At 37.9% G+C, this 72,089-nt stretch overlaps 1 protein-coding gene and 1 pseudogene across 3 annotated transcripts; both read left to right on the plus strand.

Moving 5' to 3' along the window:
• The first annotated feature begins 25,172 nt into the window (after positions 1-25,172).
• On the plus strand, positions 25,173-43,383 carry LOC149185537 (ruBisCO large subunit-binding protein subunit beta, chloroplastic-like; annotated as a pseudogene). Its single transcript, XR_016255561.1, has 13 exons — positions 25,173-25,359; positions 38,774-39,048; positions 39,233-39,358; positions 39,643-39,780; positions 40,028-40,123; positions 40,334-40,576; positions 41,005-41,239; positions 41,511-41,680; positions 42,083-42,160; positions 42,367-42,456; positions 42,746-42,850; positions 43,036-43,128; positions 43,279-43,383. The product of XR_016255561.1 is annotated as a ruBisCO large subunit-binding protein subunit beta, chloroplastic-like (transcript).
• On the plus strand, positions 42,098-44,544 carry LOC149185538 (ruBisCO large subunit-binding protein subunit beta, chloroplastic-like). 2 transcript variants are annotated; one of them, XM_089410717.1, is made up of 7 exons: positions 42,098-42,160; positions 42,367-42,438; positions 42,746-42,850; positions 43,036-43,128; positions 43,320-43,412; positions 43,880-44,003; positions 44,126-44,544. In XM_089410717.1, exons 5-7 carry the CDS (start codon positions 43,383-43,385, stop codon positions 44,137-44,139), a joined length of 168 nt encoding a protein of 55 aa, XP_089266843.1. In that variant the 5' UTR covers positions 42,098-42,160; positions 42,367-42,438; positions 42,746-42,850; positions 43,036-43,128; positions 43,320-43,382; the 3' UTR covers positions 44,140-44,544. The 2 variants fall into 2 exon arrangements, with proteins under 2 accessions (XP_089266843.1, XP_089266844.1); XM_089410718.1 differs by lacking the exon at positions 44,126-44,544 and having other exon boundaries at positions 43,880-44,014.
• The last annotated feature ends 27,545 nt before the right edge of the window (positions 44,545-72,089 follow it).

Genomic DNA, 72,089 nt, shown 5'->3' on the forward strand with positions numbered 1-72,089 from the left:
GGTTCAGAGCCTAGCCCTGAAAAAAGTGGCTTAAATATCGCAGTATCTGGCACAGAACTAGCTGATAGAGACTGCAATCTCTCCCTTGTAGGCACTGTGGGAGCAACTATAGGTTTATAGTCACATGCATGGCTTGTCATGGGAGTGAATCTGAGTTTAATTCATGTAAATTCTAGGTTAACTCAGGGGTTGGGCACCTAGAGTGGTGGATTAGCTCCTGGGAGTCCTGAATCACCTGAGGGAGGTGTGCATGTTGTGTTTCCGTCAATTGCATTTCCTTAAGGTTACCTAGGAGGTTGAATCATATCATAGTAACCCCTCGTCACATGTTTACCCCAGCTGGTCGGTTGCTTGGGTAGATGTGGGAGGAGGGTGTTACAATACTTGTACAGAAGAAGGATGGGACTTGGAGGCTCTGCATTGATTATCGGGCACTAACCAAAATCACTGTCAGGAACAGGTATCCAATCCCATGGATTGATGACCTTCTAGACCAAATCAAGGGGGTTAAGTATTTCAACAAGATCGATATGAATTATGGCTATCACTAGGTTCCAATAGAGCCCACAGATGTATGGAAGACTACCTTCAAATCCAAGGAAGGTCTTTTGAATGGTTGGTTATGCCCTTCAGGTTGACAAATGCCCCTGCTACTCTAATGGGGCTAATGGATGAAATCTTGTGGCCCTTCACCAACTCATTTGTGGTTGTTTATATGGACGACATCCTCATCTTTAGCAATTGTTGGGAATAACACTTGCAACACATTCGACAGGTCCTTCATACCCTTCGGCAACACAAATTGTGCGCCAACTTGGAGAAATGCACCTTTGGCATGAGCCAGGTCCAATATTTGGGTTACATCATAGATGAACATGGCATGCATGTGGATCCGACTAAGATCCAATTCATGAAGTATTGTTCAGCCATGACCACTCTAACGAAGCTTCGCAACTTTTGGGGCCTTGCAATTTTTTATCAGAGGTTCATGTTGGGATTCTCCCATATCACATGGCCTTTAAGTTAGATTACTAAGGGTGGGGCGAAAGCAAATTTTTCCTTGTCTGAGTCCCAACAGAAGGCGTTCCTTGAGTTGAAGCACCGACTCTGCTCTCCACCAGTACTCACACTGCCAAACCTACAACAACCATTTGAAATTGAGACAGACGCCTCAGATTAAGGTGGCTAAATAAGGACATGTTCTCTCTCATCTAGTGGGGACATGGCTCTCCCTCATCTGTTGGAAACTTGGAATGGGATGGTATCCCTCACCTCACTGTAGCATCTCATTGTTCGTAGCACCTCTTCGTTCGTATCTCCTTTGTGTAGCACTTATTCTGTAGCATCTTTGCACCTCTGTGTAGCACCTAATTGTTAACTGCACATGGCCCCTCCCTCTCCCTGTATCTAGTGCCTCCAAGCATAATGTATCTATCTAGCCCCTCGCTGAATGGATCAACCTCCCTGGCCTGAATGGTCCTCTATCTACCTCCTCTCCTTGAATGTATCTATCCCCTTCCTATTGTAGTTCAGGTCTAGTTCCGTATAGTTGTTGGTGGACTTGTCAGACTTTTGGACTGGGCAGACTTCTTATCTCTCATCTATAGTGGTAAGGCCTTCTCTGCGGTAATTCATTCTCTCATCGTCGTCTGGTGCCATCCGGGCTAAATCGATATCACATCACATATGACAACAACTTGACTATCTCTCTTTTGGTGTGGAACTTGAAATGTGTGGATTAGTTAGGGTAATGGGTGCACCTCACACTATTACTAAATCACCCACCTCCCTACTGGATCTACCCCCTCCCCTCTTATAAGACTAAATAAAGCCCTCGCAGAAGACTGGCTCTGGGATGTGGACTCATTCGTCCAGCTCCTAAAACTCTTCGTAAAGGGGTAAAGTCTTTTCCTGACTAGGTTTTCCAAGGCAAGTGTAATGACGAGTGAACTGTCTCACAAAGGGGTAATGGGAAAGCAAGCAAACAGTGGAAAGTTATTCATCTCCGAGGAGAGTAGGAATATTGAGAAAGCAAGAGACCTTCGGCAAGTAGCAAGTTCTAGATCAGCAGATAGGTTCACCGTGGAAGGTGTTTTCACTGTTTAAGGTGTCCTATCACATATGATGGGGTCCTTCTCTCACGTCTGGTGCTGGCTAAATCCTCTCATCAGGGAGGTTGAGCCATTCAGGAAGATGGGCTAATTGGATGGTGAAATTAGAGGAGTATTATTTGGAAATAAAGCCCTTCCCACATGTTCCAAAATATCATTTGCAAATGGTGTAGCGAAGGGGTCATGTACATACACATGCTTAATTCAATCCCTCCCTTATGAAATCCACGCAGATCTAGATCTCACCTGTATTGTTAATGATCGATTATCCACAAAGATTCCTCGATAGGGAAGACGAGTCCTACCTTCAACATCTTATAAAGCTCTAGTTCAACCTTCTCTTTGATTCTTGGATTTCATCTGTATGACCTCTTTTGATAGGATTTGCATCAGGTTTCAAATGATTTTCATCTCACCTACTAGTGAGCTTGCTATGCCTTGCCCGATGCGGACAAGCGGGTCAACCCCCTTAGGAGAAGTCTTTAGGAATAGTCTCCATATTATCTAAGTAATTCTACCATAACTGGTATTTATCCAATCACACTCGGATCTTATTCATAGCAAATAGCCATGAAGCTAACTACCCAGATTTCCCATAAAGACGTTTACACCTGGACTAGCCATATCCACATTTTCACATCTGATATCGCCATATCTACGTCCTTGCTAAGAATCAATCTAGACTTCCCTTTGCCCCATAGGTAGAACCTTCGCCAGTCATATCTACGTGGCTATATATGATGTCACATAGCTAAGGGGACCACTTGGATTTGCCATCTTGATATCGCCATATCTACTACTACTAAGCCAGCAGGTTGCTAATGCCAGTGTTGGGCCTCACTCAGAGACTACTTCACTTGGACTACTTGCTCGACTGGGATACTTGAGATAAACTATGTAGCATGGATAAGTTTTCACCTCTGATATTTGCCTATCTATGTCTGCTAGTGGATCCTCGGTTGCTGGATCCATGGCTACTTAGCTTGGATCTAGTCTACCAACTTGAATTCGCATATCATTTCACATTTTTGCCATAGTCAAAACCTCTTTTTTATGAGTCTGATGAACCTAGAGCCATCAGAGATCTAAACTAGAGATTCTATGGAATAAACCGTACCCTTTCATCTCGTTTATTATCTCTGCTACTACCAAATTGCGATGCTGTCGATCCTAAGCCCATAGAGGGAGAGAATAAATTAGCTTTATTACTTTATCTTATCTTACCGAGATGACCTCATTGCAACCAATATATACTTGTCACTATACAATGTTGGCATAGATACGTTTCCACTTGGACCTTCATATCCATAATATGCACATAGAGAAGTTTGACTTGGACTTGCATATATTCTACCTGTTATGGGGCCTATTTATTGGGGGCTTAGGCTCCTACTAGGCCTAGAGTTGATGCCATATGGGGTATATACACGATGTAGCCTAGAGACATCTGCACTTGGATTGGCATAACCTGAGTTGAACCATGGTACCAAGGCCTCCCTCCCCAAAGTTCGATCCTGAAAGCCTTGTGAAAGCCGCAGAGAAACAAGTTGAAATCACAGCTAGCCAGGAAACCTAATTTGGTGTAGACCTAATTGCAGCTGAACACCTACCTAATTGGCATATCTAAGTTTTCAACATGCTCTACTAGCTTTAACAGACGATGTCGCCATCTCTACCTGGCTCTACTGTAACTGGGTCTCCACAACTCTCCATGTGGAATCGGGTCTTATGATGATGGTGCCATGGCTCCAGTCCTAACATCAATACACTAGACCTAGCCGGGATAACTCAAATATTGGACTCACATACATATAGAATTTTTACCATACGATGTTTCCATCTATACGTCTGCACCTAACTACCTATATTTCGCATAGATTGTTGGCTCTACGGCTCTCTACCTTGGCTCTATTATACCTTGTCATAGCAGCCAGACCCTTGAGATTGGAAAGGCTTGCTTGGATTGGATGAGCACTATCTTCTCTTTTCAAGGACCACAAGACTTAATCCTCAGATACTATTGATGCATTTAGACATCCCCATGCTAGGAAGATTCTTACTTGCATTTATGTCAATGTCACCTATTGATATCGACTACCTTGAATGTTTCCCTTTCTAGAAGGGTTCACAAACTTCAACTTTGATATTGGAGGAGCTTGCTTGGGCATTTAGAACATTGCTATTAACTTTAGCTCACTGGAAAGAAGACTCTCTGTTCTAGGGTTTTTCTTCCTCTCACTAGGGGGCATGGAGAGAACATGTTTAATTCAAGGCATATGGTAAGCACTTGTTTGTCTCTCAAAGGTCTCTCTCAAGGGGTAACTAAACAATGGTTGGTAAGGTCTTGTAGGTTGTACCCGATAACAAGTAACATGAGAAAGGTAGATACATCCCTAATGTGGGCAACTCCATAACATCATCCCAACACGCATAGGTTCTAGGATTCCAGGCATAAAGAAAGAGAAGGGTAAGACTCCTCCCATCAACCCGGGGTAAGGTAACCATTTGTTTGTGACTATGTGGATTAGGGGGTCTGCATATCTCTCTGTCTAGCAGGTGAAAGAGTAGCTTTTATGAACATATCTGAGGCTACTTGTTTGTGTGTTCCTGGCTTCTAGTATATCCCAATGCATCCCCTAATTTGTCTGCTTTTTCAGTCTTTGTAGGAGTGGCTCTAAAAGGTAACAGGTAACTTAAAGACCTCATGTTCTAGGACACCAACATAGATTGTATTTCTGTAAGGTGAAAGACTAAACAAAGGTAGTAGTTAATAGAGGCCATACCTTCCATCAACTATCATATTCCTAGCTTCCAGAGACTCCATCCCCTAATCTAGTGTTGCTTCTAGAGAGTGGTACCTCTAACTTCAAACAAGTAACTTGTAAGACCTAATGTTCTAGGGCTGGTAAATAGAAAGTCTTTCTAGCAGGTAGTATGAAAAAGGTATTCAGATACTCTCTCCTACTGCAATTGATTGTCCTGGTCTAATATATGGGTGGGTAAGGTAAACATAATCCTACCACTCACCTTTTTGAGAGTTCTGGGCAGTAGAAACCAAAGGGTAAGGCTGAAGCTATCAATGCCATTCATTCCTCCTCTCCATCCATGCCATCAAGTCGGGGCTAGTAAGGTGACCATTCATTCCTCACTACGTGTATTATTGGGTTTCCAGGTCTATGTCTAGCAGAAAGGGTATTTAATAAAGCAATACCTTCCAGCGACTCTCGTGCTCCTGGCTTATATAGAGTCCACCATCCATCCCAATCAATCCATCCATCCATCCCCCAACCTAATCTAGTGTTGCTTCTAAGGTTTTATAGGAGTGTGCTTCTAACTGGAAACTGGTAACTTGTAAGACTTCATGATACTGAAACCTAGAAGGTATTTCGTGATAAATCGAGAGAAGGTAAGTTCTTCTAGCAGTCCCTTCAAATGGTATAGAGCAAGTAAATCAATATTTTCTTTTCAGGTAGGTGGCCTCAAGTAGTGGGATCTATTGACATCCATGAAAAAGGTTTCTCAAGCCGGATATGAAAAACATATAAATATAAGAGGCGGTATGGAGAAATCACATCATATATAAAGGTCTGATCCGATCTAAACTGGTTAGGCTTTGTGATAAGATCCCAATCTAAATAGGGACCAGGTTGATCTGGTCAATCCAAAGAAACCTCACTCTCAACTAATAATGAGGGCTACGCTCCTTTCCTTATCAGATGCAGTGTTTCCTATATATATTGAACCCATGTTTGTTGGGGATTTGAGAATAATCCACGGGATATAAACTTTGTGTTTTATTTAGCGAAAATGCTGATAGAATGCAGGTGAGGTGATTCCTTTTAATAAGGTACATAGTAAGAGGCAGGCATCCCTGGTCAGATTGGTCCGTGAATGAATTCCAAAAAGATCTTTTCATCAATATGTTCTGTTATAAAGCGAACCTCATTTCTCTGGGTTTGGGTATGGTCCACCGGGTATTATAACTATAATTTTTCGGTAGGGCTATTAAGCTTATTTTTCATGTATTTCGCTTCATTTCTCCAATCCATCCAAGATCAAGATAAGGGTTCTGGCTTCCTTTGTGAGAATATAAAAAAGAAGTTTCTTCTCTACAGCCCATCCGAAATTACACGCACACACACATATATATAAGGGTGTTTATGGATAAATAAAACATATAAAGGCCCCAGCAGATCTAAACCGATTTCATGAAAATAAAAGATCTAAAAGCCATGCATGTTGGTGGTTCCGATCGATCCTCAAAAACTCATCTGAGGTACGAGGATGAGGGCTTCGCTCCTTAGCCAGACGCGCATCCTAATAAGGTTATTGGCCGGTAAGATGGATTGATTATTCCAGGTGTCTTATATAATCAAAATAGAAAAAGTTGATTAACAAAAACTTAGTTGTGTTTTGTTAAACGTGAAAAAATGATATATGGTTCGCCTGGGTTGATCAATTTCATTTTTTAGTAGGGCTTTAGCTTATTTCCAACATTTAAGGGGCCGCAAGCCTTCATACAAGATCAAGGTTCTGTTCTGGATAAAAAGAGTCACAATGCTACCTCCTCCACCACCAAGCATTCCTGGCTTCAGCAATAGGCTATAAGTGAGTTGGGATAGTAAGTCTGGTTGTTAATTGGTCTGTGTCTGTGAATTTGAAAAACGTTAAGAGATGCTTGTTTTTCTATATGGAACTTGTCGTTGGCATGGGTTTGAGTACAGTCTCCAATCGGGTCTCGAATTCACATTTTGCCTTGGAGAACTTGATGATTTACAACGCCCTCCTTCAAGCCAGATCTCAAAGCCATTGCTGATTGGTCTAGGTCAATTCGAAAGCCTTATTCAACTACATATTTTATAAAGAGAAGATTGAGTTTAACAGGGGTCGGAGGCATAATTCCCCATCTAGGTTTGAAAACTATAGGTAACTCGATGATTCATCCATAATGGTCTCGTTGTTATGCGCCTGGGGCCTTCATCCTAAAGTAAAGGGTTAACAGAGGAGTGGTTTCCTCTCGAAGGGTTCGTTCATGCTATAATCCAAGTAGCATTTGCATGTACACATCCACCTACATCAATAAATATGGGTAAGGTCCCCACTTGCACCCAAATGGCTAATTCGAAATGCTGCTTCACATGTCGTCAAATTGGCTTGCCCCTGGTCCCCCGATCTATATTGACCTCGTCCAATCAAGCAAGAAGTGCATATCCTCCAGTTTCAAGGCACAGGAATAGCTTAACCACTTCATCCCTCGAGTAATCAATAATGGAGAGCTCAGGGCTATGGTATGTCAAAACCTATTCTAAGACCATTTTAGCGCGTTGTAGACACACTTTAAACCTGTATTAGAGATTAAGCTAGTTGTTTGGGCATTAGCTTCCTATAGGTCCCTAGGTGGCAATTGATGTTCCATCCATGCAGGTTCGAGAGAAAGGTATGCTAGCAATAGCTAAGGCGAAGGAACATTTTGTACTTGACCTAGTAGACCGAGCAACAATTGGAGTACTATGGAAAGTAAACCAAATAGCCAGGATACGCTATGCTACATATGTTGGCACCAAGTTGGGAAGGAAGGGTGGGGGATAAAGAATATGAATAATAAGTTTCAGTGGTGCTTGGGGGTTCCAATAGGTATGATCCAATCTGGGGTTCCCAAACTCACATTTGTCTCTAGGCAGATGGATTCATTTCCACATTCCCTTTGCCTTTGGCCTGGGCGCCATAATCCAGTACTAGTGTAAATAAATAAAATCATATATGATTTATATATAACTATTTGTCCCAAGGTTCGGTTCAAAACTTCATGACATTTGTAATAATTCCTAAAGAATATAAAAAAGGTCTCTAAAGCCTGCCCGATATGCCTGCGGTATCTAAATATGAAAGGTGGTATCGAGAACTAACATTATATATGAAGGCCCAAGATCAACAGAGTTGAAGCCCGTTTTGTTCCGGTCAATCCTAAAATCGCTCTCAGATGCAGTTTTATTATATTGAACCCCTCTCCCACCATTGAGAGCCTACTTGCGCATCCTCTCCCTCTCCCTTGTGGTTGAGCGTGCTTACGCATCCTTATGGTCGATCAAATCAAGTTCCTCTCCCTCTCCCTTATGGTCGAGCGGCCTAACAACACCTTATGGTCGAGCGATTTCATTCCTAAGGCAATGATTCCTCAAAGGATCCCACCACAACCAACTGAGTTGTACAACAACTTCCATTAATTTGGACTCTTCTTTCTCATCTTTTTATGGATGGCTATTATCGAGCAACCGAACCTTCTGTTGAATATGCAAAGGGTAGAGTATGAAGAACACTTCTTATGGATATTATCCTGACCCTAGACCTTTAGTTTCATATTTGAACGACACTAGTCTTCATAACAATTATTATGGATATGATTCATTCAATGCCTCCCCTTTTTCATTTGATTCTTTATCCCCCACCCTTTCACTAAACCTTTCACCGAACCTTTAGCCTTTAGTCAAAAGTCTGTAACCAAGGGACTTAGCCCCTTTCACTTTTCACCTTTAGCCTCACCAGAAGCCTTCATCACCAGACTCACCAAGTTCAACATAAGGAAAGGAAGGAATCAACCATCAACCCCTTTAGCCTCGAACCTTTTGCCTTATGCCAGAAGCCAAGTCCACCTACTCCTTCAACATCCACCCCCCTACAACATATAATACATATCGATATACAAACAACATCTTGTTACTTACCTTGATATACAATTTGAAGAGCATAGTCCAATTGATGTTTAGGAGTTTGAGGAGATGATGATGAGAAGAGGATTACCCCAAAACACTGGATTGAGTTTAGTTTATTGATTTAGAACTGACTGGACGGAGGGCACAACCAGATGGATTAGGAGTCTTCCCCTAAGAGGAAACCTATCAAACCACCGAACGAGCCCGCCCATTGCCCCCAGAGGAAAGTAGTCTTTTATTACAAGCCCCAGGGATCCCAACCCCAGGAAAGAAGGGGTGGACAGATTAATTGATTGAGTAGTAGAAGTCGAAAAGGAGAAGTATGACACCAACAAAAGCAGGAGGAACAATAGAGTTAGTAGGACCAGGAGGAACAATAGAATGACCTGTAGGACAACCTCTAGAGAAAGTTGTACGACCACTAGTAGGACAATCGGTGGGACGATGACCTGTAGGACCTGTTAAGTCAGTTGGACGACCTATTGAGTCACGATGGCAATATAGGACCTATATAGGAAGTTGGACCAGTTGGAGGACTTGTTTGACTAGGGACAGTAGGATAATTAGAGGGATGACTTCTTTGACCAGGGACAGTAGGATAATCAAAGGGATGACTTGTATAGGAAGTAGAATAGTTGGACGACCCGTAGCTAAACTAGCACAAGCCATCACACCAAGAACGATATACAACATTGTGTTACTTATGTTGATGTTAAAGCATACCCCCCACCTTACTTTTCATTTTTTATTGGATAAGAGGCACTAGAATTAAGAACCTTTTTCTTGTATGGGACGGGAGGGACTTGGCTTCAGACACTTCTTATGAATATGATTATGACCCCACCTTGGCATTCGTCCACTCCTTGCTAACCCTCCCTCCTACCGGTGACCGCTCTTTTTCTTGTTGATTCCCGCCTAGATTGAAGATTTTTGGATTAGTTAAACCACCTAATCTTTGCTCTTGTTTATTCACATCTATGGGTATTCACGCATAGGTAGCTCCGGTGGTGGGTCTAAAGTGAAATATGTTTGGTTAGGTGCGTGTATCTTTCGGTCCGTGGATAGGTCTTGCTCGGGGTGGTTCGATCAGTCATTCCATCCCTACAAGTGGCTAGTTCGTCCCGCTTTGCACCTCGTCCCCGTTAGGGCATAAAATTTGTTAGCAGGGAATAACTCTCAAAGGCATATCTGTCACAATTTGTTGCCCCGTCCGCTGGGCATGACACCCCGCCAGGTCTCTATCTGTTGGCTTTCAATCGTCAAAGCATCTCCGTCAAAGGTAGGTAGGACCACTCTTTCTCTTCTTGGTTAGTCCTGGTTATTGGCGGTAAGCATAGGTAGGGTTGGTAGGCACGCATAAGTAGGCAGGTAAAGGTGGGTCTAAAGGCTAATAAGGGCTTATAGGAACGAGAGGTAGGAAGGTGGGTTGAATTAGTCGAGCGAAGCAGGAAAGGGAGAAGGAGAAAGGTGAAAGAAAGGAAAGGGAGAGTCGATCGATAAGTCATAAAAAGAGAAAGGATGGAATAATAGATGTAAGTAGGTAGGTAGGTAGAGTAAAAGAAAGGGTTGGTCTCGTAGGAATGAAATGAAACACTGTTGGAATATCTATATTTCATCGTCTCACCTGCCTGCTGCATCATTGCACCTCTCGAAACGGGCTAAAATGCGCTTTTTGTTTGCTTTCACCTGACTTTGAGTCCTTTTTTATTAGTCATATGGTCATGGCAGAATACTTCAATGTTTTAGAACGCAGTTTGGTTAAGAAAGATGGGGCGGTAGAGAAAAAAAGAAATTGGAACAATCTTCTTCCAACCTTATTCTCTCTCGTCTTGGGTGTAATGAAAAGGAACAACATGGTATCATACTACGCTTTTATTTCTAACCTACCGATCTTTGAAGGTAGGTGTGGTTCATACCTAAGTGGCTTGAAGTGGGGGGGTGTGTAGTAATAAGGAAATAGGGCTGGACCGGGACTTATAACCTTTCACCAGCCGCGTTGATCCAGTGGATTCTGTTTATTATCCAGAAATAGGTTAAGTTGTTGATAGAGTTTAAGCATACATTGATCCAGTCATTGATGGAGCACAAGCAAAGGCAAGAGCATCTAGAGCACGAGCATATGAGGTTTTAGCTATAGCAGAGGCCAAGACTCAGCCAACAGCAACATCAGAGCTAGTTTACTTTGTTGAAGCACCTGTTGACCTAGAACCACCACAAGCAGAAGCTTATACAATACCAAAAACATCATAAGTCGATACAGTTGATTCATTCCTAGACGTAGACTTTCCACCTCTCTGCTTCTGCCCCGACATGATAGATAGTGGTGAGCTTGAGCCTACCATATCACACATCCCACCCACGTACTGGAATACATGTTGATGTATGAGGAACGAAGTGCAAGTCAAGTGCATATCATCCTTGATTCTTGCCTGCGAGAGATAGGGAAGTGCGTGCAGTGAGAAATATCCTTTTAAGCACCTAACCCTCACTCATCTATTGAACCCATCTATACTCGCCTACCTTACCTACAATTATGTCCCTATAAGCCCTTTGGGGGAAGTAAGTAAAGCCATCACCATCCCAACCCAATCACGGGCATCCAATGGCCTATCATAGTGAGACACTTTTCGATATAATTTGGAAGTACCCCACCTATGATAAAGAGATGTATTCCATCCTGCAGGCTTGCAGGCAATGGAAGCATTACATTATGGGTAAGGAGACGGTCATCCACACCGATCACCGACCTCTTCAGTTTATATAGACACAAGAGAAGTTGCAAAATGATCACCATCAGAAGTGGTCTACATATCTGCAACAATTCCACTTGAACATAAAATACAAAAAGGGCAACACCAATAATGTTGCAGATTGCCTTAGCTGACCCCTAGTTGCAACACTGGCTACTATTCTCAACTCTTGTGGCCACGAGATCTCCGAATGGCTGAAACTATACAAAAATGATCCAGAGTTCGCCTCCACATACCATATGCTAGTCGATGGAAAGAAAGTTCCTAACTTCCACCTCCATGACGCATTATTATGCTACTTGGGCCACCTTTGTGTTCCTTCAAGCAAGCGTGCCAAGATGATTTGGGAGGCGTACTACAGTCGGGTCGCAGGACACTTTGGTGTGGAGAAAACAATATACTACAAAAGTACTTTTATTGGCCCAAACTCCGACTGGATGTTGGGAAATATATTAGATCATGCACTGCTTGCGCCATCGCCAAGCCAACCATCAAGAAGCAAGGCCTGTACACTCCTCTGCCTACTCCCAGCTAGCCGTGGGAATCCATCTCCATGGACTATATGTCTGGCCTCCCTTCTACCAAGCATGGTAATGACTGTGTATTTGTGGTCGTGGACAAATTTTCTAAGATGGCTATATTGGCGGCCTACAAGAAGAGTATCACAACAAAGGAAACTGCCAAACTCTTATTTGAACGAGTATGGGTACATTTTGGGATTCTGCAGACCATTATATCAGATCAGGATAGCAGGTTACTGAGCAAATTCTAGTTAAGCCTCTGGACACTATTGGACACCAAGCTCACCAAGTCGACTGCCTTCCATCCCCAGACTGATGGCCAGACAAATGTTAGGATATTCCAACACATAGGAAATAGTTAAGTATAACTTGGTCTAGTGTAGAGTTAGGTAAAGTGTGTTTCTTTACTATGTACTTTTGTAACTTACAATTTGACAGTCACGATATGTTCTAGACATGAAGTGATCCGACGGTTCATTCTCGCCTCGGCATTACCGACACTTGATCCGTGGCTTAGCACCCGATTGGTCTATGATCTCTATTTAAAGAGCATGGAGGGTCATTTGTAAGGTAATCGTTCATGAGAGAAGCTTATGTAAATTTTCATTCTTTTATTAATAAATTGCCTGAAGTGGCCGCGTTGGCTCAGGCCGTGGACTGTTTCCCTCTTTGAGGGTTTTAACCACTCAAGAATACTAGTGTATTGACCTGTGATCTATTTGTGAGCGGTGTCCTTTGGTGTTCTACTTGAGGAACTTACCCTATAAATTCCTACATGGTATCAGAGCTATTTGAGGGCCGCATCCGTTGGTGATCCAAATCTGAAGCCAGTACAACTGCATTCGACTGTCGTTTCCTAGATCTATTGTTTCTAACTGCTTTCAAATCGAGAGGACTATTCTATTGTGTTAGGAGCAACTATTCCAGTGAGGAACCCCTTTCGTTTGACGCGAAAAGGTTTCGGGTAGCCCTAGCTACGTCATTTTTAAGATATGGAGGTATACAATCCTTATTTGTAGTTCTAGCTATTCATCTCTCTGTTTATTTCGGTTTATTTAGCTCTCTATTTTTTATTACCGAATCTATACCTTTCATTTCTGCGTATGCTCTTTGCCCCGCGACTCTGTGCGATCTAGGCAAATTAGAAATAGAAAGGAAGGATTTTTCTCATGCGTATGCTCTTTTCCGTCGTACCTTAGTGTGATCTCAAAAAATCAGAAACATTGAGGAAAATATTTAGTTTCCGGCTAAAGCTAACTTCAAGTCGCAAGGTTTTTTTTTTTGTATGTTAGTGTTGGGTTTTGTGGTTTTTGTTTTGTATGCAAAAAAGAGCTTTTTGAAGTAAGCATGCACCCCAAAGTTTCAGTGACTAAAAAAACAAAACAAAACCAAAAAAAAAAAAAACCTACCTCTTTTCCAAAAATTACTAACTTTTTAAACTAGCTCACTTGGTCCAAAGTTACTTTATGAGAATAGAGGTCTTGAGTTCAAGTCTTCCTTTTTGTTGAGTTATTTTTTCAAAAAGCACATGTAACTTATGTTTTAAAGTTACTTTATGTAAAAATGTTCTCGCCCATTATAAAAAGTGAGTCACTTATAATTCTAAAGTCCCTCTTTTTGTTGAGTTACTTTTTCAAAAAACACATGTAGTTTATGTTTTAAAGTTACTTTATGTAAAAGTGTTTTCACCCATTATAAAAAATGAGTCACTTATAATTCTAAAGCATCTTTATCTTTTATTTAAATTACAATTTAGTGGGTAGCTCATAAAGTACCATTGTAAAAGTGACTTTCACTTATTTATAAAAGTGAGTCACATATTTTTTTTTAAAGTGAGCTAATTAGATTAAGTTTGGAAAGGGGGCAGATTTTTTTTTAAATATAACATTATTATTCATTTTCGCACATTCATGCACTTTGTTGGCATCTTCAACAACTTTTCTTCAAAAAGCCATAACTTCTTCATCCAGAAGCTTTTTTCAGAGCCGTTTTTTTTAATCAGCCTAATTTTTCAAGATCTTTCCAATGGAACACTTAATTTAGCATCTACAGCTTTAGTTTCTGTTAAAATGGAATTTTCATGCCAAGTTATTCTTGACAACACCAACTACTTCCAATGGTGGTCCTGCATTGTGGATTTACTTAGAAGTAATGGTCTTTACATAATAGCTTCAGGCCAAGAAACCAAACCTCAAGATGAAGATAAGACAACCAAATGGAAAAATAGGCAAGATCAAACACGTGGGTTGATAGGGATGTCTATTTATCTAGACCTTAGATTCCATATCGCAGAACTTGATACTCCTAATGAAGCAATGAAACGACTCACTAAAGTTTTTGGAATTAAAAATGAAATTAGAGCCCATTATCTCGAAAATGAGTTGCTTACATTGGACCCCAATAATTTTTCTTCCATTGAATATTTTTTGTCCAAGTTCAAGACCCTTAGACTTCTCTTGGAAGGTGTTAAGGTTAAGAAAGAAGATGGTAGCCTTATCTATTCCATTCTTACTAAGTTGGGACCAGCCTACTCTGTGTTTGTTTCCACCTTTCATTATACTAGAGAAGCCTTTATTTCTCAAGGACAAGATACAAGTCCCCCTCTTTTGATGCCTTTTGTCATTCTTTAATAAGAGAACAAGAAAAGCTCTTATATCTTGGTCTTCTTAATCTTGGAAACTCTTCTAAGAAAGCCTTAGCCACCCAGCAACAACCAAATTCAAAGAATCTTGAGAAGCAGTATCCTAAAAAGAATGGTCCTAAACCAAATAAGGGTCCTAAGCAATTTCAGTCTCAAAACGAAAAATCATTTCAACAAAATGATAAGGCAAATAAAAACAAAGGGAAGAACATTGATAGACATTGCCATTTTTGTAATCGAGATGGCCACTTAGAATCCAAATGCTTTAAGAAGATGTAAGCCTTGGAAGCAGCAATGAAGAAGCATAACATCCATTTGGAGCACTTTTCAACTTCAACTTCATCTTTAGGAATAACACTTTTTGCATGTGGTTGTCAAGCATCTCGGTTTAGTTATGCACTAAATGTATCTTCTTCTTCTCATTCTCATGAGCGACTCATTGATTCTAGATCTTCTTATCGCATGGCCTAAAACAAAGCCATGTTTTCTTCTTTAAATGATTGTAACACCGAAAATATATATGTTGGTGATGATAAATCTCTTAGTGTTGTAGGGATTGGAACTGTTCATCTAGACAATGGTCAATTTAATGATGTATTATGTGTTCCAACCTTATCCTGCAACCTTCTATCTGTATATCAGATAACTCATTTAGGTGAAGGTAAGATCGTTGAATTTTCACCTCACGATGTTGTAATTAAGGACCTAAGAGATCTTAGATAGATTTTAGCTACTGGCATTGCTGATGATTCTACAAGGTTGTATAAGTTTAACAACTTTGGGTCATCAAATCTTCCCTCGGTATTTGTTGCTCATAATGATGAAGTTAGCAAACTTTGGCATGAGCGATTTGGTCACTTAAACTATCGCTGCCTTTAGAATCTATGTAAAGAAAAATATGGTGACAGGTCTTCCAATGGTATCTTGCAGAGATGGTGTTTGTTTCGGATGTGTACTCGGAAAACATCATCGAGATAGTTTTGAAAAACGTGCCTCTTGGCATGCCTCAGCCCCTTTACAGCTTGTGCATAGTGATTTATGTGGTCCACTTCCAGTTATTTAATTCTCTGGCTACAAGTATTTCTTAACTTTCATTGATGATTTCTCCAAACGTACTTGGGTATACTTCTTAAAACTCAAGAGTGAAGTATTTAACATGTTCATGGCCTTTAAGGCCTTTGTTGAAAAACAATCTGGACATCAAATTCTTAAGCTAAGATCTAATAATGGCAGAGAATATGTTAACAACAAATTCATCAACTTTTGCATTGAGAATGGAATTAAAATGCAACATATTGTTCCATATACTCCACAACAAAATGGTGTAGCTGAAAGGGAGAATCACACCTTAAAAAAATGGCTAATTGTATGCTTCAATCTAAAGGACTTAGCCTTAATTTTTGGGCAGAAGTAATTAACTATGCAAATTACATAATAAATTGCACTCCTACTAAGTTTTTAAAGAATATCACTCCAGAAGAAGCATGGAGCTCAATTAAACCAGATGTAAGTCACATTCGTGTTTTTGGAGGTGAAGCATGGGCCCATATTCCAGATGAGAAACATAAAGCTTTAGAACCTAAGAGTGAAAAATGTGTTTTTGTTGGATATTCTGAAGATGTCAAAGGATATAAACTTATTCCACTTAAGTCCAAAAATGTTATCATTAGAAGAGATGTAAACTTTGCTGAAAATATATCGGTCTACGAGCCTAGTTCGATGGATGTGACACCTCTCTCTATCCCTTCTACTTCTGAAAACATTTCTTCTTCAGATGATGATAGTGAGGATGACAATCCTCCCCCACCTTCTTAGGATCCTCCTTCAGCTCCTTAGCTTCCAAAATGGGTTCGTGCTACTCGGGATGCAGCAGGTGCTCTTGCTAGGGATCCTACAGATCAACGACGTACACGTTCTCAGTTCGATAGAGCCTCTCCTTTACTGGCTCAAGCTTCAGTGAATTATGATCCTGACACCTTTGCAGAAGCTTCAGGCCATCCAGATTGGGACACAACTATGAATGAAGAATATCGTTCATTATTAGCAAATGATACATGGGATATTGTTCCTCTTTGAAAGGGACAAAAACTTGTTAGATACAAATGGGTTTACAGAACCAAGTATGGACCAGATGGAGAGTTGATAAACATAAAGCTCGTCTTGTTGCTAAGGGTTTTCCCAAGTTGAAGGCATTGACTATACTGAAACCTTCTCCCCTGTTCCAAAATGAACTCTATTCGCCTTGTTCTTTCCCTTGCTGCCTCTTTCAAATGGGAAGTCCATCAGATGGATGTTAAATCTGCCTTCTTGCATGGGGACTTGCATGAAGAAATCTATATGGAACAACCTACTGGCTTTATACAAACAGACTCCAAACTTGTATTCGAATTTAAGCTTCTTTGATCCATATTCAGAATATTATAGAAATATTTTCGGAAAAATCACATCAGAAAAATTTTGTTAACGTGTTTCAAACCAACAAGTGTGGTTCATCATCAGGACAAGTTGAAGAATCAGATCATGGCTACATGTTAAATAGAGATAACAAATCTTCCAACGGCTAGGTTTGACTGGAAAATGGCTATATTAAACTAGACTGGACAAACAACTATAATTGACCAAGAAACAGCTAGATTTGACACGTCAAATTATTTAATATTATTAGATAAATAGTTATTCAGTGTATTAGTGTTTAATATCAATATATTTTATAATGTCCTGAATGTCATTAAAGTCTAGAATGCTAAATACGAATATTATTTTAATACTTTTTGGTTGGTATTGTGTGTTATTTTAAGTAAAATGTTAACCATATTTGATTTAAAAAATAATAAATATGGGGACTATAATAATGAGTAAAATGTTAACATATATTAATAGATTTAGAGATTATAACTATTAGTAATAGTATGGATTTAATATTATCCTTAATAACTACAATAATAATATTAAAAAATATTAAATTATTATTATTATTATTATTATTATATTATAGTAATAGTATTATTCTTATCATTAATGGTTTGGGAAACTTCTTAATATAAATTTATTAGTTAAGCTATCTAAAGAGAACTTAAACTTACTACTTAAATCTAAATAATTATTTTATAATGGATAATTTTAACCCATTCAGTTTGTCATGACAAGGACAATCTCATAAATATAAGGAAAAGAAAATGAGGGAGATTTCCAAAGAGGACCAATAACTCAAATAAGAATTAAGGAGAAAGAAAATAGGTTAGTTAGAAGCAACACTACAGGATTTTTCTTGTAGTTAAAAGCAACACTCGTTGGTCCGAAACGAGTCGACAAAATTTTTCTAATGTGATTTTTCCGAAAATATTTCTATAATATCCAGCCTTTTATGTCGACTTAAGAAATCCATTTATGGTCTCAAGCAAGCCCCTCGGGCTTGGTATGCCAAAATGGATAGCTTTCTTTTAGAAACTGGCTTTTTTAGGTGTCATTCTGATAATACTGTCTACCCCAAGAAAGTGGGCAAGTCTCTTATCATTCTTGTTCTTTATGTTGATGATATTATCCTTACTAGTAGTGATCCCAACCTTATAAACAATGTGAAGTCGAGCCTTAAAAAGAAGTTTGAAATGACAGACTTAGGACACTTGCATTATTTTCTTGGTCTTCAAGTCTTGCAATCCAAGGAATGTATTTCCCTTTCCCAGTCCAAGTATGCCTGTGATCTTCTACGCCATTTTCACATGGAAGACTGTAAGCCAGCCCCTTCTCCCTTTCAGTCTGGAGCCAAACTTTCAGTCACTTGTACTTCCCCTGAAGTTGATGCTACCTTATACCGTCAACTTGTAGGAAAAATTTTGTATCTGACCCATACTCATCCCGACCTTTCCTTTGTTGTTGGCCTTATTGCTCAGTTTATGCAAAACCCACATGAAAGTCATTGGAAAGCAGCTAAAAGAATACTTCGTTATGTTCAAGGTACAGTTCAGTTTGGGATTCATTATAGTGCAAAAGCATCTCCTCTATTGGTTGGTTTCACTGATTTCGATTGGGCTGGTGACCCTGATGATTGGAAGTCTACTATAGGTTATGTGTTCACTCTTGGTTCAGGACCTATTACATGGGCTTGTAAGAAACAAAGTGCCATTTCTCTTTCTTCAGCAGAAGCAGAGTATCGTGGTGCCGTAGAAGCTAGTAAGGAAGCCATGTAGCTTCGTCAGATCTTGTAAGAGTTTGGCTTTCAGCAGCAACATTCGACTACACTTTGGTGTGATAATCAAAGTGCCATTCAACTATGCAAAGATCTAGTCCAACATCAGTGCAACAATCACATTGAACTGCACATGCACTTCATCAGAAAGCTCATTCATGACCATGTTCTTGAAGTGCAATATTGTTCAACAGATGATCAAGTTGCAAACATCTTTACAAAGGCTCTCACAAAGGCGGAGTTTACTAAACTTCAATTTATGGTTGGAGTTCAGGAAGTTGTCACTAAGGGGGGATAGGCTCTAATGCCTCCTTCCTTCTCCTATTGTGTTATATTTGTACATCCTTCAATCCTATCCCAATTTGTTCTTAAGGGGGGATGTTAGGATATTCCGACACATAGGAAATAGTTAAGTATAACTTGGTCTAGTGTAGAGTTAGGTTAAGTGTGTTTCTTTACTATGTACTTTTGTAACTTACAATCCGACAGTCACAATATGTTCTAGACATGAAGTGATTTGACAGTTCATTCTCTCATCGGTATTATCGACACTTAATCTGTGGCTTAACACCCAATTCGTCCATGATCTCTATTTAAAAAGCATGGAGGGTCATTTGTAGGGTAACCGTTCATGAGAGAAGCTTATGTAAATTTTCATTCTTTTATTAATAAATTGCCTGAAGTGGCCGCATTGTCTCAGGCTGTGGACTGTTTCCCTCTTTGAGGGTTTTAACCACGTCAAGAATATTGGTGTATTGATCTGTGATCTGTTTGTGAGCAGTGTCCTTTGGTTTTCTATCTGAGGAACTTACCCTATAAATTCCTACAACAAAGGTCGTCAATAGGATGATAGTGCACATACTTCACATGTACAACTCCAAGCATCCACGAACCTAGGATAAGAGTCTTCCCTCCGTGTAACACAATTATAATAGAGCTCTCCATAGCTCGACTAGTCGTAGTCCCTTTCAAGTGGGTCTAGGATTTCAACGATTGTGTTTTATTGATGTTGTCATGCCTCATGCGACTACACAGACAGAATCCACACATGTATTGTCCGAGACTGATAAAGTGACAAGATTTATTAAACACATCCAACACATCCGCTAGCAGGTTCATGGCATCTTGGAGAAGTCAAATGCCAAGTACAAGCAACGACATGATCAACATCGAGTGCCACACAAGTTTCAGGTGGGCAACAAAGTTTTGTTGCATTTGTAGAAAGAACGCTTTATAGGAGCCCATCAGAAGCTCAGACCACTCCGATATGGTCCTTACACCATTACCAAGGCTGTGGGAGACAATTATTTTGCGCTCAACATTCCCCCATTCCTTGGCCTGCACCCATTGTTCAATGTGGATCACCTTCGACCATACTTCCCATCGTTACTGGACACATCAGACATTGCAGAACAACTCACACCAACAGAGTTAAACCTAGACTGCATGGATCATGCCACAACTTATCGGATTATGGACACACAGGTTAAGAACACTCGCCAGGAGAAGATCAAACTATATCAGGTTGTCAAAGCTGGTCAACTCCTGCACCAAGGCAAGTAGCTCACCAGGGACCAAGTTCATCAAAAGTTTCCCCCATCTCTTGGAGGCACTCAACGCAATGGGGACCATTGCTTCCTAAGGGGGGAGGATTGATCCAGGTGGAAGTTGGTGGCAACCCGCCTATTCCACTTGGACCCCCACCACTGTCTCTTTCAGTTTTTCAGTTTCCTTAATTGTATCACAATTTACTATTTTTGGCAAATTTTTGGGTCGTGAATTTCCGGAGCTGTTTTGAGGCCCTAAACAATGATTTTTGGTTAAACCGGGGCCAACATGGGTCTTGGATTGATGTTGGCCACTCGGACGTTGTAGTCCTTGGATAGATCTTTCTATTGAGGTATTGTGCACATCAAACGAAGATCGTATGCCAAAGTTACGACCCGGGGAAGTTGATGTACCAATTTAGCCAAACGAGATCCATAGTTTTGGCGCTTCATCTCCTAGGGTTAGGTTTTTGGATGTTTAGGGTCTTCCATTGTATCTCAATAATAAATAGGCCTTCAAGCCTCATTGTAACATAATTCAAAGGCATGTAGCTGCCACATCTCTTCTCAGAGATAAACTACCATCGCCCGAGCTAGTCTTATTTCCATTCTGTTTGTAAGCATATTTTAGTATTTGATATTAATTATGAAGTGCTATTTCTGTTGCCTCTCTATATTTATGGTTATATCTGTAATTTGTTGTGTTCATGTTTAAGTTCGAATCACCAAGAAAGGAGCATTGGACAACCATGAAGTAGGTTTTCAAGTATTTGCATGCCACTAGAGGTTATGGTTTGTGTTACCAAGGTAAACCAGGATTGGATAGAGTTTTGGACATCCATGGCTTTGTTGATGAAGACTGGGCTAGAGATCTGGATCAGAGAAGATCTACAAGTGGGTATAACCTATTTGGAGGTGCAGTCAATTGGATGAGCAAGAGACAGTCTATAGTGGCACTTTCAACTACAAAGGCAAAATACATGGCAACCACTCATGCGAGCAAGGAAGTAGTTTGGTTGCAGAGATTGTGTTCAAGTATGGGGTTAGTATAATGAGCTATAAGGATAGACTGTGACAGCCAAAGTGCAATTTTCTTGTCAAAGAACCGTGCTTATCATTCAAAGACAAAGCACATTGATGTTAAATATCACTTTGTGAGGGATATGGTTGAGGACAAAAAGGTGTTGCTAGTAAAGGTGGACACTTTGTGTTATGCTCTTAACCTGCAAGACGATACCAGAATACCAGATATGCGAAGAAATATACCCAGAACATAGAACAATGAGAAATAACAACAAGTATTTTATTATTCAGTAAGCAATGCTCACTTGCCTCTTCGAGGGGGCAACCTCCAATAGAGCTGAGCTCAATTACAAAATAAGACACGATGCTCCTCAAGGGGAGTCTCTATCCTTTATATAGGATTCATACATGCAATACCATGGGGCAATACCATGGTTCTTATTAATACCATCTATCTAATACCATGGCCCATTTGCAACTAACTGTGGTCCCTTCATTAAATGCGGGTTAACCACTTACAATTATTAATATGGGCTTTATTGACTCTTTACTTAACTATAACTATGACTCAATCCTATTACATAAATAAGGGGGTTAGGGTTGGACCCTAACACTTTGAAGAATATTGCAGATGCTTTGATGAATCTTGTGAGTACTGAGAAGTATTCTTGGTGTAGCGAAATAATGGGAGTTGTAGGGATGGACCAATGACTAAGCTCTCCTGTGACCCCCTGTGTAAAAGAAAACAACAAGTGGGAGAATATTGGGTGTGTGCTATATTCTTTCCACGACTAGCCCCATGCGCGAAGCCGGGGGGTTAGAGGGGGGGGTGGATTCCCCCCCCGGGCCCTTTGTTGTGCTGGGCGCAGCGGGGGGTGGTAGACCCCTCTACGGGGTCTGGGGCAATGCCCTAGGATTTTTTATTTGGACCCTATAATAGGTGGGCGAACCGACCTATGGTTTTGTGCATGGATTTTGCACATGGTTTTGGGCATGATGGTTTTCTGTCCATGGTATCTTGTAGATCCAGTCAAGGGAACTATGGTTATGTTCTAATCCAGGGCTAATGGATGAGTCAACATGTATATATATGTATTGTAACATTGAAAGGAATATAATGAAAAATCAATCTAGTAGTCCCAGTTTTGGGATCCAGGGGAAAATCTCTGTGTATATCTATCTTATGTTTTATGCTCTCGCCATTGTATATTTTATGTTTTTAAGAATCCGTTTCCAGGTAATTTATGTACAGGGTTAAAACCTAGATCTACCTTCTACTATAGGCCCTATCCCAGGGCCCCTCCTCCAAGGGTAACCTCTACAGTTTCAACAAAGTAGACTTAGGTAGACTTGGGTAGGATTTGATTGCTACGTCATTTGGCACATAAGACTTAAATTCAAGTCTTCACCCCTTCTCATCCATGTTGATCTTGTTGCTTTCCTCCCTATTATAGAATTAACTGTTTTTTCTTTACTGTTAACGTGCTGCCCTGTTTTGCCATGAAGCCCAAACACTGTAATAACCACTTTACCACTTTACAACCATGCTCTTTTCCCTTCTTTTCTTGCTGCTCTAATTTTCTCCATTTTTTCTCTTCTTTCCTCTTGTTTGATAGTTAAATCTTCATCTAGGAAGAAATGTGAGCCTTTCAAGAGTTTTTTTTTGCTTAATAGATGGTGTTTGTCTTGCACACTTGCTATGATGACTTTTATAGGTCGAGGCCTCTCTTCGCATATCTTTCCCACCCTCCTTGCTTGGCAAATTTGCTCTACCCAATGCAATTTCTCTTTCAAAAAGTCCCTTGTCAAATTGAGAGTGCTTTCATTCTTTCCATAGTCTCTTATTCCCTTGATAATAAAGTTTGTTTCCCTAGCTTTTCTTTCTTTGTATTCTCTTTCCTGTCCTCTACGAGCACTTAAATATTCTTCTTCCTCCATCCTTATGTAACCATTAGCGTTCTCAACTCTACTTTTGATTTATTTTGGAATGCCTTTCCTCTTGTTCTCTTTTGCCTTCGCTTCGGAAAGGACTGCTTGCTAAGATATTTGTGTATCTACTTGAGTTGCTTTAGAGATTATCACATCCTTGTTTGCTGCTATTGATTTTTTCATGGTTTGCCATGTTGTCTTCATGTTTTTCCATTCTTGTTTTCGTGTCTCTAAAGCCTCTTGTAACATTGCTACCTGTTCTTTTAAAATTCTATTACCTTCCATTAAACATCGATTTGCAAGTGTGGTCTCTGAAATTTTGCGGTCCCTTTCCCGTTCTTTGGCTTCCAAAATTTTCAGCCTTGTCTTGACATTCATCAGTTGCTGGACATAGAGATCTGATGACCAAGTAAGAGGTGTAGATGCGGGACTATAAATGGTCGACTCTTCTTTATTTTTGTTGCTCTCATTTATTTTGTTTCTCTAGGACCATTTTCTTCTTCCTTTTTCCCATTTAAAGCGGGCAAGTTTGCGCTTTAAAATGCCTCAATATTGTTTTGCATTTACCCAAATTCACTTCCCCGTTTTGTTTGCTGAGGCAATTTTGACTGGCCCAAATGATTTGTTTCCACTAAATCTGAGATTTCCTTGCCATTTTTAACATTTACTATTGATTTGTTTTCCATTTTGGGATGAGGCCACTCACTAAATATCCTCAATGAAAATGATGTGTGAACCTTGATGAAGCCCTAAAAGAGCAATCTCGTTTCTCTGGGTTTTAAATGACTAAACCCCTCAGTCATCCGTAAAAATCATCGACTTTCGCTTCGAACAAAAGAAAATACTGCTAAATACTAAACTACCTGTGTAAATGGCATTGAGCTTTAATATAATTTACTCCAAATCTAAGTTTTTGATTCCTTCTCCAGCCGGAAAAACCACTGGCAGTATTAGGTTGGTAAAAGAAAGCAGGATCTGCTATCCCAAATCCTAGCATAGTGCCCTGAATCCCTAATGTGATTGATACTTTGATTGGTTGAGTTGATCTATCGATCCTTTGTCTCAGGGTTAGCTGTGACAACTCGATTGATTGATTGAGCCAATTCGATCTTAGGGTTAACTGTGGCAGCCGAATTTGAATCCATGATCCATTTGTTGTTTGCAGAAAAACCATGAGTTCATTGAAACCATGAAAATAACATGGACAATTCTTCATGTTCTTCCACTCCAACATAGTTATACTATCCAAAATTATAAAACATATAAATTTATATAAAATATGTATCAATTTGTACGAGGTAAATCTACTTGAAAGAATCACAACCTATGAGCTCAACCACAAAAATCTAACCTCAAGAATGTCAAGAGAATTGAACTTCTAACCATGTGATAACAAATATGCTTTAACAATAAAAACTCAACCAACTAAATTAACCCTTAAAACTATATATTTTGATTATAATATATTATAAAATAAAAAAAATTACCCTACACTTTGAAATTTGAAAAAAAATAATTAAATTTATAAAATTAGTTTCATTATAAAAGAAATATTTATATCAAACTCATTTTTTACATTAAAATAAAACTTTAATTAACTTAAAATTACAAAATCCGTATTACCAAACTCCACCAACGACAAACCAGAAAAGAGAAGTACTCAAGGTGTAAAGAAAAGTAATAAATGTAAAAGACACTCATACATGTGAGATCACATTTCACATAATACATAATATCAATGAATTTTATGTTTAAAGATTTTCATTAGCGTAAGATTTAGTGTAGGTTCTAGAGAGAGCCAGATTCCAACGAGGGAGTAATAAGTCTCCCATCCCACCTTATCTTCAGTTTCATCTACAGCTCTCTTTCTTCCAGAGCATTCTGCACTCTCCAATAGCGAGCACAGTTCGGAGGGTTCGAATCCCATTACCTCAGTTCAAGGTAAGAATTACTTTTAATCACAACTATCATCTACTTCCTTGTTGGAGCTTGATTCTGTAATGTTGCTGGAAGTTGTTCAAAGACGAAATTTTAAAGCATTTATGCTTATATTGCGAAAGTTTATTTCTTTTCATGATCGGCATGATTTTGTCCAGCTGGTTGTGTATGCAATTTTACAAGCTCTAGGTTTTTTAATGAGGGTTTAGGGTTTTGGTGGTGAGTTTGGAGAATAATGTTTATATCCTGTAGAGCGTTATGGACGCCTTTGATTTGGCTTCAGTTGAAGGTTTGGCAGCTTCGATAAGGTTTGCTGGCTTGTTTTCTTTGTGAGCATCTGTTGGATGTAAACGTTTTATTCTCGATTTATTTAAGATCGGGTTAATTTAGCTATGCTTATCCAGTTGCATTTGGCTTTTACATTGAAATGAAGGAAATGGAGGTTTAGTGGTAGTGCCGGGCAAGATGCAGCTGGGAAGAAAGAGAAAATAGGGTTTATTTTAATTTTGCTGGAACCTCTTTTCGTTGTTCTCAATTGTTTGATGTAGGTGCTCGTGATAGCACTAGTCGAGATAGGCCAATGGCGTTGCGGTTTAGGGATATGATGACGTTCTCATGCCAGGCTACCCCCCAGGATGCACTACTCCTGGAGGTGCGAATTAGTGGTTAGGGCCAAGAATAAGGTGCAAATTTTGGTTGATTTTGATGAAGAGCACTCCCTGGTGCGGCAGGTGAGCCAAATGGAATTCATTTGTTGTCAACTAATTGAACTTTTGTTCGTGGTCAATTGTTTAACTGACCTACGGGTCATTTTTACCCCATGCAGTCTCTGACATTTTTGGGCCAGCTGTAATGCTTTTTTACCTAAAGACAAAGCACTTCAAACCAAAATAGTATAAAAGAGGCACCGCTAGTGTGATTGTGGTTGTATACAGTAGTCACCACTAGTGTGATTGCGATAGTATGCAGGCACTACTAGATTTTATGCAAGCTCAAATGCTTTTTTGAGTAAGCGCTTCACAGTAGGCACTATTAGGTGTGATTATGGTAGTTTACAGTAAGATAGTTTGGATGTACCAGTATATAGCAGGCTTCATTAGGCGTGATTACATCTGTATTCAGTGGCGTTGGTAGTTAGCATGGACAATCACGATTCCCCCTTGAACAGGAGATCTAAACAACAGTAACTGGTTATTACTTACTGGAGGGATGCCACTGCCCTCGGAAGGATGGCACTTGAGGCCTTTGGCAAGTTCTTCACTTTGCCATTGGGCTTCAAGGCCGTATCTTTCCTATTGCATGATTAGTAGCATTTGTTTGACTGCACCCAAAATGAGAGGCAAGAGTGAAATTGCAAGTTTTTATTAAAATGATACACATGGTTCATGACCGTTGAATTCATTTTCCACATCTCAGCTCTGTGCATCTCTCTTTTACAGATTTGAATATTAAAATATTTATTTAGCAACTCGAAACTGTATATTGAATCAGCATATTTGTTACCAAAAGAAACCAAAATAAAGAAGCATGCATAAGCAAACAGGAACAAAATCGAGAAGCATGCAAATAGCAAACAGGAACAAATTCGGACCCTCCATGCAATCGAGAAAGTTCGCACAAGAGATGATATATGTTCTGCTGGCTAGAGAACGTGGCAGCATTTGGATTTCTCCATGCACATGGCTTGAACGGTCGCTAAATTTCACCTTCTGCAACCCTTGGGCACTACTGTGTCCAGGGCTGGAACGCTGAAAGAGATCTTGACATGAATCCAGAAAAAAGATTAAAAACCTCAAAAAAATCCACATCACATCTCCCAAATCCAATTACTCGAAGCAAAGACCTTTGGCGGGAAAACGTTAAACTTTTGCCAGATTTCTTGATGAGTAAACTGGCAAAATGGTATTGTTTATCAAATAGTTATATATCCTTTCATAAATTCTGTTTCAATAAATGGGGACTTCAAATAATATCGTCTGTGATCCATGCTAGTTTCTGATCGACAGAACCTCTCCTTCCACGGTTCCCATTGGGTTTACCTTGTTTACAGGTTGATTCTATGATCCGAATTGGATCCTAGAACACACTCTATATTTTCATGAACTCTTAAAATTATGCCAAAGTTTTAAAGTCTTATAAAGGTCAAGCTTATCAAAGATATCCTCATAACAGTTGCAATTTGTGATTGGCACGGAGCAACGAGGACCCTCGGTCAAGTGCGCAGACCGTCGGCCCATGGTAACGGGCGCTGTCGCGAATTAGCAAAACGGGAGGCCTTTTCGAGAAACGGGGGTGGTTTATGATGTAACGGATGTCGCGCCAATTCCGTTAGAGGCGGGGTCCCACAAAAACCGGCGGAATATCGGAAGGGCTTCGAGCGGTAAGCGGTTTCAACCAAGTCTTGCCCGATGCAACACAATGGGTGCCACGCATCCGGCGAAAGAGAGAGAAAACCGGTCACATCGGACGGGTAAACGTCATGTTACCTACCCGCGCGATATGAACGATGACTGTAGGATCTGGAGGCTCCAGATCAACGGCGGAGACGCGTTCCAGTGGATGACCGTATTTGAAGAGGTTAACAGGCAGAGTTGTATAGGATTTGAAATCCGACATGGATGATGCGTTGGCAGAAGGTCGTGTTCGCAGGCATTCTTGGAGTTAACAGAATAAACGGTCGTTTTGAAACGTCCAAGAGAACTGACACTCAGTTCGTTATGAAATAGGTGGCCACCTCCTTGTGAGGCGTTATACAGTGATGATTACACAAAACAAAGGGATTCAAACGGACAGAGGCAGGGAAATTGGAAAGCCGGGAAGCGGAAACGAATAGTCAAAAAGCAGATTGGCTTTAAAAGCCACGAACTGAAAGCAAGAGAGGCAAGTAAGTTAGACGCAGAAAGCTAAGAGCAGAGAGAGAATAAGTCAAGCTGACCTGCAGAAGCAAAGGCAGCATCGAATCAGACAGAGCCAAAGAGAGTCAGAGAGTCTGTGTACTCCAGAGAAGGCTTGAGAGGTGTTAGGATATTCCGACACATAGGATATAGTTAAGTTCAACTTGGTCTAGTATAGAGTTAGGTTAGAGTTAGGTAAAGTGTGTTTCTTTACCGTTGTACATTTTGTAACTTACAATCCGACGGTCACGATATGTAGTGATCCGACGGTTCACTCTCACCTCGGTATTACCGACACTTGATCCGTGGCTTGACACCCGATTGGTCCATGAGTTCTATTTAAAGCGCATGGAGGGTCATTGTTCGGGTAATCCGTGCATGAGAGAAGCTTATGTAAATTTTCATTCTTTGATTAATAAATTGTCTGTACCCACGTTGGGACAGGCCGTGGACTGTTTCCCTCCTTGCACTCTGAGGGTTTTAACCACGTCAAAAATACTGGTGTATTGATTTGAGATCTGGTTGTGAGCGGTGTCCTTTTGGTATTCTTCTGTGGAACTTACCCTGTAAATTCCTACATGGTATCGGAGCTATTTGAGGGCCGCGTCCGTTGGTGATCCAAATCTGAAGCCGGTAGAACTGCATGCGGCTGTCGTTTCCTAGATCTGCTGTTTCTGACTGCTTTCGGGCCGAGAGGACTGCTCTGTTGCATTCGGAGCATCTGTTTCAGTGAGGAACCCCTTTCGTTTCACGCGAAAAGGTTTCCGGTAGCCCTAGCTGCGTCATTTTTCAGATCGGGAGGTATACAGTGTTTTTTTTGCAGTTTACTGTCATTTTCTCTCTGCTTATTTCGGTTTCGGTTTATTTAACCTTTTTTTTTCCCGGATCTATACCTTTCATTTCTGCGTATGCTCTTTGCCCTGCGACTCTGTGCGATCTGGGCAAATCAGAAACAGAAAGAAAGGATTTTTCTCATGCGTATGCTCTTTTCCCTGCACCTTAGTGTGATCTCGGAAAATCAGAAACATTGAAGAAAATATTTAGTTTTTCGGCTAAAAGCTAACTTTGAGATTTTTTTTAAATTTCTAGTTTTTTGGCTAAAGCTAACTTCGAGCCGTAAGGTTCGTTTTTCTTTGGATATTCGTGTTGGGTTTTGTGTTTTGTGTTTTGTAGGGGAAAAGAGTCTTCCCAAGGCAAGCACGCAAATCGAGGCCCCCCCCCCCCCCCCTCTCTCTCTCTCTCTCTCTCTCTCTCTCTCTCTCTCTCTCTCAAATATTTTGTATAGATCAATTGGTTCAAAAACCTTTTAAGAGAGTAGAGGTCTTGGGTTCAAGTCTCCATTTTGTGGGGGCGGATTTTTTCATTCCCGCACATTCGCGCACTTTGCCGGCAACGTCAACAAATTTTTTTCAAAAAGCCATAACTTCTTCATCCGGAAGCCTTTTTCAGAGCCGTTTTTTTTAAAACCGCCTATTTTTTCGAGATCTATCCATTGGACCACTTACTTTCATCATCTTCAGCTTCAGTTGTTTTTCAAAAATGGAAAGTCCATGCCAAGTCATTCTTGACAGCACTAACTACTTCCAATGGGTAGCCTACATGGGAGATTTACTTAGAAGTAAAGGTCTCTTCAGAATAGCCACAGACCAAGAGAAGAAACCCAAAGATGAAGACAAGGCCGAAAAATGGGAAAATCGACAAGATCAAGCACGAGGCTTGATAGGAATGTCTGTTTCTCCTGATCTTAGATTCCACATTGCAGAAATTGAAACTCCTCATGAAGCATTAGAAAAACTTGCTAAAGTTTTTGGGATTAAAAATGAAATTAGATCCCATCAACTTGAAAATGAGCTGCTTACTTTGGATCCTAATAATTTTTCTTGCATTGAAGATTTCTTGTCAAAATTCAAGAACCTTAGATATCTCTTGGAAGGTGTTAAAGTTAAGAAAGATGATGGTAACCTTATTTATTCCATCCTCACTAAGTTAGGACCAGCCTACTCTGTGTTTGTTTCCACTTTCCATTCTACCAGGGAAGCTTTCATTTGTCAAGGCAAAGACTACAAGCCCCCTTCCTTTGACTCCTTTTGTGATTCCTTAATAAGAGAACAAGAAAAACTCTTACACCTTGGTCTTCTTAATCTTGGAAACTCTTCCACAAAAGCGTTAGCCGCCCAGCAGTATCCAAATTCAAAGAATCCTAAGAAGTCTTATCCTCAAAGGAATGGTCCTAAACCAACTCAGCCTCAAGATGAAAGATCATTTCAGCAATATGATAAGCCCAATAAAAACAAATGGAAGAAGACTGATAGACATTGTAACTTTTGTAATCGAGATGGCCACTTAGAATCTAAATGCTTTAAGAAGATGGAAGCCTTGGAAGCCGCAATGAAGAAACATAACATCCATCTGGAGCCTACTTCAACTTCAACTTCCGGAACGGCATTTTCTGCATGTCATCGTCAATCATCTCAGTCTGGTTATGCATTAAATGTATCTTCTTCTTCTTCTCATTCTCATGAGTGGCTCATTGATTCTGGAGCCTCTTGTCACATGGCCAAAAACGAAGCCATGTTTTCTTCTTTAAATGATTGTAACACCAAAAATATATATGTTGGTGATGATAGATCTCTTAATGTTGTAGGGACTGGAACTGTTCATCTAGACAATGGTCAGTTCAATGATGTATTATGTGTTCCAAACTTATCCTGCAACCTTCTATCTGTCTATCAGATAACTCATTCAGGTGAAGGTAAAATCGTTGAATTTTCACCTCATGATGTTGTAATCAAGGATCTAAAAGATCCTAAACAGATTCTAGCTACTGGTCTTGCTGATGATTCCAAAAGGTTGTATAAGTTTCACAACTTTGGGTCATCCCATCTTCCCTCAGTATTTGTTGCTCATAATGATGAAGTGAGCAAACTTTGGCATGAGCGGTATGGTCACTTAAACTATCGCTCCCTTCAGCATCTATGTAAAGAAAACATGGTGACAGGTCTTCCTATGGTATCTTGCAAAGATGGTGTTTGTTCCGGATGTGTACTCGGAAAACATCATCGGGACAGTTTTGACAAACGTGCCTCTTGGCACGCCTCAGCCCCTTTACAGCTTGTGCACAGTGATTTATGTGGTCCTCTTCCTGTTGCTTCTTTCTCTGGCTGCAAGTACTTCTTAACTTTCATTGATGATTTCTCTAGACGCACTTGGGTATACTTCTTAAAACTCAAGAGCGAAGTATTTACCACCTTTTTGGCCTTCAAAGCATTCGTTGAAAAACAATCTGGACATCAAATTCTTAAGCTAAGAACTGATAATGGTGGAGAATATGTTAAAAATGCATTCATCACCTTTTGCACCGAAAATGGAATTCAAATGCAACATACTGTTCCATACACTCCACAACAAAATGGTGTAGCTGAAAGGAAAAATCGCACTTTAAAGGAAATGGCTAATTGTATGCTGCAATCTAAAGGACTCAGTCTTAGTTTTTGGGCCGAAGCAATTAATTGTGCAAATTATATAATCAATCGCACTCCTACTAAGGTTCTAGAGAATATCACTCCAGAAGAAGCTTGGAGTTCCATTAAACCAGATGTAAGTCACTTTCGTGTGTTTGGAAGTGAAGCATGGGCCCATATTCCAGATGAAAAGCATAAAGCCTTAGAACCTAAGAGTGAGAAATGTACTTTTGTTGGATATTCTGAAGATGTAAAAGGCTATAGACTTATTCCATTTAAGTCCAAAAATGTTATCATTAGAAGAGATGTAAAATTTGATGAAAATAAATCGGCCTGCGAGCCTAGTCCGGCGGATGTGCCACCTCTTCCCATCTCTTCTATCTTTGAGAACATTTCTTCTTCTGATGATGAAAGCGAGGATGATAATCCTTCCCCACCTTCTCAGGATCCTCAACTTCCAAGATGGGTCCGTGCTACTCGGGATGCAGCAGGTGATCTTGCCGGTGATCCTACAGATCAGCGACGTACACGTTCTCAGTTTGAAAGAGCCTCTTCTTTACTGGCTCAAGCTCCAGTGAATCATGATCCTGACACTTTTGCAGAAGCTTCAGGCCATCCACAGTGGGAAACAGCTATGAATGAAGAATATCATTCATTGATGACAAATGATACATGGGATCTTGTTCCTCTACCAAAGGGACGCAAACTTGTTAAATGCAAATGGGTTTACAGAACCAAGTATGGACCAGATGGGAAAGTTGACAAACATAAAGCTCGTCTAGTTGCTAAGGGCTTTTCACAGGTTGAAGGCATTGACTACACTGAAACCTTCTCTCCAGTTGCCAAAATGAACTCTATCCGCCTTGTTCTTTCCCTTGCTGCCTCTTTAAAATGGGAAGTACATCAAATGGATGTTAAATCTGCCTTCTTGCATGGGGACTTGCAGGAAGAAATCTATATGGAACAACCCATTGGCTTCATACAAACAGACTCCAGCCTAGTTTGTCGCCTTAAGAAATCCCTTTATGGCCTCAAGCAAGCTCCTCGAGCTTGGTATGCCAAAATGGATAGCTTTCTTTTAGAATCTGGCTTTTCTAGGTGTCATTCTGACAATACTGTCTACACCAAGAAAGTGGGCAACTCTCTCATCATCCTTGTTCTTTATGTTGATGATCTTATTCTTACTGGTAGTGATCCCAACCTTATAAACCATGTGAAGTCCACCCTTAAAAAGAAATTTGAAATGACAGACTTAGGACACTTACACTATTTTCTCGGTCTTCAAGTCTTGCAATCCCAAGAGGGTATTTTCCTTTCCCAGTCCAAGTATGCTTGTGATATTCTTCGTCATTTTCACATGGAAGACTGTAAGCCAGCCCCTTCTCCCTTTCAGTCTGGAGTCAAACTTTCAGTCTCTTGTACTTCTCCTGAAGTTGATGCTACCTTATACCGTCAACTTGTCGGAAAACTCTTGTATTTAACCCATACTCGTCCTGATCTTTCCTTTGTTGTTGGCCTTGTTGCTCGTTTTATGCAAAACCCCCGTGAAAGTCATTGGAAAGCAGCTAAAAGAATACTTCGTTATGTTCGAGGTACAATACAGTTTGGGATTCATTACAGTGCCAAAGCAGCTCCTCTGTTAGTTGGTTTCACTGATTCTGATTGGGCTGGTGACCTTGATGATCGGAAGTCTACTGCCGGTTATGTCTTCACTCTTGGTTCAGGACCTATTACATGGGCTTGTAAGAAACAGGCTGCCATTTCTCTTTCGTCAGCAGAAGCAGAGTATCGTGGTGCCGTGGAAGCTAGTAAGGAAGCCTTGTGGCTTCGTCAGATCCTATCAGAGTTTGGCTTTGAGCAGCAACATCCAACCACACTTTGGTGTGATAATCAAAGTGCCATTCAGCTATGCAAAGATCCAGTCCAGCATCAGCGCAGCAAACACATTGAACTACACATGCACTTCATCAGAAAGCTCATTCTTGACCATGTTCTTGAAGTGCAATATTGTCCAACGGATGATCAGGTTGCAGACATCTTCACAAAGGCTCTCACAGAGGCGAAGTTCACTAAACTTCGATATATGCTTGGAGTTCAGGAAGTTGTCACTAAGGGGGGATAGGCTCTAGTGCCTCCTTCCTTCTCCTATTGTGTCATATTTGTAAATCCTTCAATCCTATCCCAAGTTGTTCTTAAGGGGGGATGTTAGGATATTCCGACACATAGGATATAGTTAAGTTCAACTTGGTCTAGTATAGAGTTAGGTTAGAGTTAGGTAAAGTGTGTTTCTTTACCGTTGTACATTTTGTAACTTACAATCCGACGGTCACGATATGTAGTGATCCGACGGTTCACTCTCACCTCGGTATTACCGACACTTGATCCGTGGCTTGACACCCGATTGGTCCATGAGTTCTATTTAAAGCGCATGGAGGGTCATTGTTCGGGTAATCCGTGCATGAGAGAAGCTTATGTAAATTTTCATTCTTTGATTAATAAATTGTCTGTACCCACGTTGGGACAGGCCGTGGACTGTTTCCCTCCTTGCACTCTGAGGGTTTTAACCACGTCAAAAATACTGGTGTATTGATTTGAGATCTGGTTGTGAGCGGTGTCCTTTTGGTATTCTTCTGTGGAACTTACCCTGTAAATTCCTACAAGAGGTTCAAGCGAACTCCTCTGTATATGCCTGTCATGTATGAGTCTCAGATTGGGCTCATACTACGGTGACCAAGAGAGGTTGTGTTTTAGTAGGGAGAGTCTGTGTACTCCAGAGACTTGGGGGATCCAAGTACAGTTCTACTGATTTGTATTTGCTGTGTGAGACTCACATTGAGCTCACTATTGTAAAAACTCTGCTTTTGAAAACATAATAGAGAGGCCACCACTGAAGGCTGGACCGGGAGATGTAGCCCAGGAGTGTTGGGTGAACTCCTTATTAAACTTGTTGTGTTTGCATGTTTGCCTGCTATGTTTTCTCTAACTGCTTCATTGCCTGTGTATTTCGCAATCTTATCGATCCGTTGCATAAAATAACATAGGAACATCCATGCACATGAGTCTGCAATCCCTTAATTATTTGTCTTAGATCAATTACAGATCATTCTATGGCAGTGAGAAAAGGCGATCTTGTGCTACACTCCAGTGATATTTTACCTACCCATCGAGGCATGCAAACTCCCATTGTGTCCCATATCACTTTCTGTAGATCTAAATAAGTACTCATCAGTACAATACATCTCTCGAAGATGGATGTGGTGCGTTTTTTCGAAGCGTCTAAGCTTCACTCGCATTGATCAATGATATTGCTGCTACTCCTGACTGTGCGACATATTTTGAGATGGCCTTGTAAACAACTGCCGGGATCGTGAGAAGTACCTTTTGTGTGTTTTGGCAACCAAGATGAGGAGAGCACTGAGGAGTGGGCAGAGTGGAAGGAGCATGCAGCTAGTGCACAAGAATGAAATGGGCGCAGATGGAATAAACAGAGATGTCAGGCAGAGATACGAGACTGATGTGCTCAAATTAGCAGAGCAGTGTCTGAGCTGGAATGACATGAACCTGCTCTAGTATCACTTTTGGACTGCACCCAAATTGAGAGACAAGAGTGGAATTGCAATTTTTCATTAAAATAATATACATATAAATACATTGTTTATAACTGTTGGATTCCTCTACCAAGGTCTCTTGGATTTTTGATGACTGTTTGTATTCCTCACCCTAACTCTAATGGATTAGGTGTCTAACAGCATGTGTACCCCAAAGACATGTACCCCAAAGATGTTTTGAAGCTAAAATATTCCCCATTCATTTGCATGTAAACTAATTTTGTTGTGCCAGAACTGCTGGTTCAACATCTGATTTGATCTCTTCTTACAGAAAATTCTTAGTATGGTCTGATGAAATTTCCTTAAAGTTGCTGCCGATTTGTAAGAACCTGTCATGCAGTAACTTTGAAATTATCATTCAGTTTCTAGTAGCGATACTGTTTTCATAGGGTTCTCTACAATCTGAGTGAGGTGGGAAGATCCTGTTATCACTCCGTAATTTTCCCGGCTGTGAAAGGAAAACCAGGAGGTAACATTGAACCAATCTTGGAAATCGGAAGCTGGCCTTTCCAATTCAGAGAGGGCTCTCTCTATTACCCAGCTATTCAATGTCACTTCAACAACTGGTCATGTAATCAACACAGTGGCCAGATCTTTGGCAGGGGTGAGGGTTTAATGGAATAGTTGGACAGAAGGAAAGACCATTGGGCATGGAGTCAAATTAATGCATGATCAATCGAAGGATTACCAAAATACTGGTTGATGAGCAGTGAAATTTCAGAGTCAAGGTAGACAGTATTCTACTAGTCATAAAGTCATTCAGCGTGGTAGTTGAAATAAGGAGAACAGTCCACTAAAGCAGAGCATCCATGAATGGATGAATTCTACAATAATTTTAGAGAGACGGGATGCTAATATTTGAATATATGAAGTCAGGGCATTGAATTAAAATGAATTCTGAATCATTTACTCTCATTCAAATACTGAAGAAAACATTAATGTGAATAACTTGGAAAGAAAACACATTCACATAGGAAAGGAAACACAGACTGTAGTAAACAGGCACAGGAATCTCTGAATACACAGCTCAAGAACTCAGATCTTGGGAAAGTTTTGATTAAAATAAAAAATTCTTTGTACAATCAAAATCCAAGGGCCGAGTCTTCAATTCCGAACCCTTCTTACATTACAAAACTTTTAATATATAGGCCAATAGTATTAACCAACTGTAACTAATTTATAGTATAAAAAATCAATTAATATTTCTAAAAATAACCCAAATTTGGAAAAAGCTGCAAGGTGTTTCGAGTAGTTGCCAAGAAATGCTAGATGTGAATTCTTAAACTGTTGGAGTTGATCCCTTTAAATCTGGGATTAAGCTTTGACTTGATTTCTCTCCTTGAAAACTGGATCTTTGTTGCTAGGTGTCTTTTTGACTGATGATTCATCCTCTTGAAATCTGGAACTGTTGATTTCATGCCTTAAAGCACCGGATTGATGCAACTAAATTTGGATCTGATTTTTAATTGCTGTTTCCTTTCGTTCAAAACCTCTGCCAGTTGTTATTAATCTCTTATTCTTTGACTACTCTGCCATTTACGTTTGAAATACTTGAATTTACTGTTTGAATATCTACAATAGTCCCAAATTGGCTGATCCTTTCCTTAGAATGCTCTGCCACCTCATTCAATCTGAAATCATCACATGCCATGTGTATAGAGTAGACACAGCACAAAAATGCTTCATTGTCATCATCTATTAATGCAACAAAAGGAGAAAAAAAATCACTCATTTGTTGGCAGTCTCCAATGTTCAAATCATATAGAACATAAGTCTCAAGGATGGTGACTAATTTTGCATAATGATGCTTACGAGATGTTTATAGGTGTTCATCATTAATAGTAACCGCAAACTTTTCTGGAATGAGATTATATTCCTCCATAGATTCACTATCTAAGAAGGCCTCACTTTCTCTATTCCTATCATTATTCTGTTCCAATTCTTCTGAGGAAATTCTCTGTAGTTCATTATGTAAACCATTATGATAGCAGTACGTGAAACATCATTGAGTTTTTCCAAGAAGCCCTCGTGTTGGATACAGGCTGCCTGAAATCTCCAACTTATAGTTTGAAAACATGACTAGTAGTGACAGGCATAACAAAAATCTGTCATCACCACAGTCAAGTGAAATTCTAAATAGTAGAAGAGAACTTAATTTCTTCAGGTTCCATCCTCCAAAACCATAACACAGGAATGAACTTTACAATCTTGTCGACTTTAATTTTCTCACTTGTTAAACAATTGCAATGTTTTGCCCATTTAATGGTAATGGTTTTTAAAAGAAAATGATCATGTTGTCTCACAATGATTTGATAGTAGGCTCTACCCGCAAAATGGAGAGTGTCCTTAATAAAGTATGGACTATCTTCAGCCATAAACGATGACCAGGGTGTTTGAAAAAGATTGCTATAACTGACAACCTTTCCATTTGTTTCTGCTGTACATTTGTCCATTGTGTACCGTCCTGTCCAAATGAATTGAAAAATACAAATTGAAACACCTAATACAAATTCCCTTGAAAAGAAATCCTTTGGCTCTGAGATGGTCTCTGTTTGATGTTTTTTTGTTTGCAGTTAAGATCCTCCAGGATCACTAAACAATACAATTCAGATGTCCATGAATGCAGCAGTTTATTCCTATAGCATAAGCAATGCTCCAGTGTCATAGTATTATTGTCAATAAAAATTTTTGATTGATATCAACAATGACTTTTGATGACATAGCAACTAGGACCTTATGGGTGCAATTTGTCAACAATTATCACTGACGTAGATGCTCTTTGTCAATGCTTTTTGACACTCGGATATTCACATAACCATCAGTTCACGCTTGGGTGTTTTTATAAAAATAGAAAAAATTAAATCTGTTGAATTTCTGAAAAATAGGCTTCAAAGAGACATTTGAATCTTCCAAACCATGACACCTGTTGAAAAACTGAAAGAGTTTTTGGTAAATCAACCCATTCCCGAAATACCCATGTTTTAGTTTTTCAAAATTCATCACCACCTTCTCGGAAATTGCGCCCAAAGTTACTGTCTTTTATGGAAAAAAGTCTTAAAAACAATTTTGTCAATTTGGGCAGATTTGCCTTAAACATTTGCCGTGAAGCTGGGTGAATTCCAAGGGTTCCAGAAGCATGTTGGGTCATCTAGGAACACAACCTAGGTTCCTAAATTTCCATGTGAATGCCCGAAATATCCAAACTAAAGGCGCTACCAAATCAAAAGGCAACACTCACTCCAGAAAAACTGTCAAATTAGCGAGGGCTCAAGAAAAAACTTGTATGTGCTAACAGATCCTTCAATATCTGGTGCTCGCATATAAAGTATTGTTTATGCACAGCAGTGGTGAATTAAATCTAGATGGCCAATTGGATAGCTAATATGAATTAAATCTAGATGGAATTCATGTTTGTGAGATAGCTAATATGAAGATATTGTAATTCTCTATTCAGAATAAGGGAAGATGGCCTATGCTATAGGTAGTATGACAGCAGTTGCCACTTCTGCCTCGTTGGGTAACATTGGAAAGGAGAGGAAGTTGGGTGCAGTCTCTGACAAAAATGCCAGGCAATTGTCTTCTCTTGTTGCTTTTTCACCCATCTCCTTTAATCGCTCAAGCAGAAGGCAGACCGCGAGATTACGTAGCAGAGAGCAGGTAGTCAATCCAAGAGCTATGGCAAAGGAGTTGTACTTCAACCAAGATGGGTCAGCGACAAAAAAATTGCAGGTCAGAGAAAAAAATTCAATCTAAAGGAAGATTCTTTTCCGTAAAACTTTACTATGGTAGATCTTTCCTTGTCCATCTACATTTGATGTTAATGTGTGGTTTGTATGTAGGTTTGGTATGACATGTGTTCCAGCATTTTGAAATTTGTTGTGCACCTATTGAAAATATTCAAATTGTCTTGCAGGCAGGTGTCAACAAGCTTGCTGATCTTGTAGGAGTTACCCTTGGACCGAAGGGCAGAAATGTTGTTTTGGAGAGCAAGTATGGTTCTCCGAAGATTGTCAATGATGGTGTGACAGTAGCTAAGGAGGTAAATAGTAGATGTGGGTTGTAAATTTTTTATGTTCTATATTAGTTTTCCTTGCCTAAATGTCTTACTGTTTTAGACCTGGGAGGCAAAATTCTCACAGGTCATAGACAGCATATTGCTCTTTTGATGATGTACCTGGTCTATGGAGTAGCCATAGTAGAGTAATGAATGAAGCTTTAAACAGTTGAAAACAAATACTTGTGTGCCAGATGTTGATGAGTCAAGTTAAATTGTTATTTCCAGTCTAGTTAATGCATTTCAATGCTGCACCCTGCTTCTGACAGGTTGAATTAGAGGACCCAGTTGAAAATATTGGGGCCAAGTTGGTAAGACAGGCTGCAGCAAAGACAAATGATTTAGCTGGTGATGGAACTACCACATCTGTTGTACTTGTGCAAGGTTTAATAGCTGAAGGTGTAAAGGTAATTTATTTGTCCCTATTACTGGCTTAAGTATTTATTCTTTTTTTATAGGTCCTTGTGGTGGTTGTTGTTTATTTATTTATTTTCTGATCAAGATAGTATTTGAGTGGAAAAATAGCCTTGTTGAAGATGAAATTGTGATCGTGTTATCAATTGGTATGACCTAGTTAGGAAAAACCCAACAGATAAATCTAGCTTGTATTTTTAAAGATTTGTGAATAAGAATCTGAATCATAAGCCTGTTCAGGTTGTTGCAGCTGGAGCAAATCCTATTCAAATTACAAGGGGCATTGACAAGATAGTAAAGGCTCTTGTTTTTGAACTCAAGAATTTGTCAAAGGAGGTAAATGCACACATTTGAGCCGGTTTTAGTCTATGGTTGAGGTGCACTTTCATTAGGGGAATAGTTGATTTAAAACTGTCAGCTAGAGTTTCTTGAAGACTACAGGGTAGAATTTTTAGGAGTTACTTGTCAAACATTTGGGAAAAATGTTATCTGTAAGGGAGTACACATGCTGAAACTTAACACCCTGTAATTGGCATTATTCTCCAGGTTGAAGATAGTGAATTAACTGATGTTGCTGCAGTAAGTGCTGGTAATAACTATGAAATAGGAAACATGATAGCAGAGGCTATGAGTAAAGTTGGAAGGAAAGGTGTTGTGACACTTGAAGAGGGGAAAAGTGCATAAAACAATCTGTATGTTGTAGAGGGAATGCAATTTGATCGTGGATATATTTCTCCGTACTTTGTGACAGACAGTGAGAAGATGTCCGTAGAGTATGAAAATTGCAAGGTAATTGATGTGAATGAAATATTCTTGCTTTTTTGTTGTTGTGCTACTACTTGTTATTGCTCCTTGTAATGAAAAGAGAATGGATAGAAATCATGTGTAACATTTTTAGAATAAACTCTCATCTTAGTTGCAGAATTATTTCCCAATTACCTCCATCTGTCATATATTCATGGCACATCCTTCTGGTTCAATATAGGTTGGTGCTAGTTTTGTATGGAATTTTAAATTCTGTGCCTTATGAACCTTCTATTATTTTTGGAATCTGTATAATATTGGATTTAGAATACTGATCTAGTAATTAGAAAGAAATATGACCACTACTAAGCATGTGAAGAGGGTTGCTAAATTTCTATTTATTTTCGCTTGCATTTTGAAATTCAGTGATCAGTAAATGAACTTGCATCTTTACATTTTCTTATAATTTGCAGCTATTATTGGTTGACAAAAAGATCACAACTGCAAGAGACTTGATTATAATATTGGAAGAGGCCATCCGTGGGGGGTATCCAATCTTGATCATTGCTGAGGACATTGAACAAGAAGCCTTGGCTACTCTTGTCGTGAACAAACTTCGTGGTGCATTGAAGGTTGGCGCTTTGAAAGCTCCTGGATTTGGAGAGCGGAAAAGCCAATATTTGGATGACATTGCTATATTGACTGGAGGTATTTTCAAGTTTAGCTACATTAAGGACTTACTTGCCATAAGAGTTCAAGTACAAAGCTCTGTGTGTATATGAGCAGTCTTATATCATTTGTCGTGGAAACAATATTTATTTGGTAATGGGTTTGCTTTACAAGTTTAACTTTTCATGTTAATAGGATAAATTCTCATTGAGTGAGAGGTATTGAGAATAAAATCTCTCCACCGTGTCTATAGTCATGGGTTTCCATTATCTTATGTAGATATTGTCTCGTCTATTCTTTCCCTGTGCAGGGACTGTCATCAGGGATGAAGTTGGATTGTCCTTGGATAAAGTTGGAAGTGAGGTTCTGGGTACTGCTGCCAAGGTGGTACTTACCAAGGATTCAACAACGATAGTTGGTGATGGGAGCACTCAGGAAGCTGTTAATAAAAGAGTGTCTCAAATTAGAAGCTTGATTGAGGTGTGCTATTTCTCTATAACTTAAAAATAGGTTGCTTTATCCAAATGGATGCTTAAAATTAATCTCTTGTTTCTTTGTATAGTCACCACCATATATTGCAAAGTGGCCATCACCTTGTGGGGAGGGATCTCCTCATTCATATCGTTCATGGTGATGGTATTAATCTCAAATTTGACTTGAGTTGTCAAGACATGAGTGTGGAAAGCAACAATTTTGATGCACAGTTTATAATTTGCATATATGTGTCTCTGAAGGAGCATGCAACAATAATTACAGACATTAAATTTAAATAACTTAAGGTTGCTTTGATATCAGAATATGTTTGACTTGATAGTTAACTTCCCTACAATCCTATTTTATCAAAGGTTTTCACTAATGGTATCATTGTTACTTTCTTTGCAGGTTGCAGAGCAAGACTATGAAAAAGAAAAATTGAATGAAAGAATTGCCAAGCTTTCTGGTGGAGTTGCAGTTATTCAGGTAAACTTTAGCATGGTTGAATTTATGGTAGCCATCTATAACAATTCCCTGTTATTGGCATTATAGCAACCTGAATTTGGTTGATGGATGTTGGTGACTGCATTTCAATATATATCTGTCTGTCTAAAGTAAGAATGAAGGGTATATGATAGTTTTGTCCAAAGTAAGAATGGACGGTATATGATAGTGTTCATAATTGTTGATAGGTGGGAGCACAAACAGAGACAGAGTTGAAGGAAAAGAAGTTAAGAGTGGAAGATGCCTTGAATGCAACAAAGGTATGCATTCAGAACATTGTGCATAATTGATTATGGAATCTGATGCTAATCTGCAAAAACATGCTGTGATCTGAAATAAAGGTGAATAATGAATGTTAACTGAATCCTGTCATGCATGGAGCTGCTATTATATCATTAGAGGGGGTATAACAGGCACATAAGAAATTCATCATTTTGACTGGGCACTTCAAAATAATCTGTTGTTTGTAATCTGGGAGTTGAACTTCTGCATATAGATTCATATTTGTTATTGTGCTTAAATGCTGGAGGATGTTTCAAGTTAATTTATAGCTATTATTGTATACAGGCAGCTGTTGAGGAAGGCATTGTTGTTGGTGGCGGGTGTAGTCTCTTGAGACTTGCTTCAAAGGTTGATGCAATAAGAGATACACTTGAAAATGATGAGCAAAAGGTGTGATAGTTGTCTTTGTCATTCAGGAGCGAGTACAATGGGTGTGGCCCATAGCTATGTCTTATAGTAGAATGATACATTCTTTGAAAGCAGAAATATGTGTACACACAGAGTTCCTACTTCTATCTTCTGCCACTTGTTATTACGCGGCCTTTAAATTATGTTGGCCTTTTTGGTGCTTGCAGATTGGTGCAGGCATTGTTAAACGGGCTTTGAGCTACCCATTGAAATTGATTGCGAAGAATGCTGGAGTGAATGGAAGTGTTGTGGCTGAAAAGGTCAGGACAAAACCCTGCCATATTTGCCGATTACTTTTAAAGCTTATTTTATTGCTGCTCCTTTCAATGCAGGCAAACTTACCTTTATTGAGAGGTAGCCTAATTGCAGATTGTATTATATTTGTCTGTTTTCTTTACTTTTTAATGTAGACCGGATTTAAATTATATGCTGGATTTCTTGGCTTTTTCAGGTTCTTTCCAGTGATAATCCCAAATATGGTTACAATGCTGCTACGGGCAAATATGAAGATTTGATGGCTGCTGGAATAATTGATCCAACTAAGGTATGACGCTGGTTCCTTATTGTTTCTGATATGTGGAGTTGTACTAGCATTTACATAATTATATTTATCAGGATTCCTGGGTTGCAGTTAGCTTGAAGAATCTTGTGAAGCTCATTCAGCCTTTTTTTATAGTCCTTTATCTGTGTTTCTGATATATGTGAATTTAGCATAAATGGCTTCCATGAAAGTGAGCTGTTCAAATTTTAGTTGCAATAGACTGAAACCTGCATATAACCAATGATCTTTTACCACAACATGCATATAATCATAAATATCGGTTGTTTGTCTATGCTGCTTCCCATCATTTCTCTTTCTTTGCAATTTGTAGATGTTTTTATTTAGTATTGCTATATATATATATATATATTCTCCTCTTTTTAATCCGGTGTGCTGCATGACTGCATATATGCAAAAAGCTGTTGATATCTGTGTTGCAAAACATTCTAAATTGGTGTGCTTGAAAGCAGGTGGTTAGGTGTTGCTTGGAGCATGCGGCATCTGTGGCAAAGACCTTCCTAACATCAGATGTCGTTGTCGTTGACATCAAGGAGCCAGAACCTGCTCCTTCTCCGAACCCCATGGATAACTCAGGTCTAGCATGAGAAACATTTGATTTTTTGCATGTGTTTTCAATTATTATTTCTTCAATAGAGGGGACTGCATGGTTTTAGCTGTGAACTTTATCTGATCGTCTGAATATGCCTGTATTGCAGGTTATGGGTACTAGATACAAATATGCCCAATAATCCGAAGAAAATAATCTTTTTTCTGTTTTTTATTTGGAGATGAGCCCTTATTTTAAGGGGTGTTCTAATTACACAGTGAATGATGTACACGGCAAACATGATTATATATCAGTCAAAAGAGCTGAAAATCGGCAATTTTTTTGGAAGTGAGGGTAGAGTATGGCTTCTTGCATTTCTTTGGCAAGTGCTTTCTATTTGAATGGAAATTGTATGGCCATAATATAGTTGTTGCCAGTTGGGGTATGACTACTTGTGAGTTGCAGTGCCAATTGGAGTGTTGGTATGTTGGTTTCCATTGTTTTTGCTAGTCGGCTTCTTTGCCTGTTCTGCTGGAAAGGTTTATTTAGCGTATGATCATAGATATGGTTGAAACTCTTGTTTGGGCTCTTGTTTTGTTATCTCTGTTCACCTCCATAACGATACAAGTGATTACAGTGTTATTGTGGGAGAGATGTTTTGCAAGGACTGAGGGAGAGTAACAGGAGCATTTGTGATGATTTAGTGTGCGAAATAGGTGATGGCCATTTAGATATCTTGCTACTTGTATTTAGATTTTTTAAGTCCTCAGGATGCAGCAACATGCATTTGTGTTGATCAAGTACGCAATATAGGTGATTGGCTGGCTGACTAGGTGATATCTTGCAGCTTTGTATACAGGGTTTCTGGTTCCCAGGATGCACCGACATGCATTTAGTTAAATCTCAGTGGAGTAGGATAGCCAGAATTGATTTTTTTTGATCAGATTGCACAATACAATGAGGGAGAAATATGTGCAAGAATTAAAATATACTAGTTCTGCTTTGTGTGATTGTCATCTTACTACCCCCTCCATCCCCTTTGGTTCAAAGCCCCTGCTTGCATTTTTTCTTTTGTAACTTCCATCCCAATTAAACCATTGCTCAATCTTAACATTTCCCGCAACTTTTTCAACTCCAACCCAATTAAACCGTTGCTCAATCTTAACTTAACATTTCCAGGATGAATCCAAACTCATCTGTCGTCCCATTATCAATCTATGTTCATCTAACCATATCCAGTTGAAAACTAGACACGCGATGAAACAAAACCAGGACCTGCTTCTAGTTGGTGTGTCGCTCTACCTCTGAGTTGCTTTTCATGACAGGCACCTTCTTAATGCTTCAGTATTAAAGTATGGATTGCTATCTTCAACTCCAGATTAATGCCAAAGGCTGTTTGCTATTCTATGGAGATGACTTTGAAAAACTATTGCAGAAAAGGATAGAAAAACCTATTTTTTTCAGTGTCTTGTATACAGATTTGGCATTAGGGACGACTAATATATAGGGATGCCTCTAAAAGAATAGATTTGATGCTGTGTTAATTTTTCTTATTCTTTTCAAATTGTCCATGAGTTCATTGTGTTTCCCGTGATAGCAATGGTCCTTTTAGTTGTTGAGAAATCAGGATTCATGTAGATTAGGGTTGATTTCTCTAACTTGATAATTACTTGTGAATGTTTGACTTTCTATTTCTTGTATTAAGTTCTCTTCATCAAACAATTGCCAAAAACATAAAACATGAAGATCACAAGAGTCAAAGAACACAAAGATGTAGGCTCCAAACCAGGAAAGACCCCACAAGGGGGAAAACCCAATCAATCTTTTTTTTAATAGAATCAGGTCAAAGTGAGATATCAAAAAACTCAAGACCAAGACAAAACTCCAACCTTCATGATGCTCAGTCCAGTCAAGCCATCCATCAACAAGTCCAGCATCAAGTACAATAACAGGTCCACGTAACAAGTCTAGCACCGGCAACAAATTTCAACATGCCAACAAAAGGCATGCGAGCTTCAAGAAAGGTCAGACTTCGGCCTCTTCTTTTTCTTTATGATGCTCAGTCAAGCCCTCCTTCAAGACATCTTTCCATCAACAAGTCTAGCATCAAGTACAATAACAGGTCCACGTAACAAGTCTAGCACCGGCAACCAACTTCAACATACCAACAAAAGACATGCGAGCTTCAAGAAAGGTCAGACTTTGGCCTCTTCTTTTTCTCTCCTTAACTACTCTCTTTTTCATTTTCTACTGCAGAAGAATAGAGGATCAGTTATTACAAATTGTTCTCCAAATGAGCTCAACTTGACCTTTATTTATACTTGTCTAGAGGGGTTTGAATAGATGTCCCTTCTTAGGTAGGGCTGACTTGGCTTCTTGGGAATCTTTTTTTCAGGCTATGAATAAGCCTTTGACTTTGACCAAAACAAATAATGAGCATGAAGAACATGCTTCATTGAAATAATAATTTGACTTGAGCATGAAACCCATGCTTGGAAAATAAATAAATCTTAACATGAAAAAGAGCATGCTAGAAAAGATAATCAATTTATTAATTATGAAAAATAAATAAATCTTAACATGAAAAAGAGCATGCTAGTAAAGATAATTAATTTATTAATTACGAAAATTTTCATTATGAAGACGGACACTGGTTACATTTTCAACATTAGTAGGGTTACACGACATAATTGTGCAAACGTATTCTTCAATATTTGGTGTGTTTATATATCAGTATTATGTGTGGTATAAATAGAGTACGTCTTTCTCATGTTGTATCAAGGGGATTCTTACAATCAGGCTTACATCCCTTTGAAATATCAGGCTTCAGGATAAAATGAAGTAGGCAATGTTATGTTAACTATGAAAATGAAGCCTTTGAAATCTCAGGCTTAAGGATAAAATGAAGTAGGCAATGTTAGGTTAACTATGAAAACTATCATTGGTTAAGGTAAACTTAGGTTTGTATGTTTTCTTTTAACTAATTGTTGTCACATTTTAACAATTTACACCTTGACAATAGTTCACTTCAGACCTTGCCCAAGCCCATTAATCACCTCCTATGTAAACACCATTGCAATTTCTCTATCAACACTAGGTTGTAATCATGTTTGCACAATTTTCTCGAGTATGTTTCTTTTTAAGATCAACTTTTCTTTTTAAGATCAACTTCCCTTCTATCAGTGATCTGTTTTACTATGATAAGTTGGATTTGTTGCGAAATGAATAGTAGTTTTGCCTATAACAAAATATTTACAAAATATTTTATATTGTTCTATGCTCTTTCAAGCTTGTCAAGAAGACTTGTTAACCTAATTCCTTCTTTGCAAGGAAGTGGGACAGTGATATATTCTACCTTTGTGGTGGACAAAGCAATTGTTTTTTTGAAGCTTTGACATCCAACCAATGGATCCTCTTGCAAGAGAAAGACACTTGAAGTCAACCAAATTTTGTTCAAACCACTCTCCAAAATTTAAATTAATATAATTACATATAAAATTACTACTAAATTAATATAATTACATATAAAATTACTACTATTGTTAAAGGTATGAAATAATCATTTCTGCCTTAAGATATGTAAGCAGATCCATTTCACTATATTCCAATGTTCTCTTATTGGATTAGTCATGTACCTATTGATAACATCCATTGCTTGTGATTTTTTTTGGTGTGGTACGTACCATTACATACATCAAATTTCCTATTGCATTAGCATAAGTTATATAAGACAATTCTTTTCTTCCTTACTACTAGGGCGTAATATTGTAGAAAGCTTAAAGGGGTAGTGAAAGGGACATTTTACAAGTTTCACATTATTTATTTTGAATTTTACAAGTATATTATCAATGTACTTTTGTTGCAAAAACTCGAGCCTACCTTTTTTTTTGTTTCAGTGTATTTTAATGACAGGTTTGTTGTATTGGTCCTAGACCTTTCATATCAAAGGTCTTGGCCATTTGAGCCTTCAATTTGTTGTTTTGTTTCAGTGTATTTTAATGACAGGTTTGTTGTATTGGTCCTAGACCTTTCATATCAAAGGTCTTGGCCATTTGAGCCTTCAATTTGTTGATTTTGTTCACGCTATTGCTTGCAACAAACATATTGTTAACATATAAGACCAAAATAATAAATACACCATTCAAACTCCTAAAACACACTAAATGGTCATACTTCTATTATAATTTTGGCTTGAACTACTTTTGCCATTACTTGAGTGATTGTCATACTTCTATTATAATTTTGGCTTGAACTACTTTTGCCATTACTTGAGTGATTGTTTTAGGCCATGCAATGATTTCTTGAACTTGAAAAGTAATTATTTTATGATGTTGCACAAAAGCTTTTGGTTGTTTGATTTATATCTGCTTGTCCAAATCACCATGTAGGAAAGTTGTTTTAACATCTAATTGCTCTAACTCCTTATCGAGCAAAGCAACTAGTGCAAACACAATATGAAAATTTTAACAATTGGGGAGCAGATTTTATGGAAATTCCATACCTTTTGTTTGAGAGTAACCTTTTGACACTAGTATGGTTTTAGTATCATCAATGCCCTTCTTCAATTTCCAAACCCCATTAATATCCAACAACCTTTCTATCTTTAGGAAGTTTTAGGTTCCAAGCTCTATTTTTTTTAGGCATTTATTTCTTCTTTCAACCAACTTTGATTTGACATTATTGATATTGTCTAGTACTTCATCATAATTAGGTTCCCCATTGCTATAAACAAAAACATCAAATGAAGTAAAGTTGGTATATCTTTTAAGAGGATTTCTCTCCATTATAGATATTCTTTCACATTTTGTTGAATATCTTCAACATCTACTCCTTTATCATTAGAAGCTTCCTCTTACTTTCTTGTGTTTGTGGATGGTTCGATTTCCAACTAAAATTGTCGGCTTAATAGCACTTGTTCTTGTTTCAAATCAAGGTCTACATTGTTTGATTTAGTGAGTGAATATTTATCAAATATTATGTAATATTTTGCCAATGATGATGTTGTGGGCAGTATGATCCCACATTCAATAGCCTTTAACTACATCATCATAACCAACAAAGATAATTTTTTGTGATCTATGGTTTTACTTGAAATATTAATTCTTACAGGTGTCTAAGTTCCACAACCAAAAAAATTAAATTTGAATAATTGTAGGGATAACATTCCCATGTCTCTTGGGGATTTTATAATTTATTGCAATAAATGGTGATTGATTTTTACAACCAATTTTTTTCAAATATGAATATTCGCAGGGATGCCTTGTACATATATTTTCAGGTTTTTTAGATTGTTGCAACCAATGGTGATTAATTTACAAGATAACACACAATAGTGATTGCTTTTGCCTACAATTCTTGTTGCAAATTGGCATTGTTGAACATACTTCTTGCTCATTTTACAAGTGTGTAGTTCATGCATTTTCTGTTGAAGAAAGTGTAACTAGGTTTGGTCTTCATAAATGGAATTTTGACCTTTGTCCTTGTAAAATAAAAGAATTACTATTTTTATAAATTGTAAAAATGAGTTTCTTGTTCATTGCAAAGGTCAAGCACATGTTTGAGTGCTTCTAGGAAAGTCAAAAAGTCAATGTAATTATTGAAGACCATGTGGGCATGTTAAACTATGTAAACATATGTATTAGAGTCAAAAAAACATGTTTAGGGTGATCCTCCAAAGCAAAGACAAGTTTCCTCTTCAAAGTCGGGTCAAAAATGAATTTTTGGTACACTTGAGGAAATATTGGGCTCACTAGCTCAAGTCAGCGCAAATAGGAGGGACAGTCTCCTATATATAGGGAAGTTTGACCTCACAAAAGCATCACTAATCTCTGAAATTAGCGAAGAAGGGAGGACGACAAAGAGGTGCGAAAAAGGAGCATTGAGGTGATTCTAGGGCAGCGAAGAAGAGAAAAAAGAAACTGAGTTTGGGAGGATTGTTGTAGTGCCTAATTCTGTTGCATGTGCAAAGAAAGGAAGGTAGTTCTGCAATCACATCAGATCCGCAAGGACAACAACATAATAGAGTTCGATTGGGCTAAGAAGAGACTCCAAATAGGCTTCCATCTCAAGTGAAATAGGTCCCACATCTAGTGAAGGAAGGGAGCAAGTAAAAAGGTCCATTTCAATCCCTAGATCAACCACATGTGCGAAGAAATCAGATCTGCAATAGGGTTAAGAGGATCAACCTCTAACTCAGAAATACACCAGAAGGAGGGGCTCATTACCTAGTCAAAGTGTCGAGGAAAAGGAAGATTGCCAAGCGAAGGAAAGGAAGGCACAACGGAAGAGGTCTCTAAGGAAACCAAAGGTTTTTGTAGTTGTTAGAAAAGGAGCAAAGGAAAGTGCCATTAGGTGCTGAAAGAAGTGTGAAGAAAGAGATCAAGGTGTAGCAAAGAAGGCGGCATCGATTGAAGGACAAAAGGAAGTGTCAAAAGAGAGATTGTGTCTTGTGCTTGGAGGATCTACTAGTCAAGGGTCTAGGGTTTGGCGTTTGAAAATTGAAGCTTCAATAAGAGAAATTTACAGAAGGGTTTCCTCTCTAGGAGAGAGAGGTTTTGCCCTGGCTGAGAGCCAACATCTTGTGTTCTTGTCTCCTTTTGTTTTGGTAACTGTTTGATGAAGAAAGAAAACACACATTAATAATAATAAGAGAAGATTGTGTTAATAAGTAAAAAGTACTTCACAAATAGTTATCATTGTAAGAAGAATTTCATCCTAAGCTAGACGCCCTAGATTCTTCAACATTTTGTTGCCATTTTGTTTAGGAGTGTACAACGATTTTGTGTCGTATGATTCTAATGTCTTTCCAATATTTTTTGACTTTTAAAGAAGTAAACTTGCCTTTGGTATTTGTCTATAAACATTTGATTGTTTTACTAGTTTTCTTTCTACCATAACTTTTAAGTTGTTTAAATTTATTGAACACATGAGCATTGCTTTTTAAAGAAAACATTTTTAGAGAAAACAATTATAAATGTTAAAAAAATATGATGATTCTCAAAAGACATTGTTAAGGGATGACCTCCAAACATCAAAATGGATATGAGTAAGGATTCCTTTACAAACATAATTATTTGCTTTAAACTTTTGTCTACATTGCCTTTCAAATATACAATGTATATAGATAATTGAATTCAAAGATTTTAAATTTGGAAGTAATTTGTGATTTATCGGTATTTGCAGTCCTTTCTCACTCATGAAATTCATTCATTGATGCCATAAACAAGTGGCTTCAATCATTTCCTTAGATACCACTACCATTTCATTGATTTCAATACTCCCATTTTGCATGTAAAGGTCTAATGTTGTAGTAGTTTTCATAACAACCATAACACCCTTGGATGTTAAGAATTGACATGAGCAAGACAAGACAAATGAATTGGCGAAAAAGGCCTTGCACCATTTTGTTATATTATATTGATTTCTAATCTGAATTTATAATACATTAATGATCTTCTAGATCTAGATCACACTGACAATTCATCAATGGATCATCACAAAATCTCAATAAGATAAGAATTACCAGTTGTGACAGTTATATTATGAACTTACATGATGGTCTAGGGACTCGCAATCTAACATTCCCGCCCCTCAATCACAAGTTTGAATAATTATTAATCCACATGCTTGATCTTGCTTATCTTTCCATTTGGTTTGTTTATTTTCATCTTTAGGCTTAGACTCTTGCCCTGAAGCTATTCTATAAAGACCTTTACTTCTAAGTAAATCCATAATGTAGGATAGCCATTGGAGAGCTAACAACTTAAAATTGCATTGAAGAGCTATTGGTTTTGCAATTTGTACTACCTTTGAATTTATTTTGAAAATCAAATAAATTTTCTAGTCAAACTACAAATTTTGGAATAAAATTTTGGGTCATCTGAAAAAAATGATTGCAATTGAGCAGTGTGTTGATCTTCATTAATAATGGATCATTTGAAAGTATCTTCTAAAGTCAAGAAATCTTAGATTTGATCATCATCATCGAACACTTTCCAATTTTGAATATTGTCTGAAATTGAAGCTCTGAAAATAATTTCAACTGAAAAATGTTCTAGGGAGAAATTTTCAATTGGAAGAAGCCTTGGTGCTACATTAGTGAGTAGACCAACATCAAAATTTTGAAAACGAGGTATGGAATCTTTAAAGTTATCAAAATTTTGAACTAAGTCCCACATTTCTTGTTTGTAATTTTAACAGATTGGAAGCACAATGAATGGTTTTATTGCATTGTTTTACAATAATTTATGAATCACCTTAAACTTTGATATTATATCCATTTCAATAGCTTTGCGAAGACCTTGTAATAAAGCCCCGTATTCAGCGACATTATTTGTACAAGGGAAACTTGATCTGCAAACGAGGTATGGAATCTATTTCAAAGTTATCAAAATTTTGAACTAAGTCCCACATTTCTTGTTTGTAATTTTAACAGATTGGAAGCACAATGAATGGTTTTATTGCATTGTTTTACAATAATTTATGAATCACCTAAAACTTTGATATTATATCCATTTCAATAGCTTTGCGAAGACCTTGTAATAAAGCCTCGTATTCAGCCACATTATTTGTACAAGGGAAACTTAATTTGCAAGAAAGAAGAAATTTATTCCCTTGGCGATCGACTAAGACACATCCAATACCATCTCCTTCATTTGATTTGGATCAATCAAAATATAATGTCCAATTGTTAATCTGATTAGTTGTAAAGATGGATGGAGTCTCAGTGTAAGAAATTTGCCTTGAATCTAACGCTAGTACTTGGAGAAAGTTCAGGCATTCAATTTGAATTTTTGATACAGAGGATTCTTCAGATGAGAAATTACCGAGATAGGTATCAAATGTATAATTACCTAATGAAGATTTCAAGAAAGTTGATTGGCTCATTAAAATTTTCAAGGTCAGTTATTGTATGTTTCATGTGTTGTTCATGATTAACCTTGATTTTTTTTGTCTTACCATTTAAGGGTAACCATAAATGAGACCAATTTGTTGAGAAATAACGATTAAGTTTTACTAAGAAATCTCGACTGAGAATCAAATCATATGATTCTGGAATATCTATGACAATAATGTCAATGATTTGAATTTTTTTAGGATTTGAAGAAAGTTTGATTAAAACATTTTTTATTTCTCCTAAAACCTCTACACTTGATCTATCCAGTTGAACAATTTGGGTAGATGAGTTTGTAGGAGACATATTTAATTTCTGAACAACAGATAAGGGCATTACATTAGATGAAGCCCCTGAATCGACTAGGAAATTATGTACATTTTTATTGCATATTTCAAAAGTTAAAAGGAAGAGAGTTCGAGAGGATGATCTATCTCCAATTAAAGTTGCATTAATATTTGAAATCTTTTTAGATGGAGCTTTATTGGAGTTTTCAGATGAATCATTTGCTAGAGATTTAACCAATTTATCTCTTTGTTGAGTAAGCTTTGATAATTCAAATAATGAAATATTAGCCCTAGTTTTCTTCATATCTTCAATTAAATCATAATCCAAATGCTCTGTCACAGGGAGAGCATTAGATGTAGAAGTAGTTTTATCAGCAGTTTGATTTATTTTTGTTTGAGTAGGAGAATTGAGATTTGATGAAGATGGTTGATTTTGAGAAGTATTTTGACTCTTTGATCTAGTTTGTATAGTATTAATTTCTTTTTTCAGCTTAAGAGGAATCATTATCAATTAATCCTCCTTGAGAGACATCCCATAAGACATTAATTTTACTAGATTCTTCCTCTTTCTTGCATTCATTCTTTGCTTGATTCTCATCCTCGACTTGTACAAAGACTTTAAACATGTTTATAAAAGCAGAACAAGTATTTTCAGAATGTTTATCATTATGAGTTCGACAAAAATCATCATGAGCATAATCATCAATGTTGAATTCTTCAAGAGTGGTTTGATTAGGATTGGGGGGTGGATTCCTTCTAAAAGGTCTCCATGGTTTTTTTATTACTAGAGTTTCAGAAAGGACATTTTTCACATCAATTATCTCATTAGACATCTTTTTAATTACCTTTTGGATTGAGTCTAAATCGATATTATCTTTTTCTTTTTTGTCATCAACTTTTTTACCAATTGAAGGCTTTTTAAAAGAATACATTGTTTTATTTCTCTATTGTCCTAATGCATGTTTCACAACAATCTTTGATATTTGTTTTTCAACGTTTAAGGCCTCTTCCATGTTTAAAGCTAAGGTATATTTTTGTTCTCTAATAACAACAAATGCAATATTGGAGGGAAGAGCAGTAGTATAGACTTCACTTAAAGCATCATCACCTAGTGTAGAAGTTGTAAGAATTTTATTAAGGATATAAAGCATTGTTTGATTAAAGTCTTTGATTGATTCCCTGCATTCATTCTAATATTTGACAATTCCACAATTAAAGATGCTTTCGATTTATCTTCTCCATACCTTTTAATGAATATTTTTTCAAAAGATTCCCGAGTTGTAATAGTACCATTAGCTATGGTCAAATCCCAAGCAATTGCTTTTCCTTTGAAAGTGAAGGGAAACAATTTGCAAACTTGGTTTTCATGTTGAACTACACCTAACTTAAGAGATAACATGAATGATTTAACATGTTCTTCGGCAATAATGGGACCATCTTGATTAAACTTGGGAAGCCATCTTTCAGAATGCTTTGGTAAATCATGTTAATCTCCTGCAACAACAATAGGTCCAACAGACAACCAAGGTTGACTTGCCATGGGTGAATTTGGGGAGGATGAACTTGAACCTAATGAATGAGGTGATGGAAGGCCTTGAGGAGGAGGTCTTGAAAGGGGTATAACCGAAGGTGGAGGAACTAATATTTGAATATTTGTAGAAGTGGATGGAATGGGAACATGAACCAAAGTAGTTGAGGGAGTTACTATTTGAGATGCAATAGGATATGTTTCCCAATCAACTTCTTCTAAAGGGAACATGGGATTTATAAAAGTTGTAAACTTAGATGAAGCTCTAGGACTATTTTTATGTTGATGATCGAGGACTAGCTTCATAAGAGGATGAAATTATAGCTTCGACCTCATGCCTGGTTCTTATTCGTCTAGATATATCAAATAAAATAGGGGATAAACGTGAAACTTTTCTTTGAGATCGAGTATATACTCTTGGAAATTGGATTTGAGGGCGCACAGGAACAAATGAATCCTCAAATGGTTCTTCTGAGAAGGATGTAACTGTTGATGAAACATGTAAAGGTTCAATTGGATGAATAATAGTAGATGAAGTACTGATATTAGATGATGTTATAGGATAAGTTGACTCAATAGGTATATCAACTATACAAAATTTGTGGCCCTCCTAGCGCCAAATTGTTGACAAGTGAAAAATTTCTCCTATAACGAGTGAGTATTTGCCCGATCAGGATCCCAATCAGACCCTTTTTCGTTTAGCTGGTAGTATACTTTTTGGAACAAAGAATCGGTTGCCTGTATGAACTTAAACTAACTTAAAATAACTAATGACTAATCTAGGGAAAATATATGACATATTCTAGTAATTACAATTATCTACAAAAAAATAAACAAACTGCTAATCAGATGGGTTTGTTTAAACAACAGTGAATTAAAGGATTCAAATGAACATAAAACCATGTGAAATATCATGTGATTTAAAACCCTGACTAGATTTTGGGTCCATAAAACCACACAAATAAGTTTTGAATAGAGATTTTATACCAAAAAAAAACTCCAAAGACATTTTTCAAGTTTTCATCCTATTCAAACAATTTTTTTTGTTATTTTCCTGGAATATATATATATTGACTAAAAGAAATAAGAGAAAACATTTATCTCGAAAATGAGAGCAATAGAAATCTATCTTGTGAATATCATATTCCAATGATCAAACAGTAATAAAAAATTAATAACTTATAAACTTTTGTTGATAAAAGGATGTAGATTGTAACATATCATAAGAAATGTTTAACAGAAAAATCAAATATTCATTCAGAATTAAACAAGAAGAGTTGAAGAGATATAGCAGAGGAATCCATTAAATAATTAAAATGATGTCCAAACATAAATCTCATAACTCATCACACAATAAAACTGAAATTGGTCTTCAAAAATACTAACACTACAAAATTGATTCAAAAATACAATTCTGTAGTCTTCAGAATTTGTCGACCCCTTATACCAACGCAAGAGGTTCTATAAAACTTGAAAAATATGATATGTTTCAAAAAATAAGATAAGTCTTAAAACAAGAAAATCAAAAGATTTTCTGAAAAGTAAATGTCTAATGCTAAAAATATAAATTTTATCTCTGTTCAACTGATATCTACCTGAGAAGTAGGTAACTTCTCCTCGTCTTCAGAATCTTTATAGTTAATACTAAGCAATAGATTAGATTCATGAACCTTGATATACTTCACCCATTGTGAATACACATAGGAAACATCCAAGAAGTGAATAGAAGGAAATTTATTTATGTTGATTTGGCAGCTGGTAATCAAACCTAAGACCTTCGTCTTTATTTTTTGATATTTGATTTCGAATTTAGCAATAAGCTTGATTTGCTCAAAAGGAAGTTGTAGAAATTTCTAATTTTTTTGTTGCTTCTAGACCTTAATCCTCTTGATTTTTATCTTATCTTTGGTGACAAGGTCCTCTATTGGTTGATTTAATTCCCCTGGAACAATTTCTTTTAGTGGCTTGGAACCTGGCAAGTCAAATTCTTCTATAAAATCAATCTCTTTCTCCCATATGGTCAAGCATTTCCCTTGTGAATTTTTTTTCCACTCTCTAATTTCTTCAAAGAAATGAAAAAATTCTTTTCGTCTCATCGTACCTGTTTTTAAAGTCTTGTAAGTAGAGTCAGGGACGAGGAATGGGTTGAGCTTGACCTCTTCTGGTTGTGGATTCTCTATTTCTTTAATCTACTCCCTTATCTGCTCCACTTGTTGTTTTGTTGTTGCAGATTTTCCTTTCTTCCCCATTTTGTGACCCGTGAACAAAAATAGAGAATATATAAGTTTTTCCTAATTAAAATTTAAAATTGAATTAAGAATCATTTGTAATTTCATCTTACTTACACAAAATTAATGTAATTGATATCATATTTTCTGAATTCAAGCTTCTTTGAATGAGGTATAATAGAATGAAAACAACATGCAAGTGAAATACTCTAACGAATTATGAATTTTGATTAGAAACTTGAGGATGTCGTGAATTAATTTTTTCATTAATTTCCCGTAGAGTAATCCAACTGCCTTTTTCATAAATCGAGATGGGATCGGAAAAAATTATTATTGATATCAAAATAAAACAATTAAGCGTGAAATGCTGAAATTTCAAATCAATTCATTTAAAAAAATGCACGCAAATCGAGAAAAATAAATCTTTTATTTGACGAGTCGATGGGTCGGGAGTTCTTTTTTTCGTTTATTGAAGTTTTATTTCTTCCCGAACCTGACTCCACAAGAGTCAAGGAGTTGGGAGGTGAGGTGGTCGGGTAGTCTGGTGTTTTTTCGTTTAAAAATATTTTTATGGTTTCGACCTTCGACTTCTAAAGCCACTTTTTTTATGTTTATCTTGATTTTTTAAAAAAGTTTTTTGAGTTTTTTAGGAAAAAGGATAAATTTTGTTTAGGGATTTTTGTTTTTTCTTAATGTACAAAAACAAAAAGAGGCATGTTGTAATCCTGACGACACCTTCATGGAATATTCCATCATGTATCTGCGATCATGAGCTATATGTCCATAGTTATGGCATTTGAAGCATTCTATATGATCCTTGAAAGATGGAACAATTGACATATACTTTTTGCTATGAAGCCATTTGGATATTTTCCTTGTGCCCCTGCAAACTTGCTTCTAGGGTTTTAATAATGATATTGATAATCATCCTTATCATAAGCTTTGCAATCCCTAGCCTTATGTCTAAAGTTAGTACATGGAAAATAATAACCATTAAACATACTAGCGTACTTGGATCAAATGGCTTGCCTTGATGTTGCTGATCTTTTGAAGAGATTCCTCCTTGGAGGAGAGTTAGTCCTTGATAACCTTAGAATAGCTTCTTAGAGCAACATTTTCAATCTTCTTCTGCCTTTCACTTGGCCTTTGAAAGATTTTTATTTCAGGGTTGCTTTGCAGTGGCTTGCCAACTTGTGCCTTCATTGCATGGAGCTTCACCTGCTTCTTTTGTCTTGATCTTCAAGCCAGCAATTTCTTGATCCTTTTCATTAATGACATGATTCTTCTTTTCGACATCTTACTATTGCTCCTTCTGCCATTCCTTGAGCCTGTTTATTTCATATAGAGTTGTTCAAGTTCCTTATGTTTTTTACTAACTTCTACCTTTTACTTCTGAATAGATTCCTCTAATTGGCTTGTCAAGTTTTTCTCTTTCATTTCTACATCCTACATTGGAAGTCTTAAGAGAGAACTTCTTTAAGTATACGATTTTCCTTCTTTGTTTTTCTAAGATCACTGAAGGCACTAATCAATTCTCTTTCCATCTCCACTACTGCTTCGTCTTCATATAGTTTATCTGAATCATGTTTATCATCATCATTTTCATCTTGACTTACATGTTTATTTAAATAGAGGTTTTGAAGCTTCTCCCAAAGATGTTTGGATGATGAACATTTCCTTAAATTGGATTTCACAAAATCTAGCAAGGCACTTAAAATGACATTTGTGACTTTTGAATTGTATTTGTTTATTCATTGGTAGATGTATTTCCAAAAACAACAAAATGTTATACATCATATCCAAGAGCTCCCAAATAGGCTTCCATTCTATCTTTCCAAAATTCAAAGTATGAATCATCAAATAGAAGAATTTGACCAACCTGTTTCTCTTCATCAACCGTAATAGGTCTTGAAATTGGTGTAATACTGGAGAATGACTTTGATTTTTTGGATGTGTGTTTCCTTGACATTCCCATCTTTGATCTCCTGAGATTTTCCTTCCAGTTATTAGGCCGCAATTGAAGGAACACACTTTGATACCAATTGTTGGAATATTCAACAATACTAAGAGGGGGGTTGAATAAGTATTGGACACCTTTCAATAATTTTAATCATATCATGTAAACATTAAAAAATTAACTATGCCATTCAATTAACAACACCATTCAACAATGCACAATATCAAAAGATAGTACACAAGAAATTTTTATGTGGAAACCCTTCTAGGAGAAAAATCACTGAATGCCTTTAATATAAGTCTTAAATATTACATCAATGGGAAGCTCCAACTTCCAATATTCTCTAACAACAACTGGAAAGAGACTCCAACCCCCTAATTTATTAGCTTCAACTGAAATGATGCACCAACACCCCAGTTTATCAATTCCAATCGAAATGAGGCTCCAACTAAAAAGATGCTCCAACACTCTGATTTACCAGCTCCAACTAGGAGGAGGCTCCAACCCTTTGGTTTTATCAGTTCCAATTGAAAGGATTTTCTAACACCCTACAAGCTCCAAATTTCTTTAGCAACAACCTACCGCACTGAAGTGTACTCAGGGTCCAACCTGAAGGAGACTTCACTCTTTTCCTGGCACCACCCAGCCACCCTACTCAACAAACCACCATAATGGAATATGTTTAATATATTTTCAGACTGGATCCACCTGTACACAATAAATAATAACAAAACAATCTGCTGACTCTGTTAATCAGCAATAATGATACAATGTCATCAACAACAATATCAATTCTCTCTGCTTCGTTCAACGACTCGACATCATATTCTCAAATCCTTCATTAATAGCTATTAACAAAACAAACACTATCTCAACATCTCTACTCAAGATATATACATGCCTTTGTCAAACCTCAGCAACAATAATAACACTCTATCATTAGTATATGTGTGAAAACCCTAGCAACTCTTCTCTGCTTTTGTTCAACATGTATACCCTACGAAGCAACCTCTGTCCAAACCCTAATAGTAATTTGATCTTTGATTCAACGATAGAAATAGTCCAATAACTCTAAAGAATTATAGGATAATGATTGCAACTCGATTCAATAAATTTCTAATCAAACCATGTAAATATGAATAGTACACAATTACACTTACCAACATCTCTTTCACATCCACACAACTCTGTCAAACACTAGCATAAGAAACATATACTACACTTTGTGTTCTCAATTGCAACTTGGTATATTTTTCATCAATTCATGATAATACTCATCAAAAACATGTAAAGCACATATAACAACACTCTTGTTACTCTAACTTTATTCAAAACAAGATATATGCAACTTTGCATATAAGGCCCAATCTATGAATCAAATTCTGACTTCACTGATGGTTAAATGACTCTGCCAGTTTGTCCAAAATCTTCTCACAATACTTCACTAACTCTTCCAAATATAGGCTGAATATTCCACAAGAATAGATGCTTTGGTTCATGCCTTAGTTTCCATGAGAAGGTTAATCATAAATCTTCTATCAAGGCATGCCTTCTTTGCTCATATTCTCTGACAAGAAATGTAATACACAACGACATCAACAAGATGCATGACATACTCTCTTCTCACCATACAACAACTCAATGAAGACATTGCCATACAATTACAAAACTTAACACTCTATTCAACACAATGTTCCTTCATAACTAGGGTTGCTCAAATGTACAACAAGATATACAAGTCGAGCCTGAATTGTCAAACCCAACAGCTTGGAATGGATCATTCTCTACACAACTCTTAAAAAATTCTAAGATTTGGCTTGAAACATCCTTTTGTGGTATGATCAATGCTTTTAATTTTTCCCTTAGTCTGCCTCAAATATTGTTCTTGCAAACTTTAGTCCTTAAACAAACCTTAATAATGCCAACAAATGAGCCTAAAAAATCAATGTGAAAAGACCTCCGGAGAGTGTAATAATGACATTTGAATGGGCCTCGGGTGGCCTAAAAAAGTGCGAATATACCCTCAAAAGATATGTCGAATTAGGCATTTGGGAGTATAAAAGGGGCCTTAGGAATAGGTGCAGGCTTGATCCTTGAAAATAATTGCTTAAATGCTCTCAACGAATTTTCCACAGGGAGTCAAAGGATTGCCATAGAGAACCCTCAAAATAGCCCCAAAATAAGCCTCAGACCCTAAATAAAAGGGAGTTAAGTATTTTGAAGATCATAGCTCAGAGCAGTGTCTCGCTGCGTGGAGTACACCTCTATCCAGTTTGAATTCACAAGGATAGGCTACTAGCCCACAGTATAGTATATGCCATTGGCATCAGCAAAATGTAATTTTCCTCATTAATGAAAATTACGACTTTTTCCAAGGGAAAAAATGGGAGTCAAAATTATGTCTCTAGAACTGATGAAAATGATCTGAAAATGAAGATCTTAGATTAATTTAAGGCATTACAGATTCATGTGCATGGATTTGCCGATATTACTTAGTGCAATGGATCGATAAGATTGCAAATAACATAGACAAGGAAGTAGTTAAAGAACATAATAGACAAACACACATAACATAACAAATTTAATATGGATTTCACCCAAAACTCTTGGGCTACGTCTCCTGGTCCAGCCTTCAGTGGGGACCTCTCTATTATGTCTTCAAGAGCAAAGTTTTACAAAATGTGAGCTCAATTTGAGTCTCAACACAATAGATACAAAACAACAGGAGTTTGCTTGAATCCCTCAAGACTCTCTGAGTACACAGACTCTCTCTCCTTCTCTGGCTCTGTTTTCTCTCTGTCTCAGCAATGCTTGTCTCTGTCTTCTGTCTTCTGTGGCTTTTAAGCCAATCGACGCTGTCTGTTCATTTCCTCTTCTGGGATCTCTGAGTTACTCAACATCCCCTTTGCGTGTAGTTCTCACCTTTGTAGGAATTTACAGGGTAAGTTCCTCAGAAAGAATACCAAAAGGACACCGCTCACAACCAGATCTCAAATCAATACACCAGTATTTTTGACGTGGTTAAAACCCTCAAAGTGCAAGGAGGGAAACAGTCCACGGCCTGTCCCAACGTGGGTACTACAGGCAATTTATTAATCAAAGAATGAAAATTTACATAAGCTTCTCTCATGCACGGATTACCCGAACAATGACCCTCCATGCGCTTTAAATAGAACTCATGGACCAATCGGGTGTCAAGCCACGGATCAAGTGTCGGTAATACCGAGGTGAGAGTGAACCGTCGGATCACTACATATCGTGACCGTCGGATTGTAAGTTACAAAATGTACAACGGTAAAGAAACACACTTTACCTAACTCTAACCTAACTCTATACTAGACCAAGTTGAACTTAACTATATCCTATGTGTCGGAATATCCTAACAACCTTCCTGTCCAAAACTGTATCTTCCTGCAACTCATTGAGATATTAAAGCAACATATCATCAATAGAAGGCAACTGACTTTGCTCTTCGGGATCTTCAATCAATGAAGGTTCAAACAATCTCAAGTTCTCTGCATTAAGCATGTAAGCTGGCAAATCAAGGCAAAAAGCGTTCTCACCCATTTTCTTAGGTATCTTGAAAGGCCCATACCTTATTGGTTTCAACTTCTTACCTTCACCTTGCATTCTGTCTTTGCTGATGTACAACCGCACTTGATCACCAACTTGGAATCTATGCTCAATTCGATGCTTGTCATGCTTTGCCTTGTACTTGGCCTGGCTCTTTTCCCGCTGTTCCTACACTGCATGGTGAATTTCTGTCCACATCACTGTGTCCATCAACCGCTATGTCTTTTCCAAAGACAAAATCCAAAGGAGACCTTGGTGTAAAACCAAAACAAGTCTCAAAAAGAGATCTCTGTGTAGAAGAGTGCTTAGCATGGTTGTAAGCATGTTGCACATAACATAAATGTTCATCCCAAAGCTTCGGATGCTTGTTGCAATAGCCCCTGAGCAACTGGATCACTGTCATGTTGACCACCTCTGTTTGGCCATCTGTTTGTGGATGGAAGGTTGTGCTCTTCTTCAGTGTGGTATCCATCAATTCCCATAGACTTGACCAAAACTTCCCAACAAATCGGGAATCTCGATCAGATACAATGGAATTGGGTAACCCAAAATGAACCCAGACATGCTGAAAGAACAACTTCGCTGTTTGTTCAGCTGTAATCTACTTGTTACAAGGTATTAAAATACACATTTTGTTGAATCTATCCACAATAACATATAAATAATCATGACCTTTCCTAGATTTTGGCAATCCCCCAACAAAGTCCATGGAAACACTTTCCCAAGGACGAGAAGGAACTGGAAGTGGAGTATACAAGCCTAATTTTCTATTGCTAGGCTTGCTTTTAGCACACATGGTACACCCTTTAATATATCTAGAAACTGTTTCATGCGTTCTTGGCCAATAACAAAACCTTTGCAGCTGTGCAACTGTTTTACTTACACCAAAATGACATGATATAAGAGAAGTATGTGCTTCTCGGATTATGTTAACTCTTTTGGTTTGTGGAATGCATAACTTTCCCAAATGATACAAGAGTTGGTACTTAATATAATAATCCAATTCTTCTACTTGTTTGCTATGACTTAAGGTTGCATATACATCTTTAAAATCTACATCTTGAGCATATTGTTCAATATAGCTTTCATGCATTACTGAGTTATGCTTAAGTATAATAGATGCATTTATGATTGGTCTGGATAACATATCTGCAACCTTATTGTGTATGCCCTTCTTATATCTGATGACAAGATGAAACTGCTGTAGAAAACCCATCCACCTATAGTGTCTTGATTGTTGCAATTTAGTTTGTGAGTGCAAATATTGAAGTGGTTGATGATCTGTATGGATGATTGTTTCTTTTCCCATTAAGTAAAGTTTCCACTTTTTCACACTCTGTACTAATACATACAATTCTTTATCATATGTGGGATAATTAACTACTGCAGAATTAAATGTCCCAGAATGATAACATATGGGTTTACCATGTTGCATCAACACTGCTCCCATGACATAGTCACTGGTATTTGTTTCAGTCTCAAATGGTTGTTGAAGATCTGACAATGCTAGTATTGGTGTTGTGCTAATTTTTTATTTCAAGGTGTCAAAGGCTTTCTGCTGTTTGCCTCCCCACTGAAACACCTTGTTCAATCTTGTTAAAGCATGTAAGGGAGCTGCAATTAAGGAAAAGTTAGCAATAAACTTTCTCCAATATTGTGCTGCTCCTAGGAAACTCATAACTTCTGTAGCAGATTTGGGTTTAGCACAGTTCACAATGACTTTGACCTTAGAAGGATCTATCTTCAATTCACCACCCCCAACAATATGACCCAAATAATTTAAAGATGTTTTGCCAAATTCACATTTTGATAACTTCACATAGATTTTATTTTTTCAAAACATCTAAAGTCTGCTTTACATGCTTTAAATGTTCTTCCCATGTTTTACTGAAAACAAGAATGTCATCTAAATATACAATTACAAAATCATCAATAAAAGGTCTAAGTACATCATTCATAACTCTCATGAAAGTGGCAGGAGAATTAGTTAAGCCAAAAGGCATAACTAGCCATTCATACAACCCTTGCTTTGCTTTGAAAGCAGTCTTCCATGCATCTTGTTCCACTACTCTGACCTGATGATAGCCACTACACAAGTCCAACTTGGAAAAGTAAAATGCTTCTTTCCGCTGATCTAATAGATCATCAATGCGAGGAAGAGGATAACGATTCTTGATCGCTATTTTATCTAGTGCTCTGTAATCAATGCACATCCTCCACGAACCATATTTCTTTCTCACCAACACAATTGGAGATCCACATGGTGATGTGCTTGGTCTTACGAACCCTTTATCGAGCAGCTCCTGTACCTGCTTCTTGATCTCTGCATTCTCTAAAGCAGAGAACCTGTACATTCTGATGTTAGGCAATGAAGCATCTTGCTACAAATGAATATCATGTACTATTTCCCTTTTGGGTGGCAGACCTTTAGGTTCTTGAAATAGGATATCATGTTCTGAAACAACTTTTTCTAAATCAGCTTTTTGTTTAGCATCACAGCCTTCAAATACATTGGTTTTATTAGGGTTTTTTTCATTTACAACCATTAGTAAAAATTGCTTGCATGAATTTACAATTCTTTTCATCTGCCTTGAGTTTATGAGAGTGTAGTTATTTTTGAGTTTATGAGCTCTTACAATGTATTCTGTTCCATCTTTAGTAAGCTGATGCTTATTTTCAGCTCTATAGAAAATGGCTTTTCTATCATACAAGTAAGGACTTCCTAAAACAATACCACATATATCCAAGGGAACTATATCTAACTCAACCTCATCTACAAATGTTGACCCAATAGCAAACCTAAGTTTACATTGTCTAGTCACTTGTAGCTTTGCTTTATCACATGCCCAACTTAATGGATATGGCTTCTTGCGAGGTGTTGTTAGTAAGCCCAACTTCTTTACAATTGTTTCAGAAATCAAGTTTACTTGTGAACCACTATCAAATAAAGTATCAATCTTTTGGTGCTTGGAAATAACTCTAATATGAAAAAGCTCATGTCTTTTCCTCTCATTATCTTCATTATCAATAGATTGAGCAAAATTACTTGTAGATGCTTCAGAATTTTTACCTTTTATACCTGTAGTTGTGCTTGTTGTTTCATCACCTGAGTCTAACCCCAAGTCTTTCTGAATAGCAGCAACAATCTTCTTCTTCTTACCACCGAAATTCTTGGGTTTCAGCTCCGGATGCAAAGACCAGCAGTGTTCATCATCGTGTCCATCCTTCTTGTAGTGAGTGCATGAAGGTTTGTCTTTCTGTACAGTGTTTGTCTTCCTCTCCTTCCATTTCTGCTTCTTCTTTTCCTTGTTCTTGTTTGCAGAGGGTTTTGATGATCCCCCAATCTCTGGGTTCACATTCTTGCCTCTAGCCTCTAGATTTTTAGCCTAAACTGATACATCATCTAGGCTAGTGGGGTTAAACATGAGAATTGTGTGCCTCAAGTAGTTATGCAGACCACCTATATACTTAAGCAAAGTTTCAGGTGAGTTTAGAGAAATGCCTAGAGTTAAAGCTCTTTTTATAAATTCCTGGGTATATCTTTGTACACTCTGGCCCTTTAATTGGCGAAGAGTTTGCCAACTCATCATTGCTTGCTTCATATAAGCTAGTGGATAGAATTGTTTTTTAATGGCAGAAACAAATTCATTCCAGGTAGAAAGAATTTTACCATGCTTCTTCAAATCAACCTGTGTCTTGCCTTCCCACCACACTAGGGCAGTTCCTCCAAGGCGAAGGCTAGCCAACTGAATCTTTCTCCTTTCTGAATCAATGTTCTGCACTCTAAAATATACATCAATCTGTCTAATTTAGTTATCTAGCTTTTCTGTATTTAATTCTCCATCATAGATTGGCAAATCAAACTTTACATCTAATTTAATCAAAGATGTTTTCTTCTTTTTCTTTTCAGGGCTAGGAGATGAGGATGATGGAGGTGATGGTGGAGGAGATGATGGAGGAAGCTTTTCCCCTTTCCCTTTGCCCTCTGGGGCATTTAGAGAAGGTTCCTCTGCTCCTTTATCTTGTTTGGGTGTCGAAGTGCTTTCGATCCTTCTTGAATTCTCGATACATCTCTTCTACCATGGCTCTCATGGTCATGAAACTGTCCATGAATTGAGATTCTGATTCCAATGGGACTTGTTCTGCCATTTTCCTCCCAGGATAGACTCTTCCAATTTCTGGATTAGCCTCAACCAGCTTTCCTTCTCCTAATTTGAGCTTTGACCTAGTTAGCATTCAACAATCCAGCACAAGCTTGTCTAACCTTAACAAACCTAAAGCTCCGATACCATTTGATCTGAAAATGAAGATCTTAGATTAATTTAAGGTATTACAGACTCATGTGCATGGATTTGCCTATATTACTTAGTGCAACGGATTGATAAGATTGCAAATAACATAGATAAGGAAGCAGTTAAAGAACATAATAGACAAACACACATAACACAACAAATTTAATATGGAGTTAAACCAAATCTCTTGGGCTACGTTTCCTGGTCCAGCCTTCAATGGTTACCTCTCTATTATGTCTTCAAGAGCAAAGTTTTACAAAATGTGAGGTCAATTTGAGTCTCAACACAAAAGATACAAAACAACAGGAGTTTGCTTGAATCCCTCAAGCCTTTGTGAGTACACAGGCTGTTTCTCTCCTTCTCTGGCTCTATTTTCTCTTTGTCTCAGCACTGCTTGTCTCTGTCTTTTGTCTTCTGTGGCTTTTAAGCCAATTGACGCTGTTTGTTCGTTTCCTCTTCTGGGCTCTCTGGCTCCCAGCCTCTGTCCACTCAAATCCCCCTCTGAGCGTTAGCAATCATTGCTAAATTCCTTCAGGGATGGTGGCCACCTGTTCTGTAATGGAAGGACCATCGACGCCTTTGAAATCCTCAGAATAGTCATTCTCTGTTTACACAGATAAATACACTAAAATACTGTAAAATCTTGCCCAAACGCCTTTTCTCGGACCTGAAATATTATTAATTCCGCTTTATATCCTTTCGGATCCGTCTTCGGCGCCATCACAATTAATCGTTGATCAACGACTGTTATTGATTTTGGGTGGCTAACGCGCACGGAGATTACCTGCCCGAAAAGGGTGGTTTTCTCTCTCCGGCGCCTAGCCACGTGGCAGCCAATGTATGGGCTCGGGCGGAGCCCGGCCAAAACCACTTACCGCCTACAGCCCACTCGAAATCCTGCTCGTTTCGAAACTCAAAACATATATCGTTGCGTCTAAAAACCCTTTCGGGTCCGTTATATCGCCCAATTCGCATTTCCTTTGGTTTTTCGTTTATTTAACGAAAACACGAATTTACATTAAAAAACGCCTTTTTACGAATCTCAAAATATATTAACTTTCATCTATAATCCCGTGGGGTCCGGATATCGCAGTCGCATGTATCGGCCCCGCTCCTTTGTGTTGCTCCGATGTGATATTGTGATATCGCAATTGGATAGTCCCCGGGCCGTTTGTAAGCGCTCCTTTGTAATTTGCCGATTACGATATTGCGAGTTAACCTGGGCCGTCGATCTACACGCTTGATCGACGGTCTTTGTTGGCCTGCACTGATTGCTATCACATATTTCATATGGTAGCCTCCGATAGCCTCCGCTGATTGCGCTATGCCGATCAAATCTGGACTGTTGATCGGCCAGATCCAACGGCTCCTGTGCATCATTTCTTTGAGCTCCGATACTCTGTTTTTCCACTATTCCTTCATGTTTTTTCACTCCCGATAGTGTAATCCGCCATTTCTAAGAGTTCTTATTTTGCGATAGTTTTGATCTTTAGAAGACTTTGAAGACTTAGAGGGTTTTCTAGGATCCATTTTTGATCAGAAAATTAGGCCACAAAATAGGCCATTAACTCAACCAAATTAGCCTCATAAATTGATCTCTATCCCAACAAATAGCTAACATAAAATGATTAAAAATAAACCCAAATATCCTCAGCAAAACTTGCCTCACTCTTGATATTACATTTTTCCCTAACCTAAGAAGAGTGCGAAGTTATTTCATATCAGCGAGTGAATGAATTCTATTTTGGAGGAGAAACGAGCCTCTATATATACAACATGAGGGGGGATAAATAGGGGGGTGTCAACATGCCCTAACAAACACAGAGCCACCTTTAATTTATGCCAAATAAAATCGATTTTGAAGGTCGACTGGTCCTTCAAGCAAGAATAAATCCAATTAACTATAAACCTTCTTCGAAAGATGATATGGAAAAGAATATACCATATTTGAAGGGCTGATATGAACAACACAATTTTATCCAAATTTTCTTAAATGTAAGTCCAAATATTGAATAATAATAAGGCTATCTTTAGCATCGCTTTTGGGGCACTTTAACCACATTATGGGGCACTAACTTTGATAGGGCATATCTCCTCAACCATGAGGAGTTATGTGGTGCTCCACCTACCATTGAAAAATATACGACGAGCAAAAGCAAATGATGATGGTATTTATTGCAAATACTTTGCTCTTCTTATTAAATCTCTTCATCAAAAGTGAGGCATAATGACCACACTGCAAGAGCTTCTCATCCTTCCAGGGCTTCTTGACCATTGGAGCTTCTCGTTGATGTAATATTTAAGACTTATATTAAAAGTGTTTGGTGGTTTTTCTCACGGAAGGGTTTCCACCTAAAAATATCTTGTGAATTGTATTTTGATGTTGCACAATGTTGAATGGTGGTGTTAACTGTTTAATGTTGTTGAGAAATCTAGGGGCAACAAATTAGGTGATTTTTCTTCTTTTGATAATTTCTTGTGATGTATTTTACTTTACTTGATATACTTGTTCTTTCCTTTATTATTATTATTATTAGTGTTTTCTATCATTAAACAACCGCCAAATCATAAAGAACAATGAAACAATGGGACACAAACTGTAGGCAATCAGCCAGGGCCAAAACCTCTCCAATTGAGAGGAAAACCCACCAGAATTATTCTTTTCTTATAGAACTTCAATTGACGAATTTAAAGACCTATGACCCTTGACTAGGTCAAACCTTTCTTTGATGTGCTTCCAACAACTTCTTCAATTTAAACCCCCAACATATTCTTCTGCAATTTTGACCCCCCAACAAATTTTTGTGCAACTTCGACTTCCAATAGTTTCTTCTGCAGAAACCCATGTTCACATGTGTGGCTAGAATATGGATGAATTTGTTTCCTCTATCCTTCACTTGACTCGACTTCTCTTCCTTGATACTTTGGCTTGTAAAGGAGACCTTTCTTGACCCAAAATATTAGCGCTTGATGATGACTGCAATTTGGTACTTGCTGCTGTAGATAGATACCCTAATCCATTTTGCACGTGTGAGAAAGATAGCCCAAAAACAATCCCAAAAACTCGACTTTCTTTTCTCCTTCTTGCCTTCCTCTTCTTCGCACTCTTTTCTCTTTCTTGATCGAACTTGAGTGAAGTCCAAGTGAGGTTGAAATCTCTCTTATATATAGGTCTCCTACTAGGTTGAATTATTTATTTTAGGATGACTTGTCCATATGAGTAGGCCGAATTGATATTTGCATCATGATGAGGTCTTGGAAGGCCTTTTTGACTCAACTTTGACTCAAATAATTATTTTTTTACAATATGTAACATGCCCAAATGGGTCTTCAATACATGACATTGACTCAATGGGTTCTTGACCTAAAAATAAATTTCTCTTAAGCATGAAACCCACGCCTTAAGAACAACAATAATATATATATTTTTTTCTCTTTACATTAAATATATAAAATCATGATTACATATGGCATTATGAAGACCGAACCTAGTTACATATTTCAACAAATGTTTACATTATATGATTAAATTTGTTAAAAAGTGCCCTATACTAATTCACCCCCCCTCAGTATTGTTGAATATTCCAACATGCTTCAACATTTTTTTTTTTAAATATACTTGACTAGACTCCTTATTGAAACCAATGGATAATGTGGTTAGGATTTTGCCAACAACTAGGCTTTGTTTGTCTATTATTATACTATATTCTAGGATGATTTGGGATATTTTCTTTCTTTACTTTTACTACTCTCTTTCCCTTTCAAATAAATTTCACTACAATAGGTTCTCTCCTGAGTGAGAGAAAGAGTTCAAGTATATATTACTTGAACTATATATTGGGGGGTAAGGTATAAGTAAGCCAAGCCAAGGAAATAAGTAAGAAGGGTTGGGTACTTGAATTATAAAGGGGATCAATTAACTACTTGAATTATAAGGGTTTCATGTCGCTGAGGTTTGTAGGGTGACCAAATGGGTATTATAAGGTTTGGGATACTTATAGCTAGGTAGGTGGGATGCCTATGCCTGACATGCTTGTAAATAAGGTGTTATTAATAACTCGGTCTAGGTAGGAAAAGGTAATATAATGCATAACCTGGTAAACCTAGCAAGAGGAAGGTAGGCATGCATGAGGGAGGGTAGTCATGAGTGTGCCTAGAGGATGGCATGCTTGTAACAAATATGTTAGGGTAGGCATCCGTGGCAGCATTTCCTAGCATAGGCACCTACCATCCATATCATACCAGGTTGGTAGGTGGGGTGTCTATGCCTGGTTAGGATACTATGGCAGGTATGAGAAGGGTTAGGATACAATACAAGGTTTGGCATTGGAACGAATTTCCAGGTGTACAATTACTTCGAAACATAAGGCATAAAATTGAGGGAATAAAATATGGAACTAACATTATACGCATACCTAGTTCATACAGTCAAGTGCATGTAAATAGTTTAACAGGCATTTGGACCCCTAGTGTTGACCTCATCACCTATGGCATGTAAAGAGCAAGTGAATAGTTCTAGGCAGACCTATTTTCAGAAGAAAGGCCCTATTAGGTAGGTAGGGGTAAATACTTCATTCTTGGTGGACCCAATATATTTCAAAAAAACGTATGTAATCTCCACCGAATAATTGTCTTTGAAATATGAACTTTCAAAGTTAAAGCAAATTTAAAAATTTAATATATGCTTAAACAATTATAAAATAAAACATACTTTTATCACTCCTTGCTGAAACAAATGGACATTATGACTAATATTTTGTTGATAGTTAGGCTTTGTTGCATTTAATTGCCTCTACATGGGCCTACACCATATTTCCTTTGCATGTGGGCCTCCACTAGATCTACTCTACATGCAAGTCTCCACCATATTTCCTCTATGCGCTTTGGTTCGATGAGTTTCAACTTGCTCAAGCTTCCCATTTTTGTGCGGACTCGATAATTGTTACTTTATGCATTGCATGGTTAATGATTCTTCCTCTACACACTCGACTATTTTCTATGAGTCGGTTGCACAAAATCCTCTCATGGCACTGTTATTCCTTTCAACTCTATGTATTGGCCCCACAAATAAGAATGTGAACACATTGTAGACTACACATGAATTCTTCGGATTCTTATTATCATGGCTTTGATGTGACTTGTTAGTATTCAGTGCGTATAAAAACATTTATCTCATAAAAATAATGATAATACTAATAATAAAACGAAATTTTACATGGTAAAGCCTTGACAATTTATTAGGGAAACCTCCATGGGGCAAGGTAATGTAGGTTTTAACCCTGTAGAGAAATTCCCTGCAAACAAATTCTTAAAACAGAAAAATAAACAATGGCAAGAACCTAAAACAAATATACACAGAGATTTCCCCTGGATCC

Source organism: Pinus tabuliformis, chromosome 3_1 (assembly GCF_031772625.1).
Source record: "Pinus tabuliformis cultivar Carrire ecotype Pingquan chromosome 3_1, CPIR1, whole genome shotgun sequence".
NCBI classification, from domain to species: Eukaryota; Viridiplantae; Streptophyta; class Pinopsida; order Pinales; family Pinaceae; genus Pinus; species Pinus tabuliformis.

Excerpts from the sequence above, each read along its gene's own strand:
- LOC149185538 (XM_089410717.1), top strand. The coding sequence starts at position 43,383 with ATGGCTGCTGGAATAATTGATCCAACTAAG. Across the intron at positions 43,413-43,879 it reads GAATAATTGATCCAACTAAG|GTGGTTAGGTGTTGCTTGGA; the intron begins GTATGACGCTGG and ends GCTTGAAAGCAG.